This window comes from Vitis riparia, chromosome 16, assembly GCF_004353265.1.
Source record: "Vitis riparia cultivar Riparia Gloire de Montpellier isolate 1030 chromosome 16, EGFV_Vit.rip_1.0, whole genome shotgun sequence".
Lineage (NCBI taxonomy): Eukaryota > Viridiplantae > Streptophyta > Magnoliopsida > Vitales > Vitaceae > Vitis > Vitis riparia.
Window position 1 is genome coordinate 12,677,424 of NC_048446.1, and position 72,089 is coordinate 12,749,512.

Genomic DNA, 72,089 nt, shown 5'->3' on the forward strand with positions numbered 1-72,089 from the left:
GATACTTTACAGTAGTTCCTTGGTGGCCCATAGCTACTCATACTACTTATCTTTTTTCGAGCCACCTCGGAGACTTTGGTTGAGGGATTTATCTAACCCCGTTGTGACTCTTGGTAGCCCTAATTTAGACTTAGGCCTACTTAGGCACCCTAGACCCATTTAGATACACTTGGCCCATTAGGCATCACCTTAGACCCATTTAGATGCACTTGGCACCTTCTAGCTTGCACACATTCACCCTAGGTTACTTAGACAATCTTTCAGAATATGTCACTTGGACACTTCTTTTGGCATAGCCCACTTAGTCGTGTTCTTGATTTTGGTTACTTCCTTTTCTGAGATAGGATGAGTATTGGCTTGACTATTTATTGCATGAAATGAATTTTTATTTTTTATTTTTGAGAGTTTGAGTTTGACATTTAAATTATTATAATTCGTTGCATTACTTTAGTTTCTTGATTTTTTCTAATTGCATATGTCTGATATTTATTTTTATACCCTTATCAATTTATTTGTTTATTTACTCACTTATTCATTTATTATTTAATTCCATGAATTGACATTTTGGATTTTTGTGGCTATGAGATTTGATTTTCTATTTTATTTCATTCTATTTCTAATTACATGATTTCTTATTTCAACTTTATTTTTAATTTTGCATGAGACTTGGAGCCATCAAGTAGAGGAGATCATGACCAAATAGGGAAACTTGGAAGGAATCCGAGCTGCATATAGAAAGTGGGTACATCACAGCTTTAAGAACGAATCTGAGCTGCACATGATTTGCTTTAAGAAGGAATCTGGGCTGCATATAGAAAGTGGGCAGATCACGACTTTAAGAAGGAATCCAGGCTGCATATGATTTGCTTGAAGAAAGAATTAGGGCTGCATATAGAAAGTGGGCAGATCACGACTTTAAGAAGGAATTCGGGCTGCATATGATTTGCTTGAAGAAAGAATCCGGGCTGCATATAGAAAGTGGGTAGATCACGGCTAAGGCACATCCAGGAGCATATGGAAAGAAGATTAAAGGGGATTTGATCACTTACCAAACAAGATACGACTGCATCCTTGGGGAAATCTCCAAGTGAGCCACACATAATGGACTTCCCATATCCACGCGCACATAGGAAAAAATGGAAATAAGATATTCCATAAGGAGTGGGTTGCCTTATAAATAAAGGAGAAAATCAAGCATAAAAAGACTTCTTTTTTTTTTTTGAGGGGGAGGAGGCAGAAAGAATTTTCACATGGAGACTTTTCTTTTGGAGGGTAGAGAGGACATGAGAGCAATTCTTTTGAGAGGACGCGCAAAGAACTTTGAGGAGCCGACACATAACCATAAAAAAAAAGAGGAGCAACCCACAAAATCTCCACAAATAACGGTTTATAGGTAAGTGTACGCTTTCAAACTTATCTTTGATTTTGTTTTGATTCATCCTTTTAGTTTTGAGTGTTTTAATGATTTTAGTTCTTTGATTTAATTAATCCTATATAATAAATTTCTTGTTTTAATTTATTTTTCTTTTTCAGTTTGGATGTGTTTGTGGTTTTAATTCTTTAGTTTAATTTATCCCATTAGATAAAGTTCCTTTTTTTATTTTTTATTTTTTTTTTATTCCAATTTGATTTAGTTTTAATTTATCTTTTATGTTTAGATGTGTTTGTAGTTTTCTTTAATATAATTGTTTCTATTATAAAAGTCCTTATTTTTAATTTTGATTTAGTTCACTGTTAATCTACCTTTTATGTTTAGTGTTTGTCGTTTTAATTCATTAGTTTAATTGTTCATATTAGAAAAGTTCTTATTTTTAATTTCAATTTAGTTCAATTTTAATCTATTCCATATGTTTGTGATTTTAATTCGTTAGTTTAATTGTTCATATTAGAAAAGTTCTTATTTTTAATTTCAATTTAGTTCAATTTTAATCTATCCCATATGTTTGTGATTTTAATTCGTTAGTTTGATTATTCATATTAGAAAAGTTCTTATTTTTAATTTCAATTTAATTCAATTTTAATCTATCCTATATGTTTAGATGTGTTTGAGATGTTAATTCATTAGTTTAATTATTCTTGATAGATAAAGTTCATATTTTTAAAATCCCAAATTAGTTTAAATATGTTTGTGATTTTAATTCCTTAGTTTAAACAATTTAAGAGATAAAGTTTATTTTTTTCGGATTAATTTAGTTTTAGTTTATAATTTAATTTGAATGTGTTAATGATTTCAATTCCTTAGTTTAAATAAGTTGTGAGATAAAGTTTATTTTTTTAATTTCGGATTAACTAAGTTTTAGTTTATGATTTAATTTGAATGTGTTAGTGATCCTAATTAGTTTGATTTTAACTCGTTTTTTTAGTTTAAATAATCACGCTAAATAAAGTTTGTGTTTTTAATTCCAATTACTTTAATTTTAATTCGTTTTTAACTCAAAGGCATTCGTGGATCTTAATTCTTTAGTTTAAATGATTGTATCAAATAAAGTTTGAGTTTTTTAATATTCTAATAATTTTATTAAGTAGAATTTAATTTCAATTTAGTTTGATTTTAATTTATTTTATAATCTAAATGCGTTCATGATTTTAATTCAATTGTTTGATTAACCCTCTTAGACAAATTCCATATTTTTAATTTCGATCTTAGTTTAATTTTATTTTGTTAATTTATTTATTTGGTTTAGTTTAAATATATTTGTGCTTTCAATTTGATAGTTTAGCCAATCTTATTAGATGATGATGATGTTTTTAATTTAATCTAGTATTAATTATTTTTAGTATTGAATGTGTTTGTGAGTTTTTGATTTCATTAACTTTGAATTTAATCCGTTTATATCCAATTTTGCAGTTGATTATAATTTTGTTTAATTAATTAAGTCAATCGCGTGTAATTATTTTCCTATTTTAAGTATAGTAATTTTGGCTTTGATCTATTGACATTTAGTATGAGCTTTAGGAATTTTAGATAATCAATCCATTTAATTGCATGTCATTGTTTTCATACCTTCAAGATTGTTGAACTTTGGTCTTTGATTCATCATATTTTGTTAAAATGCTAATTTACCTTAATTGATTCCTATTATTATCTCCATATGCTAAGTTTGTTGGCTTTAATCTTTGATTGGTTATTTTTATTTTAATTCATGTGTCTCTTGAAATCTAAATGTTAGTCTTGGGTAATATTTTGTTAGTTTGTTTGATTAGGAAGTCATAAACTTGATGCCTTGGTGATTGTTAGTTAAATTCTTATTTTTTGAAGGCCACTAGAAACTCATAAAGGTTGGTCTTACCCTCACCACTTTAATTGACATGATTTTCTAAATCTTTATTTTGTGATTTTCGCTTTCTTTTATTTTAATTGGTATTTTGTTTTCTATGTTTTATTATTTTAAAAATTAATTCATTTTATTTTAAAATCAAAACCTTTTTCTCTGAATACCCCTTTAAGAAAAAAAAAATTCATTTAGAGTCCTTATAATAAAAAACCCCATTTTCTTAAAATAATATGCAACCATTTTTTGATCGGTTTGCATCTTTCTCGGTTTTTTAATGAAAATTTTGGTTTAAAATCATACACGAATCCAAGCTTGTGGTCCCATATAAATGGGATAATTCCAGGTTAGATTTGTGTATATCAATTGGGGAATTGGTGAACCCCTACATAAAAAATTAAAAATAAAAATCTTTTCAAAACTTATTTTTGTTATCACCTTTGTTGGTTGTTACAATCATATCTATTTTTTTGGAATTGTACATATGATGTGTGTGATAATTGATGATTTCGTATTCTTTGATCATTTTTGCTATGCCAATTAGATAAGTATGTTAGGGTTTCTTATTTTACTATTTATTATCTAACCTCTCCCTGTCCTGCGGAAGCACGCTATGAGTTATATATGCTATCCAGGTACATTTCCTAATACCCTCTTTTTAAACCCCGTGAACATGATTGTCATTGCGTACTATGCCCATGCTTGCTATCCTATTTGATTACCTTGATATATATTTGATTCTTATTTGATTATCTTTGACAAAAACACATGTTGTGATATTTCTATACTAACTTTATGTTTCATGATAGCGCTTGAGAAGCCGTTCAGGTACGCACTTTTATTCTCTCTTATGATCAAACATTCTTATTTGGCATGATATTTTTTTAAATCACCTAGTCTACCTAGGTATCCATGATCAACCATTTAATTGTCACGTTTCCCTCAACTTAGTCAGTAGGGACCTCTTTAGGGCTTAGAGGAGTGCTACCTCCTAGAGGTACTTTCCTAGTAAGTAACCTGATCCCCGGACTTAGACTTGGGTTTTTCAAAGACATGCTTTTTCCAAAAATGATGGAGTCACATTTTAGGGTTTTTCTTTCTTGTTTTATTTTCCTTTTAAAATAAAAATAAAATAAGTGGCGACTCCGACTTTTTCTAAAATTAATTTTTTACAAATAAAAAAGCGAGTCTCGCCGATCGAGTGGGGACGCACGTGAAAAATGCGGGTCTACAACAAGGTTTCCAATGTCTAGCATGGTTGCATAAGTGACTCCAGTAGTGTTCAAATCAGCCTTTGAACATGAGAGAGGGAGAGCATTATAAATTCCGTTTCAAATTTCCATTTCCAATGGCACTTGTTTCAGTTTTTGGAGAATAGCTTCATCATCTGGCCTGGCCATTTGCAATGTTTTCGAGAAATTCTCACAGCCTGCATCATCTTGATCACTAGATTTGCTATGAAAACTGTTTGTTTATATGAGAGGAGCATATATTGATTTTGCATTCGGTGTATAGGTGAATGCCAGAAACTCCACTCTTTCATCATAAACCGAGTCTTCGTCATAGGATGAGTGTTATTGAAGCATTAGAAATCCTCTAATTTAAATTATTTGAGCGTTCTAGAACTATGGGAAACAAAGGCGAAATGCTTGGCTGGATTTAGGGCAATGTAATCCTCCAGTAGTGCAACGATTTTGATGTGTTCCTGGCTGATTTCAAAAGCATTCGATTGTTCTTTGAGGTTCATAGTCCAACTAATAAAAATTTCAGCACTTGTATCAACTAGAAAGTTCATCAGCTGATGGCCAAGAGAATCCCAAGATCTACCTCGCAATGGGTTCAGTTCTGGTGCAAATGCTGCCCTATTTATCCTCAGGTAATCTATTGATAAAGCTTACCATCTTTTCACATTCAACCCAATCTTTTTCCCTCAGAGCAAAACTGGTAGGAGGAGACCTCCCAGGAGGGAGTTGCCCATATGTTTGAACTTGAATTATTTCAGGGACAGCAGCTAAAATTTCCAACATTGAAGAAATGAGTGTATAAGGATGACGCTTGAAAAGGAGGTTTAAGGCCCCAAATTTTCCACTTTCAGCAAGTGCAGCAGCAGCTTCATTGATAAGCATAATGCGCAATTTGTTGTGTTCCTTCACAGAGAACCTACCCATATTTATCCCAAGAAATGTCTCAAGCCTGTCTCTAAACTGCAATAATTGTAATCTTACTTTACGAAAATCCCAAATTTGGTCATTCCCATGATTATCTGATTCAGAAAATCTATATCAACTAGTTAGATGGAGCCCATAGGCAAATAGAGCCTTCACAGCATCTTCCATTGGTCCAACTTTATTAACACATTCAGATAATACAAGATCCTGAAGGAGTGAAGATTTAGCACCTCTGGAAGCTTTAGCACCATTTTTCTCAGTAAATCAACCCATTCCTTCTGAACAAAAGTTTCCTTGCCCATTGCATCTGCCATATGCTTCAAAAGGAATTTGTTTATCATTCGCTGAATGCATGCTTTAGTCCAACAACCATCAACTATGAATGTTACCATTGCTTCAGGCATTTCATGGTCACTCTTCACTTCAAGTATAGGAATTTGGACGGAGAATTCAACAGAAGAGACCAATAACCTAAGGGTTAGTTTCAGCAAGAACACCAAGAAGACCACAAATAACCAAACGTATATCCAGTCCAGCAGAAATTAGCAGAGGAGAAACAATATTCAAGATTTTTGGAGAAGTTTCACTCCCTGAAACTGGTATAACATCTCGAATAACTTGCAAAGCTTCTACACATGCATCAGAATTCTGAGCTTTCTTTCTTAAAAAGGGGAGCAAGTTATCAATGAATTTCCTTGCTTGCAATGGATCCTTTATATATTTTGACAACAATTTGAAAATTCTAAGCTCTGTTTCTCTAGGATATTTGACTAATTTCCTTTTTGTTATATTACAACTTTGGAAAATACAATGCAAGCTGCAGATGAGAGTCTCAATGTTTGGAAGTAGAAACTTTTTGATAGTGATGTCTTCGTCATCCAATTCGTTATCAAGGTTCAACAGGTTCTCAATAAACTTAAGAACACAAGATATAATAGTTTCAGATGCTGTTGTAACAGTTAAAATTGAAAATGTATCAGCAACAAGATTCTATTCCCTATACAATAATGATTCAAGATTGTGGCTTCTACCCAACATCACCAATCTCTGTTTCTTGTTCTTTGGTTAGCTGAACCCCAGGCAATCCCTTCATAGAAATCTCTCATTCGCTGTTTTCTTTGGTGGAGAGAAATCCATGAGACTTCTTTAGTAGATTCCGATTCAATTTTTGAGGTTCTACTTGTACATCATTTGGAAATTCCAGTACTGTTACTGCATTCTTATATGCATTTACAAGCTGCTCAAATGTTGTCTCGGATGTCAAAAGCTCCTCATAGCTTCCTGATTGAGTTATCTGTCTAGCTTCCACAACCAGAATTTTATTGACTTCAGAGAGAAATTCCACTTGATGAGTCATTAGAATGACGATTTTATGAGCAAGGGCAGCCATGACGCATTCATAGAAAAGAATTGCAGTTGTATGTGCATCTACTGCACTAAAGGGATCATCTAGAAAATACACATCTGAATCATTATATATTGCCCTCGCTAGTTGGATCCTCTGCTTTTGGAGTTGATGAACACTATCACTGGACACTCGAGTACATAAGAAACAGCTTCAACCTTTGATTCTGGAACAAGAATATAATCAGGGATGTGGTAATTCTTCAAGTCGAACTCCAAATTAAAATATGCTATTACTGGAAAACAATTTCTGAGGAGAATACAATGTAGAAGGTAGATCAGATGCAAATTGTGTGGAGCAATAAGTATCATTTCAGAAAACTGAGCAAAATTAGGCCAAGGCAGAAGCTTCAGTAGGGCTTCAGCTTCAGACTCCTCCATAAATAATCAACAAATTCAGGGATTTTCTATATTCTGTGAACTAGAACTGACATATGAAAGATACAAAAATATAATCAACCATTCATCACTAATTTCTATGCCATCATGCACATTTGGTGTCTCATTCTTGTTGGCAAACTGATCAATTATATCTGTTTTCTTAATGTACGACTAAGAGAGGGGCGACTGCTATTCCATGTAGTAGAAGCATTCTCAATGTTGCTGAATTGCATGTAACTGTAGCCATACGGATTAATATAAAACTTTCATATCACCAAACATCTCAACCTTCATAGCAGTTGGTTGTCTGCAGTAGTCATTTTTTATTAAAAGGGTTTGAATCAACTAAACTCAAGACTAGGTTTCAAACCTGACCCATGTATCAGTAAATACTCAATCGTGAAAACTGACTGCATAACTAAATCTGGCGAACATCTATTGAGATATCTTAAGCAATCGGAAGCAAATTGGGGGCCTTCATCATATAGAAACTCCAAATGCTTTCTCAAAATTGGCAATAGAGTAATATGGACAGAATCAGACAAGGAATTAGAAGGATTGCAATTCAAAGCTTTCACAAAATTTTCCAGTTTTCAAGGACTTTCAACTGGAGAATTGTTGACTAGGAACAGAAGGTTGGGATGCAGAATCATTTTCTTCTTGATCATCCAAAGAAGATGGAACCATGATTGAACTAAAGGATGGAATCTGGATATTGCCCAGAATAAGAAGTTAACCCTCAGTCAATAGGATTCAGCAACTTTTCATGTCAGTTTCCACCTCCGAAGTCAAGCTACGAGGCTTCGTCTGGTCTATGAAATTTGCCCCACATAAACAGGTAATACCACAAATTTAGCAGTGTCATTGATCCTACTAACAGTTTCTATCACGGGGATACAAGTTCTAAGCAATCACCTATTTTACAAGCGATCGGAGCATAAGCAGGAAAATTGGCTTGCATAGTTTTCCTTCAGCAAACTCCTTTCTTCAAACAAGCCATGCATTCCAGAATAAACATCTCTTCTATTTCTGAAGTATAGAACATGCCTAAGATCTACGTCTGGGGGCGAAATATTTTCATAATCTGCATAGGACTATGCTCCATTGCTTACAGAAACATTATTGAATCTCACCTTCCCAGAAGAGCACATAAGCAGTAGCCGATTTGATGTTCTCTTCATTTAGTTGTTATGTGACCATCATCAAACTTGTGCCACTTATCTCCATCTAGAAGTTTTCTATGTGTAGTGCAGTACTTCGTCTTTCGTGACCAAATCAATTCGATAATAAGTCTTGAATTTAGGCTGGTCATTTCACACAAAGGACTGGCTTAAAGATCGTAGTAAAGACTGTTAGCATTCTGTTCATTGGGCAAGGGGTCATACTGTGTGCCAAAGTGATTCAGAAGATTGTTATTGGAAAATAACCTTCATAAATTCCAGATTCAATTGAGGCTTCTTAACGAATTATTCTCTTGCAGGTTTGTAGTGCTCAGGCATATGATAGAATTGGTTAGACAGAGCATGAAACTGAATTCCATCTTCTTTATTCCTGTAACAATTTGCAAAGTTTTTGGATCAATGTTGTCCCACCAGGTTTCGAAAACTCGATATTTCTTTGAACTTTGTTCAATATAACCTGAGGATTTGTTGACGAGAAATACATCATAGAGCCATGATACCAGAACTCTCGAGACACCATTCTATTCAAAACAAAGTATTGAATTTGGCAGCCATGGGAAATTCTTTAATTTCCATCCTGAAGTCTCGTACTGATCTGAAATGTTTTTGGGAATTAGGAACGATGTCTCGAGAAAGCCACTCACGACTACTTCGGTTTCAGAATCGATTTCCGATCATTACAAGGACGTTTCTGAATTACTTTCTATTGGATGAAACACAGGGTCTTCCTCAAGGATGCCCATTGTCCTTGTTAAATTGTCATGCGTCTCCAAATGGACAATGAGGTATCTCAGCCTTAAGAGCAGGTTGTTTGCAGTGATCATTATTAGATATCTTCAAACAAATAAAATCGAAACCAGATTTTATACCTGTACCATAAACTAGTAGGTACTCTACCACACAACCGAACCCAGCAAAACCCTAGTTAAGACATCAACGATGCATCTCGACATTCCAATTTTTTTACTACCCAAGACAGTCTCAAGTCTCCCATTCCAAGAATCCCATAAATTACCGCCTAACGAAGAAAGGGTAGCTGAAAAAAGAAACAAGAAAAATAAAAAGAAAAAAGAAGAAACAAACACAAAGAAAAAAGGAACTCTGGAAAATAGAGTAGAGATAAAAAACAAAAAATGATTAATCAAGCCAAGCCACATTCCATTGTTTTGTCAATGGGCTTGAAAAACAGGTGGGGATATCAAAGAAAAAGAGAACGATTTTTGGATATCAATATCGGTGACAATCCCATACATCAGCCATTAATAGTAGAGATTAAAATGACCAAAAATAGAAGCCAAAACAGAGCATGCTCATGTTTAAATACATTTAGCAAGAGAAACGATCAGTCCTAAATGTCCACAACAATCAACAAGATAACATTGGGACTTGCAGAATAAAATGTAGAATCATATAGAGATGAAAAGATGCGAATTTCATGTGACCGTACCTGGAAGAACCTACCTTTGAGAAGTATTGCTCAACTTCAAGCGGGATAGGTTTTATTTCTCCAAAAAGCCCCAAAGGCTGATGGACACGAGTTTTTTTTCTTCTCACCGAAAGCAATGAAAAATCCTTTCTTTCTCCTCCCATTCCCCATGCGTGCTGAAAGTCCCCCCTTTTAAAAATTCCCCCTAATATTTTCTTTTATTCTATCTCCCTTTTTCCAAAAGGAAACTTTCCTTTCTCCTACCAAAAAAATCTGCCACTTTCCTTTCTCTGAAATTTTGGTGATCTTCCTTCCAAATAGATGGTAGCCCATTTGCTTATGCCTAAAAACCCAAAAATATCAATTAGGAAACTTATAATAAAATAAAATAAAATAAAAGAAGATAAAATAAAATAAAATAAAAGAAGATAAAATAAAATAAAAATAATAAAGAAAGACATAGAAATCACACAAGTCATGCAACCATGCAAATCATACAAGTCATGCTAAAAATGCCTAATGGGCTAAGTGTGCCTAAGTGGACCTAAGTGACTTAGATGAGTTTAAGGTGTCTAAGTGGGCCTAAGTCTAAATTAGGGCTGCCAAGAGTCACAACGGGGTTAGATAAATCTCTCAAACAAAGTCCTTAAGGTGGCTTCGAAAAAATAGACTATATGAGTAGTAATGGGCCACTAGGGAATTGTCATAAAGTACCGAACAAATACTTAATAGAACATGTGCTAAGAGGACAAAATTGAGGGTCCACATCTACTCATTTATTAAGTAACTCAAACATCTTTTCTCCCGTCTTAATCATCGAAGAAGCATCAATAGATTTCATGAACATGGTTCCCTTTGAACAATTAACCAAAAAGTTCACCAAAGTTCTCTCTTTCCTATCGGTCCATGCATTCGACATAATTGAACATCCATTTTTTTTTTTCCATTCCACCATATGATATTTCATCAAATCTTTTGTGAGAGCCAATTCTTTCTTAAGGTTAGTAACTCTTACCTCATGAAGAGTTGGTCCCTTCACACCCACACCATATTGGCCAATAGCCTCAATCATTGGTTGGAAACTCGGATATGTGACTACATTAAATAGAATAACAGTCTCATACATCCACCTTGTGATAAACATATAAGTTCTTTCTCTTGCTTCCTTTTTGTAGGTATCATTGATGGTAGTTTGATTCATTTTCCCACTCCTTTGATTTTGAACAACCATCTCTGCATTAGGAGTGAAAAAAATGATCCATAAGACCTTTTTGTCTTTGTTTTTTTGAAGAAAACGTCCTACCACCACTTCCTCCTTGGTTACTACCTCCACTAGAAATGTTGGTGACATTCATTCTACTATTAATTTCCTCACCAAAATCTTCATCTTCCAAACCAAACAAATCTTCATTAACATCTTCGCTCCCCATATTCATTTGCTATTTTTTTACTTTTCTTGGAACTTATATACTCTTTCATTTCTTCTCTAACATGTTTAAGACATTTTCTACACTTTTTAGCATTTCTATATCCACCAAGAAGATGTTGTTTGTGTCTGTATGTGCCTCATTTGGTTACTTTATCACAAAAAAATGCATACGATGATAGTCAAATTTTTTTCATTAACCAAACGAGCATACTTTCATCCGGGATCTCTTCTTCCACTTATACTAGAGTCCATTTGAGTTTCACTCTCATTATCCATCGTGTAAACAAATTATCTATACTACAATAAAATAATTATAATTAAATTAAGAAAAAAATAGAAAAAAAATATGCATATCACATTAACAAAAAATATGCACATGAGTATTTTTTGTTTGTTTATTTTTATTTAATAAAATTTTTGTGTCAAAATACAATATTTATATTTTTTTTATATAAAAAAAAAAAAGCCAATGAGAGTTATGAGACAATAATGTAGAAAAGTGAAGAAAAGAGAAAAATATCGAGGTCCCGGAAAGGTACGTGACTATTTTTCCTCTATTTTTATCCTATTTTTCCTCATTTTCTTCATCTTCTTCACTTCTCCATTGTATAGTTGAGGCTATGGGAGGGTTTTCAGGTTGAAAACAACTAGAAAAAGGGGTTGGAAAGGAAAACAAGGCCAAAACAACATCGTTTTGACCTATTTTTTTTTTATTTTTTAAAAGGAACATTCTCCAAAATGACGTCGTTTTAACCTGTTCTTTTTTAAAATAAAAATGTCCAAACAACGTTTTTTTGGTCCTAAAAAATCAAAAAAAAAAAAATTAAGGCTTCTTTCTACCCTCTGCAACCCGGCGCCAGAGAAAAAGAATAATAATAATAATAATAATAATAATAAAAAGGTAGGGGATTGAGGCGCACTTGTGGACCGCATTGCGCCTTACCAGAGGCAAGTGCCTTGCATGCCTAAGCGGCGCTTTTGTGAAGGGGCATCGCCTACCTTCAGGCAAGGTACCGAAAGGTGGCGTCGTGCCGCCCGAAGCCTAGGCTAGCTTTTCACAACTATAGTAGCCCCTCAGGTTCAACCCATTGACTATCTCTTATGAGCAACTCCTTCTGTTGATTTAAGAGCTGCCCAAGTTTAGATGGCAAGAACTAATTAAGATTGATCCACCCAGGTGAGACCGAAAACAACGATGCTTTTATCATAAAGAACATGGACATACTATGGAGCAATGCAAAAACCTGCACTACCTGGTAGAAGAGCTCATTAAAGTCGGACACCTAAAGCAATATGTCCATGCCCCCAATGGACGAGACGAAAAAGGAGCAATTGAACGGGCCCCTCCGTCTCCTACAACACCTAGAGCAATCATCAATTATATACATGGAGGGCTCGTAGATGACAAGTACTACTCCCAAAAACGGAGGCGAAGGCTAGTTCATGCAGTTTCTATCAAAAAGAGAGTACATACCATTCAGTGCACGTTCACTGATGACAGTGTTCGACCGATAGACAGGCCCATTACCTTCTCTCCTATTAACTCCAACTGGGTAATCCTTTCGCACGAGGGTGCCTTGGTCCTAACACTTGTAGTTAATGACTTTGATGTGCATAGAATTCTAGTTGATCCAGGAAGCTCTGCCGACCTCCTGCAAATGTCAGTCTATAGGCAAATAAGGTATTTCCCATCTGCTTTAGAAAATCCTGGTCGCATTTTTACCGATTTCAATGGAGCGTCAATAGTCTCCTTGGACAATATCATCATTCCCGTCTAGGTCGGCTTGGTCACCTTAAATGTTTGATTCTTAGTAGTGGAAGACTTATCACCATACAACACTATTATAGGATGGGTATGATTACATAAAATGAAAGTCATCTGATCCACATATCATCAAATGGTGAGTTACCTCATTGAAGTTGGGCAAGTGGACTTGCTTAGCAGCCAATTGGTTGCTCGACAATGCTATAAGGTGATTGTAGAAGTCAGGCAAATAGACCTAGCTGGAAATGAACTTGAATCATCAAGTGCAAAAAGTCAATAGCAATTACAGCAGCAGACAGATAAAGATCCACCGGCTGCTGATCCGTTGCGACCCTTAACCTTATCAAATGAGGAAGGTCATACGACCAATGCTAGCTCTTTGCTAACGACGGAGGAACGTAGCAACATAAAAGCCTTACTCCACCGAAATGTGGATATCTTTGTATGGAGCTATTCGGATATGTCAGGAATCGACCCATCTGTGGCCACTCATAAATTGAATATTCTCCCCAACATGCGTTCGATGAGACAGAAAATCCGAAGCTTCCACATGGATCTTCAGAAAGTAATACAAACGTAAATTGATAAACTACTAGCCACTGGCTTTATCTGGGAAGTTGCATATCTAGATTGGTTGGCCAACGTCGTAGTGGTACAAAAGAAGGGAGGAACGTGGCGAGTATGCGAGGATTATACGAACTTAAACGACGCTTGCTCAAATGATAGTTTCCATTTGCCCCAAATTGATCATATTGTTGATTCTACATCTAGGAATGGAATGCTCTCCTTCCTAGACGCTTTCTCCGGTTACCTCTAAATCCTAATGTTTTGTCTTGATCAAGAAAAAACGGCCTTTATCACACCTCCATGGAGTGTATTACTAAAATGTCATGTCTTTTGAGCTCAAAAATGCAAGTGCAACATATTAAAGGTTGATGACAAAAATCTTCAAACCTTTGATGGGACAAATAGTGGAGGTATACATTGACAACATAGTCATCAAAAGTAAAACCCACAGGAAACACATGCAACACTTGGAAGAAGCATTCGCTCTAATGCGGAAGTATAATATGAAACTTAACCCACTTAAGTGTGTGTTTGGCGTCAGTGCGGAAGAGGTTTCTTGGCTTTTTGGTGACTCAACAAGGAATCGAAATAAACCCAAACCAAGTGAAGGTCATGCTTGAGACACTTGTTCCATCCACTAAGAAGGAAATGCAATGACTAACGGGTCGTCTTACTGCCTTGGGTCGATTTATAGTCCGATTTACTAATAAGCTACATCTGTTTTTCACTACTTTGCACAAAACCCAAAAGTTTAGCTAAATAGAGGACTGCAAAAGTGTCTTTGACACTATTAAGCATTGTCTCACAAAACCTTCCATCTTAAGTACTCCAAAGGAAAGAGATGAACTATACATGTATCTTGTTGTCTCAGACTATGCAGTCATTGTTATCCTATTCTGACAAGCCCAAGAGGACGGGCAAAAACCTATTTACTACATGAGTAAGGCACTGGTGGACACTAAGACCCATTACTCTCAAGTAGAGCAGATGACACTAGCATTGCGTGTTGCTGCTAAAAAGCTCTATCCATACTTCCAGGCACATCAAGTGGCAATCTTGATAAATCACCCATTGAGGATTACCTTTCACAAGTCGGATCCATCTCGACAAATGATGAAGTGGACTATTGAGTTGAGCGAGTATGGCATACAATACAAGCCTCGCTTGTCACTAAAAGGCTAGGTCCTTGTAGACTTTATAGTTGAGCTACCCCAAAAATAGGTGCAGATTGACACCACCAACCATTGGTGGATTTTACATGTAGATGGAGCATCACGAACATTAGGGACTGGAGTAGGGGTCGTACTACTCTCCCCTACTGGGGAGTAGATTGAGTAGTTCGTTCACCTCGATTTTCTCAAATCTAATAATGAGGTTGAATATGAGGATATTGTAGTTGGCCTCGAACTCGCCTTGGCATTTGCAACATCAAATGTAGAAATATGAAGTGACTTCTAATTAGTGGTCGGGCAAATCTAGCAAGAGTACAAGGCCAAGGACAAACGTATGGCTCGCTACCTCAGTGGTGTGGAATCCCGTTTAGCTAGAATGTTTGATTGTCAAGTCAAACATATTCCCCTTGAAAAGAACGGAAAAGAAAATGCATTGGCCAAAGTTGTTGTCATCTTACCCATCATTGAATGATCATGCTGTTAGTTTACATCCAACCCATGCCTTCTATTGCTTTAGAACGAGTCCATGATGTGTCCCATGCAAGTTTAGGATGGATGCATCCCATTTCCAACTACCTCAACACTAATGAAGTTTCAAAGAACGGGAAACAATTATATAATCTCCATATTTAGATTGTCCGGTTTACTTTTATCAACGATCATTTGTACAAACAGTTGTTTAGATGGCTTTATTTGAAATGTCCGATTGATTCAGAAGCTCAATATGTTTTGGCAAAATTGCATGAAAGTGTATGTGACAACCACCTAGGAGGATAGACCTTAGTGCATCGGGCCTATTCACAAGGCTATTATAGGCCTACAATGAAACGGGATGTTGAGAATTACGTCCACATATGTGATCAATGTCAAAAGCATGCACCTATCCCCCGATTGTCGTCTGACTGCCTTAACCCGTAGTCAATCCTTGGTTGTTTGCTCAATAAGGGATGGATATAGTCGACCCATTACTAACTGGCGTAGCTAAAAAAATACTCTTGCTCATAACCATAAACTACTTCAGCAAGTGGGTAGAAGCTAAGGCCTATGCTAGCATCATAGACAAAGACATAATAAAGTTCATCTGGAAAAACATTATATGTCGATTTGGAATTCCTCATATAATTGTTATAGAAAATAGGTCGTAGTTTGATAATAGTACCTTCCAAGAGTTTTTTTTTTCAGAATTGAATATAAAAAACATTTATTTGACGCCTTGGTATCCATAAAGCAGTGGGCAAGCAAAAATTATGAATAAAATGTTGTTGAATTCTTTGAAGAAACGACTAGAAAGGGCAAAAGGTAAATGGGTAGATGAATCGCCTGACATACTATAGGCTTACAAAACCACCAGTAGACGGCCTACTAGGGTCACCCCATTTGCCTTTACTTTCGGAATGGAAGTTGTCATTCCAATCGAAATAGGGCTACTCATGGTCAAGACAACAATGCAAGAATCAAAAGCTAACGAAGGAAATCTTGAAGTGCACTTAGATTGGGTGGATGAGTGTGAGGTCGCAATTGTCCGATTAACCTCTTATAAGCAAAGAACAATGACTCATTACAATAAGAGAGTGCACCCACGGTTGTTTCGACAAGGCAACATGGTCCTGAGAAGATTCTTTGAGAGCACAGCCGAAATGGGAACTGACAAGCTCCAGCCTAATTGAGAAGAGCCTTATGTTGTACACAAAACAAGAAGAGTATAGGGGCGTACCATTTGTAGACACTAGACAAAACACCACTGCTCCGTCCTTGGAATGTAGCAAATTTGAAGAAATACTATTAATAAAGAGTTGTGCATAAACTATGTTTGGACTTCATTTTTGAACGGCTAAATAAGTCAGGTTGTAAATGTCATGGCCAATATGACCCAAACCATAAATCTAAAGAACATCAATGTATGGCCTAAGTGACACTAGCCTTAAAGCTCCCACATGAGAAATGTCAAAAGGCCTAAGATAGTTAATGTCACTCAAAGCCAAGGGAATAACTTGAGCTAAGCAGTGAATATGATGGTGCAAAATCAAATACACAGGAAAATTTCACAAAACATGAAAACTCATTGAAAATTATGTTCATTTGTAGCATCCAAAAAAAAAAAAATGAGGAGGAGGGGGGTGATTAGGCTAAAAGGCCCAAGAGACCAAAAAAAAGGAGAGTAAAAGCAGTTGCATCTTAATCTTCACGACTGGTTGTTGTAGATTTGTTTCCTGTTCTTGAGTTTTCTCCTTGCCCGACACCATCATCTAGCTCAGCTTCATCCTTCTCGTCTGATGGAATGTTGGGTATATCATCAGTAATGTCATATTTCTTCATACAATATCGGTAGCCGTAAAAGAATGTGTCATCCACTTTTTGTTAATATGTCACCTCCAACTCCCTCTTCTCCTTGGCAAAATCGGACATGGTCCGCTTGAGCTCCCACTTCAACCAAGTACCTTCTTCCTCAGCTTTGGCCTTAGACAATTTAGTGGTAGCCATATCGATTTCAACTAGTGGATCTCGGCCTGGAGCGTATCATTCTTCATATATGCCTCCCTAAGTAGACTCACGCCCTCAATTGTCACCTTCTGTGCGATGGCTTCAACTGCTTTAGTCATCTCTAGCTTGGTTAGTAGCTCTTTTTGGTAGTCCATGCCATGAGCCATGTATGCTTTGATTTTTTTGGTTGCTTTTAGCCATTCAAAAAAATGAGAGCATTGTCTCATCAAGTTTCAGACTCCAGCTACAATCTATCATAAAGAACCATGGAGAGAAAGTAAGGAAAAATGATATGGAGATCACATGCATTATGTGTAAAAAGTATCATACCACTTCCGTTGTCTGCATGGCCAAATAATCCTTTAAGCGCATGATTGCTTCGATGGTCTTGTTTGAGGTCCCATATGGGACACGAGCCATGAATTTTTGCTGAGGATCCGTAATCACATCCACTGGAACCCGTTCCATTATAAGGAAGAGCTCATTTATATGGGAAGTTGGAGGCTCCATGTTGGTATATGTGGGAAAGCACTCCAGAAAGACGTTTAGCTCTTCCCAACGGGGCACATTGACGGGAGCAACCAATGGAGTATGTGCACTGGGTGTAGAGTCATCACCAAATATGGTGATCGTCTCCCCTAGCCCATGGAAAAGAATGTTTTCCATGTCTTGTGCCTTAAGAGCATATGAAGACGAAGGAATCAAGATCGATGAAGCATTCGCAACCAGCCTAGAGGACGAGCCTTTTTCGCTCGTCCTTTGTTTATTTGACGAAGACTCAACTTCAATGGCCCCATTCAACCGTTTATGTTGCTGCTTGCGGAATTTGACAGGCAAATTGGCAGCCATTTTTTTTTTTTTTAGCTTTTTCAATTAAAGGTGGCATAACCGACTCAGCGTTCTCACACCACTCAGTCTGTTCTACTCTGAACGTTTCATCTAGCTCGATCATGGTCTCTTAAATTTGACGTCGAACGACAATCTTCTTCTTTCAACAAGAAGTGTTCACCCAACACAAGGGTTGGTGGTGCTAACTACAGAAGAAAAGGGATTACAAACGGCTTTGCTTAAGTAAGTACAACCATCAGGTTCTTCTCGATGAGCAACACACTATGACTCTGTTCGGACTGGTCAATCTCAAACAGTTTGTTAAGGCAAACGAATGATGATTTTTTACCACTCAACCAAGTGGCCTCGTTTATCTTTTCCTAGGCGAACAAAGCACATAGTAATGGAAGTCACAAGAAATTGAAAGTAAGCAATAGACAAGTCATACACAAGTCATGAAAACATTTAATATTTGGTATTTAGAATGTGTGGGCTTAAATAGCCTATCTGAACCCTCAGCTGATCCACTCTACGAACTGGACACCAGCATATGTCCTATGGTCTAACCCTTATTGGAGTCCGGCAATCCGATTACAAACTACAAAGAGGGAATGTGAGCTGACAGACTAAAGCGTTCCTTGGGCCTCATCTTTATTGTGTAAATGAAAAGCACCTCCAGCAAGGACAAGTCCAACTGGTATAGGGTGTCTAGCACACTACATCCCATCAAAATCAGGATGATGTTGGGATGAATTAAGATATGAGGGATTTAAGAGAAATGCAAGAATTGCTTCACCAAAGAGCGAATGGGCAAGCGAAGTCTTGCTGCAAATTGTACTTTGGTGAAATAGATCATGTTGTTAGGAAGCCTGTTTGTAGACGAAGCCTCTTTATTTGATAGCTGGATAAAGATAGACTCTGAGATGTAGTAGCGAGCACGAAACTCCTACTCGAACAATTATCCAATCGGACGCCCAGTTAGGAAATGTCTAGATCGGGATGACTTAGCCCCACCGCTCTGAGTTCTACCACTTGTAGATGCAACCCCACTTCTGTCCATATTTGCAAATGGAAAAATGGCCAAATAAACACTTGGGCAGCAGAAATGCTAACTAGTCAGCACAGGGATGCCCTACAAAGATACTTAATTGAAAACTATGCTCATCACACGAATCCTACCTTAAATGGCTTGACACGAAACTTGTTGGGCAAGTCATGTCCAAACAGCATCAATGGTCTCAGACCATGGCCTCGCCTGAGCCTAGAAATGCTGCATAACTCTCAGAATGCCAGTAAAAAGCAAACATATACTCCAAATCCACAACCAGATTGATACAAGAATAGATTTCGACAAAAACATATAGAACACACAAGCAAAAACCATGAAGAAAGTGCATTCATCAGTGATGGAAAAGCCATAAAAATAGAGATTGAAGAGGAACTCAATACCTGGTAAACTACGTTGTGGTGGAACCGAAGTCGCCTCATCGATAATGAACCGTTGACGATGGAGATTTTGAAGGTCTGAAGCGTCCCCAATGGAAAGAAGAAAAATGACCAAAAAGTAATAGTAGAGGGGAAATGAACCATCTGCCGAAAAGCAACCAACCTATGAAGGGTATGGTTGTAAAAAAACACAGTGTCCAAAGGGGTGAGCCGCCTAACACCACGCCTCGATTGATGTGAGCTCTCGATGAGTGAGCATGTAACACGTGGATTTTGGCGCCATGATTTCAAAATCTCCAAAAGTTACAACTCTTGCATTTGGTTGTTTGACGTTTACCTAGGCCCAACTGCAAGACTTGGGGGGCATTGTGGGACCTTTTATGCAAGATCGTCCTAAAGTCCACCACTCTCTCAAGACCATTTGGCTAGAGGAGGCGTCTGGGAAACCAACCTCAGTCGGATGGCCCTACGACCCTTAGATCGAGTGATTGATCCGTCTTAAAGTAGGTTAAATGGATAAATCCTACACGGATACAACATAGCTAAGGCTTGACTATCTATCATGCATTTACACACCCATTAATGCGCAGATTGTGCGCCTAGCACGCTCCATATTAACTATGGTCGTTATGAAAAACATTTCATTCTTAGTGACTCATCATGACAAGACAACCATTATGCATCAACAATTAATGTCATTAGATCGCACAATCAAGTGTAATTAAGGTGCTATTAAGACACTTGGAAAGACACTACACCGTAAAAGGTATAAATAATCATGCAGACTCTACAAATGGTAAGAGAGCTTTCTTTTTGCAAAAGACTTTGACTTGCTTAAGCCACTTATTGACTTTAGCATTGGAGGAGTGTGCCTGAACAAACCATCCGGACAACCTTTGTATAGGGATTATAGTCATTTACATCTTGAGGAACTTGGACGGAATTGTTGGTCGACTCTTTCATCCAGCTCGTAGTAGCTAAACGAGACTACTGACTCGAATTATGCAACAACAGTGATGGTGTGTGTCTTATGGATCTTCTTATTCAGATCTTTTGACGAAGATGACACAACAACAGAAGCAATAGTTCAGATCTTTTTTATGATTGTATTTCAACACGTATTTTTTTAAAATATTTATATTTATTAAATGATTATATTAATAGGTAAAATAATATCTATTTTCTTGAAGAGAAGATAAGATTAAATTTTATTCATTATTTAAAAATAATAATATTTTAAATTATAATTTAATTATGTATACCATATATATCAAAATTGGAAATAAATTATATAATTTAATGATGTACAAACTATATTAAAATTAGAAATAAGTTTTATAATAGATTAATAAATTGTTTATTTTTATTAATATTTAATTTTATTCAAAATTGAAATTAAGTCATATAATAATTTAATAAATTTATTGTTTATTTGTTCTTATTAATTTTTTTTTTCTAGCTTGTAAATTTAAATATGAACTCAAATATAAAATGATTGATTAAAAATATTGAAATTAGAAGGATTATGACATGTGTATGCATATGTTCTAATATTAATATTTTGAATAAAAAATTTAGATATTAAATAAAAAGTAATCATCATGTTTTTATTAAATTAATTAATCATAATGAATATAACTATACTTAATGTAACTTATTCTTTATTATTTAATAAAACAAGCACATTTTATTATTTGTTGAATTTTGAAAACTAAAATAATAATTCTATTCAAATAAGATTTTTAACTCTTATAAAACTAAAACAAAAGGAAAGCATACTTTAATCATAATTTTCTTCCATAACCCATGAAACGTGAGAATGAAAGTGGGAACATTTATATATATTGAAAAAAAAGCAAGTATTAATTTTATGACACATATCATAATTCAAAAATAAATATGTTTTAAATTTAAAAAAAAAATTCTTAAATTTTAAATTCAAATAATTATTTGAATTTTGAAATCAATGTATAATATCTATAATTTTATATAAATCGAGAAATTATTTTAAAGAAAAAAATAGAAAAATAGAAAAGAGTTGGATAAAATTTATATATATATATATATATATATATATATATATATATAGTTAAGAATATCAATCTAGTTAAGAAAAGTTTATATCTTAATTTTATATATTTGGTAAATATTAATTTTATGATTATTAATATTTGTTGTGATGAATATTTTTTTTTTATCAAAAATAAAAATGATAAAAAATATATGATTGAGATTTTTTTAATATTATTTCTATCCAAATAAGTACAAATATTTTTGTACCATATAATTTTTTTATTTTCCACTCTTCAAAAGGGAAAATTCCAATTTTGAGAAAAAAAAAATTGAATTTTTTTATGTGAATTTTATAATCATTCACAATGATAAAACAATTAATTAAAAATTTGATTATCTAGGCATGCTTTTATCTATAAATTATCTAAGGAAGAAGAAAAAGGAGGAAAGGTAATTGTGACACAAAATAAAAAAATTATATATATATATATATATATATATATATATATATATATATATATATATATATATATATATAATTTTAAAAAATATCTTAGAAGACAAAATAAAATATGATATTATATTATATTATATTATATTATATCATATATTTGGGTCACGGGTCTTCTAGTCACTTCAAAGTAGTAAAGGGCTCTAAATACAAGTGGGTTGGACCTCCGACAGCCTTTAATTTTTTAAAAGGGATCACTCGTTAGGAATAAAAAAAAAAAAGAGTTTTGTGCCAAAATAACCTCATCCTTCAAACTTATGATAACGCCAAAGAAAAAGGAAAAGATAATTTAACCCACTGAAGCGGTGAAGGGCGAACCAAAATCGTCTCGACGGACCGAGAACATGCTCCACATTCGAGAACCTTCTCCCACCACACTCTGGAACCTTCTACACTCCTCTTCCCCTTTCCTATAAACCCACCTTCGCGGCTCACACCTCTCACAGTAAGCATAATATCTTTCTGTGTGTTTCGTGCTCTTCAAGCTTCATTTCAATGGCTTCATCCCTTGCTCTCAGGTCACTTCTCTCCAAGTCTCTTCGCCCCAATTTCCGTGCTCTAGCCACAGCTCCCTCGGTCTCTCGATCCTTCAACACCAACGCCATCCGCGATTACGATGATGATGAGCGTCGTCTCGATGTTGATCGCCTCTCTGATCGCTCCTTCTCTCGAAGAGGCGATTTTGCTCCGAGCTCCTTCTCAGGTACTGGTTATGTGGCTTCTTTTTGTTTTTGCTTTTGTTTTTCCTTATTCTTTCACGCTGTTTGGTGTATGAGAAATTGGAGTAAAATATCTGGAGATGAAAGCATTCGACCGAGTGCTAACACGAGTTGATAGATTTTAGGTTTGGCAGTTTTCGCTGTACTGGATTTTCGTATGCTCTGTTTTATTGATGTGAAAACAGAGGAAAGGAAAAGCAAAATTCCTTTAGAGAAAACATATATCTGGCTTTTCCTTTGCTTCCTCCAGCTCAGAAATTTAGTCTCAGTTCATTTCTTGGGAAAAATTTTTGAGAGAGAGAAACTGATCCAGAATTGTTTTTCTGTTTGAAGTCGTTTACTAAATTCGGTATTACGTTCCTTTGCTCTCAGCACATCAGTTCAGGCTCTCTCAGCTGAAAATTCTAATTTCTCAAGAAACTAAAACAGGATGCTTAAATAAAAACCTAATGCGTTGCAAAATTTTCCAGCATAGAACCTGTTGGCCAATTCTAGATCTAACTTTGCATTTGGTGGTTCTGTGTTCGATACAGATGTGTTCGATCCTTTTTCACCGACTCGGAGTCTGAGCCAGGTCCTGAACCTGATGGACCATTTCATGGACAATCCATTCCTCTCGACATCTCGAGGTATGGGAACTGGAATTCGGCGATCATGGGACGTGAAAGAAACCGACGACGCTTTGCATCTGAGAGTGGACATGCCTGGACTGAGTAAAGAGGACGTGAAGGTAAGCGTGGAGCAGAACACTCTGACCATCCAAGGCGAGGAAAAGAACGAAACGGAGGACGAAGAGAGCCGGAGGAGATACAGCAGCAGAATTGATTTGCCGGAGAAGCTGTACAAGACTGGTGAGATCAAGGCTGAGATGAACAAAGGTGTGCTGAAGATTGTGGTGCCAAAGCTGAAGGAAGAGGAGAGGACTGACGTCATCAATGTCAAGGTTGAGTAGTGTCAAGTGCTTGTGCGCTTTCAGTATCTTGGTGTCTGGGCTTGGTTTTAGCTTAGGGTCTTCGAGTCTTGCCGAGTCCTACTGAGTTTTGGGAACCGAGTAAAAGTTTCATCGGGTTGTAGTGTTAATAATGAAAATGTGAAAATTCAAATTCTCAAGAAAATCTGACAACCAAATTCTTGATATTGCTTGATGTTTATAGTTGTTTTTCTTTCGATTTTGGACCGCTTGAATCATTTCCATAGAACTGAAGCCGACAAGAAGTTTTTATCCCGTGCGGTGTCGGAGCATGTAGCGAAGGTGGAAAGCGCTGGACTTGTCAATGGCTCTATCCCATTACATGCCTGTTTGGATGCTTATCATTTTGTGAGAATATACTCCTAAACAGATTATAATAACTTGTTTATATTACTATAATTTTTCCATTCAAGTGAACAAGAAATAGACTTAAACTATAATTTCTCAACAGCTCGACCACTATTTTTGTTTTATTTTGTGAATAGTTGAAATCATATATTACATAAATACGATATAACAGAAAATTCTAAAATTATTTTTGTTCCTTATTTGGATTTTTTTAACACAATTCTAGCAAAATCAAGGACTTCATCGACTGATTGTAAATTTTTTTTTATATGATGTTTCAGACCAAGACTTCAAATCAATGGTAGAATTTGTGCCTTCTAGAGAAGGAAGTTTGTGGTTGACAACTGAATGGAAATCAGACTAGAGCATTAATGAAAAGATTGAATGGAGAGTTTGGGTTCGTCAATAGACAAGGTCTTTGAAGAGGCAAACTCTGATATCATAATGAATTTGGAGATTTAAAAAAATGAATAAAAAAATTATTGATGCTTGTGGTTGTACTAAAAGTTTCTATAATATTACACCCAAGATTCAACAGATAGAAAGAGAAAACAAGAAAAGAAATGGTATGATTCAAAAGGCTAATTGGTTGCAACGGTATTTTGCTTGATTTTTTCCTTAATGTTTTGGTTTTCAGTTATTTCATTATTTTATTGTCAATATCCCTTTCCCTAACTATATATATTTTAGTTATTATTTATGTTTTATTTTTTTATATATATATATATAAAAAAACAAATGATATTTCTCAAGCATATAATGTATACGTTTTTTGTTGAGTATAATCATATTAGTCACTAATTTAAAAAAACAAAGTTTTAATAATATAAATTTAAATTTAAATTTTTATTTCTTTGTAACTAGTAATTTGAATTTATCATAATTAATGGACATTATCACTAAATCATCCTCAGAAACCACTCAAAAATAAATCTAATCATAATAAAAATACCTTTTTGCAAAAATAATATAAATCCAATTCACAAACAACAAAATTAAAAAAAAAAAATCAATAATATCTATCCAATAAAACTAATAAAAAAAAGTTTATTAGAAAAACTTGAATATGCATATTTTGCTCTAAAAATAATATAAATCTAGCAAATTTAAATTTATAAATAAAGGCAATACAAAAATTAAAAATGCTTATTGCTATGTCATCCTCTGTATATGGATTTTTTTCTCAAAAATAAAAAGAGGTTTGCAGGGTTTGCCTTTCTCTTATTTTTATTTATTTATTTATTTATTTATTTTTATCAATAATAGAAGAAAGCCACTTACATTGTGTTTATTTTTTGACTGAATAAAAAAAAGTCAAAATATTTAGAAGAAAGACACTTTGTAGACCCCCTCTTTTGTTTTTTTTTTTTATATATACATATATATATATATATATTTTGGGGATTTGCCGCCACCTTTGAGGAGTGGCTGAAGGGGGGACCCCTTCCTGACACGTGAGACAAGCTGCATGAACGGCATGGAGATGGCAGGGGCCATGCTGGTGGAAGTCAAAGACGTCATGCTGGCTGATGGAGGGAATAGTGGAGCTGGTAGTGGCTTCAAGAGAAAGACACTAAAAGAGAGAGGAGGAGGATACCTTTTTTCCGGCGGTAGAGAGCTTGGGGAAGAGGCTACTGGAAGGGGATTGGAGTTGCTTGTGAGAGAAGGGGAAGCTACCAGAGAGATTTTGGAGAGAGTCCTCAGACTGGAGAGGGAAGACGCCTGCTACAAGGAGACGAGGGATTTCGTGGGGGCATTTCCATTTTTTCTTTGCTTGTAAGGAAGCTTCTCAGGTACAGACCCTGTTCCTTATTTTTCTCTATCATGTTACAAATATCTTTGCTTATTTTATGTATGAATCTCGGGCCATAGGATTAGCTTTTACCGATCTTTGGGATGATTATGGTTTTGCTGTCATTGTTATATCATGATTTTCTTCTTGGCTTTATTGAAAAGATCTTGGCTCTGTTTTAGCTCCATTGTGAGATGTCTCAAAGTTTGCTACTCTGTTTTTGTGTGAACCCCTGGTCTCTCCACCCTCTTGCAAGCCCATGGATGAAATAATGAAATGGGTCTTAAATCATTGTTTTTCTCGTCTTTGAACTCTGTTTTATAAATGTTCCTTTCACATTTTCCTCTGTTTTGATGGAATGAGTTACGAGAATGGTGCAGTTTGGTTCGGGTTGGTAAGTCTAAGATGACGGCAAGGCTTTGGGTCCATCAATGCCTGTAAGAATGATCAGAATGAAGGACTATGGCCATGTTGTGGAGGCTCAGTGTGACCATGAAGCCTGACGAGAGGTATTTGATGGGAAATACATTGATGTGGTGCATGGTGCAGACATGGCTCCCAGCAAGCACTGCCCTCTTGGAAGTGATGATTTTCCACATTTCCTCGTCTGTCACAGCTCAAAGATATCATGTGGAGAATTGGTTTCAACGGGTTTGAAGGTTGACAAGGAGGGCAAAACTGACTGGGGTCATGCACTCTTCATAGCATCCTGCAAAGGTTTTGAAATTGATGCCTATGAGTGCCCAATAGCAGTGGCAGTGGATGTTAATGCCGAGATGTGTAGCAGCAGTGGAGAGAGGAGGTACTGGTGGGATGAACCCGTGTTGACTGATTTGAACCTACACCCGAGCTACCAGCTCTTGAGGGTTCGAGCTAACCATATGGTTTATGACTACGACATCGATTCAGCTAAGTTCCCCGCGACTCCGGTCGCATGACGCACCACGGCATACCCATCACCTTCCACGCCCATATCCATCACCTTCCACGCTCATATCCATCACCTATCATTTATTCCCTACCCACTCAATTCCATCTTTTCCTTCACGTTCATTAAACCCACTCTCTCTCTACACTCTTTCACCCACATGCATGGAAACCATGCACACGTCTCATTCACACCCTCGTCATATCTGTTCCCCAACTTTCCCATGCTCATCTCTACACAAACACATACCCGTCCATATCTTTCTCTCTCTTCACCACCATGCTCATTATCCCACCACCTTTTCTCTCCCCTCATGTCTCTAATCCATCATCTACATCATTTTCCTTCATACAAACCCATTTCCTTCCCTTCATTATATCACCATGTTCATCCTATTCCATCTTTAATCCCGTGTATGCATGGTTTCTCCATATCACCAATTCGTGCCATATGCATCCATGGCTGCCAAACCATTGCTTCATACCCACATCAAACCCATCTCAAGCTCCCCACTACGCCTGTCACCATATATCAGTCACCACGCTTCATGCTGCCCATACCCATTTTCATGCTTCTCATGCTAGTTTCTCCACCATGCCTTCACATGCATCTATGTCCGTAAAATTTTTGTTGCCTTTGAGGTATCATTTTCCTCTCTTGCCACCAAAGCTAGAGAGATCAAAGAGGATGATTATGCATGACTACGAATCCGGTATAGAGCGAGAATGGGAAATGGATCATTCGGGATTTCGATGGGACTACTGTGGTTCCTTTTCTGCAAGTGGTTATGGGAGATTCAGGCTCGGAATATTCTGGTGCAAAAGCTTGGATAAGAATTTCAGGGCTCCCTGTACTGGCGAAAAGGGCATTGGTCCCAACATTGGTGTCTTTCTTTGCTACAAGGGAGTTTGTTTTCATCGTGTTATTAGAGAATTTATGATACAAGGTGGAGATATTTCTGCTGGAAATGGTACTGGTGGTGAATCCATCTATGGTCTGAAATTATGAGACGAGAATATTGAATTAAAACATGAAAGGAAAGGAATGCTATCAATGGCCAATAGTGGTGCTAACGCAAATGGGTCTCAATTCTTCATCATAACAACTTGCACTTCTCATCTAGATGGTAAACATATTGTATTTGGGAAGGTAGTTGAAGGAATGGGAGTTGCTCGTTCAATTGAGCATGTCACTACTGGTGATAACGATTGTCCCACAGCCCATGTCCTCATTGCGGATTGTGGAGAAATTCTTGAAGGAGTTGATGATGGGATAGCGTTTTGACAGTGACCATGGAGAAGGCGGTGATTCTGGTGGCTGCCACTGGGATTTTGATGATGCTCGTTTTGTGAAAAATTGATCCATTGGCTTCTGGGGTTCCTAATATTGCCTCACTTCAGCCAGGAAGTTCTTCAAGCATGCTTGTCCAGCCATGTTTATCCATACCCATATTTCATAACCTCTCATGCACGCAATTACCTTCAGTGATCCTTACGCCATGTTGTTGTTCTGGTATTGCATGGCCTAGAATATGGTGGCCAATGGCTTGGTCAATGCCATGGGGGCATCGGTGGGTACAAGAGCATCGACGCTCCAACAAGGCCCCGCGGTGTAGGCGCCGATACTATGGGACTTCTTGTCCGTAGGCCTAACTGCGTGCAGGGCCTGAGCTTTCAATGATGGCCAGTGGAGAGTTTTCCGAAAGTCTTCCTCTGTGCATGACGGAGAGGTGTTCAAGACCCTGAACTGTCTATATGACATGCATCTTGTGGTTGGATGGAATCGGCATGTGGAGACTATCTTCGCATCGTTTTTCCAGTCGGTTCTTGACGTCAGATTGCGGTAGGAGCGTCTGAGGGCGGAGGACGCCAGCGCCGTCGCTCTCGTTTGGGTTTCCGGTGACGGCCATCTTCTTGGAGCTGACTCCCCGTTTCTCATTAATGGCGTCCTCACTTACCATACCCACTGACCTGTAGAAGCACATAGTGTCTTCTAGCGTACACGCCATGCCGCCTCACGCTCCTGTGCAAAATGCACCCGTGGCAGATCAATCTTCCACCCAGCTGCCGCCTCAAGCCATGGAACTTTGACTCATCCAGCATAACTGCCGCGTGTCCCTTATCATCATGATCATCCCTCCAGGCGGCGTCCTAAGTCCAGGTTCCGCAATATCCTTTGAGCCCTTAAGAAGCCCTTAAAGTAAACTCATTGGGAAGTTTCTACTAGGCCCATTGCCTGCTGGCTCATCCGATTCATGTGGTGGAATGATGATAAGGTCACCTCCTTATGGTCGTGTAGATCCGCAACGGTTTATTAATCGAATGAAACTCGGAATATTTTCAAATCCGAGGTCTGACCACTTTGAATACAACATCAGCTTTGACGGAATCAAACATGAGAACTTATGATGGAATACGTGTTGGGATTACAGAGGATTGGCTTTTTTTTTACTAGCACAATCAAAGAGGTGAAAATTGATTGCAGGAAGGAATTTTGGGCAACATGAGTCAATATTTGATTTTGATAACTGTGCTATTCATGGTGAAGGAGACATGATTTAACCGTGGGCCCCATCCTCTTTCTCTCATGAGATGCATGGCCATCTCGGGTGAGCCACTCTTAAAACAAGTGGATGTTTCCTTTCTTAAATTCCCTAACTCCGTTACCTAAAAATGGCTTTTCTTTTTTTAAGAAATTTTGATTTTCAAGTAGTTTTCTTTTACTCCCTAACCTTCTCTTTAGTTTATCTAATTTTCTATTCTATTATTTCATTTATCATTTTACTTCTACTTTATTTTATTTCGTTTTACTTATTTTATTTTTATTTCTATTTTTCTTAGTAGTCTCCAAGTTAATAAAATCTCTCTTTAATAAAATTTGCTTCCCCTTTCTATTCGGAAAGCAATTTTCACATCCTTCATGATCCTTTTAAAAATGTTTTAAAAATAAGCGTGAATGAATTTTTCATAATTCCGGAGCAATGGAATCTGTGATATTAATTCATGCATTATAAATCGGGCTTTGGTGGGGGCCCAATATATGAGTTTTCCTTATGATTGATTGATTGTTCGTTTGATTTAATTGCCATGCATGATCGATTTTATTTTACTCTATGACATGCTCGAAATTATTCCTTAATTGTGCGCTAACCTCACTTCTTGATAGCGCTTTATGGATCACTGCCCAGGTACGCATCCACATTCGCTCGGGTCATTTTCTGTATGCATGTTTAGATTCTCACATGTGCATGATCACTCTGAGTATTCATTGATTCTCTCATCAATTGCCATGATTGCTTCATTTTATTAGTAGAGACCCGACTTTAGGGACTTAGAGGGGTGCTATGGTCTTCACCGTACCTTCCCGATAAGCAACCTGACCCCCAAGCCCGACCCGGTTTTTCGTAGATCACCTTTTCCAAATAAGGAGTCACACTTAGGGTTTTTCTTTTCTTATTTTGTTTACCCTTTAAAAATAAAACAAAAATAAGTGGCGACTCCAAGTCATTTTTCTTAATCAATAAAGATTTTTTTTTCAAATTAAAATCGAGCTCGCCATCGAGTGGGAAACGCATGAGCCGAAATGCGGGGTCCACACACTTACATAGTGTTTATTTTTTACTGAATAGAAAAAGTCAAAATATTTAATTTTTTCTATTCCGATAAAAATAATCTGTTGATATCAATCAATATAATTAAAATGAATTTGTTACTAATGGGTTGAGTTTAGTTGTGTTGGTTGTTATGAATAGGTTACTTTTAACTAAATCATAAAAGCCAAATATTTTAACCATTTCGTAAAAAAAACCAAACTCCACGTTAGATTATATTTCCTTTCTTTTAGTTTTATTATGTAGGCATGACTTATTTGGGAATTGAGTTAAAAGCGCTTAATGAATTAAGTACTTGATTTTTTTTTTCAAAAAATTAATACTTGTTTGATAAATTGTTGAAAATTAATTTAAAATTTTTAATAATCAAAAACTAATTTTTATTAAAATTATAAAATCCTATTACAATTTGTAAATTTATATCCAAATATTATCATTTAAAAAAATTATTTCTAATGAAAATATTATTAATAAAAATGTTTTAAGTACAATGAGTCTTAACCCAAATTAGATTCCTTTCATTTGGATCTCACAACTAAGAAATTTAAATATTTTTTAAACATAATAATTAATCTTCTATGATATCAAATCCTTATTCACGCCCTAATTTTTTTTAAATTCACAAGATAGTCGCATGATAATATTTTCCATTTTAACTATCTTAGAAGTTGAAAACTTGTTTGGGAAAAATATTTCATTCTTCTTTTCTTCTTAAAATATATATATATATATAGGGATCCCTACTTTTTTATTCCTCCACTCTCCTCTCATCCCAACACTAAAGCTATGTTTGGTTCCCAGAAAATCTAAGGGAAAATGCAAAGGAAAGAATATACAAAGGAAAAGTAGAAGGAAAGAAAAAGTGAAGAAAAATAAAAAATAGATTAAAAGTCGATAAATTATTTTTATTTGTTACTTCAAACTCATTTTATTTATTTTAACTCATCGATATAAAGATTAAATAATTTAAACATATATAAAAATTTAATTATAATTTATTTTCTTTTATATTTTTCATAGAACAACCAAATATATATAAAAAAAAAATCATTTTCCTTTGTATTTTTTTTTTCTTTCCTTAGTATTTTCTAGGAACCAAACACAACCTAAGTAAATATTTTGAATAGAAAAACAAGAGACTTGTACTTTCCTCTCATCCAAACACTAGTAAAGAAGCATGTACTCAAAATAATTTATGGCAATGTTAGAATTGACTCAAATATAAAAGTATTTGTACCGATTCAATTATTATATTAAAAATACAATAGTGTTGGCAGATCGGAGGGTTGGTTGCGTTCATCAACTCCCCTTGTGTTTATCGTGGGCGCTTAGGTGAATGCACTATAAGGTTAGGGTATGCATCTTTCCTAACAACAATTGCTTTTAGGAGAATTGGTATCGTCTGAGGTCCTACAATTGGTATCAGAGCTAGGCATCTTGTTTAAGACTTAATAGTCTAAGAGGAAATGACTATTCCATCTCATTTCAAACTAAAAGTTTTGCAAAAAATAGAGCTCCATTTTTTACGAGAACTAACTATTCCTATTAGAAAACTAAAATGACTTGGTATTTACAATCAACCGATTTAGACATATGGGACGTCATTGAAGATGACCCAACTTTTCCTATAAAACTAGTTGATGGAGTCATGGTTCCAAAACCCAAGCAAGAATGGAATGAGCTTGATAGAAGAAATTTTCAATTAAATGTTAAGGTCGTCTTTACTTTGCAATGTGCTATGGATAGAAATGAATATAATAGAATATGTCAATGCAAATTGACTAAAGAAATTTGGAGATTACTTGAAATAACTCATGAAGGAACAAATAAAGTGAAAGAGTAAAAAATAAATTTACTTGTTCATAGCTATGAATTGTTTTTTATGAAAGAAAATGAGACTATTGTTGAGATGATCACTAGGTTCACTGACATTGTCAATGGTCTTGAAGCTTTGGGAAAGACCTATAAGGAATTTGAAAAAGTGATGGAGATATTGAGGTCACTCCCATCAAAGTAGCATACAAAGGTCACCGCAATTTAAGAAGCAAAAGACTTGACCAAGCTACCTATGGAGGAGCTCATAGGGTCATTAATGACATATGAGTTCAATTTGGCAAAGAAACTACAAGAAGGTGAAGACAAAAAGAAGAAAAGTGTAGCTCTCAAAGCTACAACTAAGGAAGAAGAAGATGTTGAAGAAGAAAAACCAAGTGAAGAAGATGATGATTTAGCCCTCATCATAAGAAAGCTCAACAAATACATGAGGGGTGAAAGATTTAGAGGAAGAAGGTTCACCTCTAGAAGAGACCTTTCTAAAAAGGAATCTTCATCTCATGGTGACAAGGAGAAATGAGAAGAGAAAAGAGATTTAGTGTGTTTCAAATGCAAGAGACCGGGACACATTAAATATGATTGTCATCTCTACAAAAGTGAAGCCAAGAGGAGAATGAAGAAGACAATGATGGCCACTTGGAGTGAATGTAAAGAATCCTCTGAAGAAGAAAAGAAGAAAGAAGTGGCAAACATGTGCTTCATGGCAATAGATGAACTTGATGAAGTAAACTCTAACTTTAGTGATGAATATATGCATGATGTTTTTGAAGAATTGTATGAGGATTTTGAAAAACTTAGTTTGAAAAATAGTTCTCTTAAAAAGAAAATTCAAGAACTTGAAGAAGTAAAAGAAAAATTTTCAATTGTTGAAATTTCTAAAACTCATCTTGAAAAAGAAAATAAGATTTTGAAAAAGAAAAATGAATGGTTGACCTCATCTCTTTCAATATTTTCTTGTGGACAAAAATCTTTTGAAATGATTCTAGCTAGCCAAAAATGTGTTTTTGACAAATAAGGACTAGGATTCAAATCTTCAAAAAATCAAAAGTATTTTAAAAACTATTTTATAAAAGAATCCACAAGTGCAAGTCCTTCCACTACTTGCAACTTTTGTGGAAGAGGACACATTAGTAGTACATGTCCTTTAAGAAATGGTTCTCAAAAGAATTCAAATGCAAAAACTATAAAGGTTTGGATTGAAAAATCCAAAGTCACTAACCTTTAAGGACCCAAAAAGATATGGGTACCTAAATCAACTTGAGTTATATTTTGTAGGGTTCAAAGAAGGATAAGTGGTTCTTGGATAGTGGATGCTCAAGACACATGACCGGAGATGAGTCTAAGTTTTCTTTCCTTACAAAGAGAAATGGAGGATATGTTACCTTTGGTGACAATGCAAAATGAAGAATCATTGGTCAAGGCAACATTGGTAATGACACATCCTCTTTTATTGAAAGTGTTTTATTAATGGATGGTTTAAAACATAACCTTTTAAGCATTAGTCAACTTTGTGACAAAGATTTTAAAGTGATTTTTGAAGCATTTCATTACATCATCAAGGATATTCAAAATGATAAAACCATCTTCATGGGCCATAGATGTGATAATGTTTACGCTATAAATATTTCAAAATATGATGGCCATGATAGATGCTTTTCAAGCATGCATGATCAAAGTTGGTTGTGGCATAGGAGGTTGGGACATGCTAACATGGACCTCATTTCCCAACTCAACAAAAATGAACTTGTTAGAGGCCTTCCCAAAATTAATTTTCAAAAAGACAAAGTTTGTAAAGCTTGTCAAGTGGGAAAGCAAATCAAAAACTCTTTCAAAAACAAAAACTTCATTTCCACATCTAGACCACTTGAGTTGTTGCATATGGATTTATTTGGTCCATCTAGGACACTAAGTCTTGGGGGAAAGTCTTATGCATATGTTATTGTGGATGACTTCTCTAGATACACACGAGTCTTGTTTTTAAGTCAAAAGAATGAAGCCTTTTATGAGTTTTCAAAGTTTTGCAATAAGATTCAAAATGAAAAAGGTTTTACAATTACTTGTATAAGAAGTGATTATGGGAGAGAATTTGAAAATATTGATTTTGAACAATATTGCAATGAGCATGGTATTAACCACAATTTTTCGGCTCCTAGAACTCCTCAACAAAATGGGGTAGTTGAAAGGAAAAATAGAACTCTTTAAGAAATGGCTAGAACCATGCTAAATGAAAACAATTTACCAAAATATTTTTGGGCCGAAACGGTTAACACTTCTTGTTATGTCTTAAATAGAATTTTATTGAGGCCCATTCTTAAGAAAACTCCCTATGAGCTTTGAAAAAATAAGAAACCCAACATTAGCTATTTCAAAGTCTTTTAGTGCAAATGTTTTATGTTAAACACCAAAGACAATCTTGGAAAATTTGATGCAAAATTGGATGTTGGAATTTTCCTTGGTTACTCAACTTCAAGTAAAGCTTTTAGAGTTTTCGACCAATGTTTTCATAACTGGACTGGTCATTGAATCGAAAAAATTACCGGATCACGGTTCACTGATCGGACTGGTGGTGGTCGAACCGGTGATGTCATAAATATATAATTTATATTTTATTAAAATTAAAATAATTTTAAGAAATTTATATAATATTAAAATTATAGCATTTCATTTTTTTTTTTTTTGTATTTGATATGTCTATTAATGATAAACATAAATATAAATGTATTAATATATCAAATTTTATTAAATAAAATATGTATAATACTAACATATGAGAAGAAAATTATAACATTTAATTTTATCTACATATCTATGCATTTTATTATTTTAAAATTTTAAAAATTATATTAATTAATTTATATTATTTAATTTATACTTTCATATTTATTGTTAATAATTATTATAAAAATAAACATGAATACAAATATTTATATTTGTTTAAATGTTTTATATTATAAAAATTTGCAAACAACATTAATATAAAACATTGTTACCCATATGTATCAAATGAGTCATACAGCATGATGGTTGGCATCATTCTTTTGTAAACCTTTGATCCAAGGTTCAAATCCTCACAATGCAACACTTGCATTTATTATTCTTTATAACCAAATAACCAAATCTCACATCGGAAACTCACAAATATAATGAGTTCCATAAATAGCCCACACGCTGAAGGAACAAGCGAGCTCAATGCAAAAGAGAAAGCCCACATGTGTTTTCATCAACCCACATGTTGACTGGCTCATAGAGAACCGGACGATTCGTCTGGTTTAACGCCGATCCAAAGCCCCTTACAGTTCAAAAGCTGAATCGGACCGAATCAGGGTCCGATCGACAGTTCAACCGATTGAACCGGCCGGTCCGATCCAGTTCGATTTTTAAATCATTGTTTTCAACAAAAGAACCATGGTCGTAAAAGAGTCCATCCATGTTATTTTTTATGAATCTAACAATTCTCTCCAAGAAAGAGAGAGTTTTGATGATGATTTAGCTTTGGAGACCTCCATGGGAAAATTGCAAATTGAAGATAGAAGACAACAAGAGGAAATTGGAGAAGATCCCAAAAGAGAAGAATCACCATTGGCACTACCCCTTCCTCAACAAGTGCAAGGTGAATCAAGTCAAGACCTTCCTAAATATTGGAAGTTTGTGATCTACCCACAAGATCAAATTATAGGTAATCCATCTAGTGGAGTAATAACTAGATTTTCTCTTATAAATATTTGCAATAATCTTGCTTTTATCTCTCAAATTGAGCCTAAAAATATAAATGATGCTTTAGTTGATGAAAATTGGATGATTTCTATGCAAGAAGAGTTAAATCAATTTGAAAGAAGTGAAGTATGGGAATTAATGCCAAGACCTTCAAATCAAAGTGTTATTGGAACTAGATGGGTCTTTAGAAATAAAATGGATGAAAATGGCATAATTTTTATAAATAAAGCAAGATTGGTAGTTGAAGGTTTTAATCAAGAAGAAGGGATAGATTATGAAGAAACCTTTGCCCCTGTAGCTAGGTTGGAAGCCATTAGGATGCTACTTGCCTTTGCATGTTTTAAAGAATTTGTTTTATATCAAATGAATGTGAAAAGTGTTTTTTTAAATGGCTTTATAAATGAAGAAGTATATGTTGAACAACCACCCGATTTTCAAAGTTTTAACTTTCCTAACCATGTTTTTAAACTTAAAAAGGCACTTTATGGTTTGAAACAAGCACCTAGAGCATGGTATGAAAGATTGAGTAAATTTCTTTTGAAAAAGAGTTTTTAAATGGGAAAAATTGACACAACTCTTTTCATAAAGATCAAAGAAAATGATATGCTCCTAGTTCAAATATATGTTTATGATTTTATTTTTAGAGCTACTAATGTCTCTCTTTGTGAAGAATTTTCTAAGTGCATGCATAGTGAGTTTGAAATGAGCATGATGGGAGAACTCAACTTCTTCCTTGGACTTCAATTCAAGCAACTAAAGAAAGGAACCTTCATCAATCAAGCAAAGTATATAAGAGATCTTCTCAAAAGGTTCAACATGGAAGAAGCCAAAACAATGAAGACTCTAATGAGCTCATCCATCAAGCTTGATAAGGATAAGAAAGGTAAATCCATTGACTCAACTATGTATAGAGGCATGATAGGTTCCTTGCTATACTTGACCGCTAGTAAACCTGACATCATGTATATTGTATGCTTGTGTGCTAGATTTCACTCTTGTCCTAAAGAATCTCACTTAAGTGTCATAAAACGAATTCTTAGATATTTGAAAGGGACAATGGACATAGGCTTATGGTATTCTAAGAGTGATAACTTTGAATTAATTGGATTCTCGGATGTCGATTTTGCCGGTTGTTGGGTTGAAAGAAAAAACACTAGTGACACTTGTCATTTCTTAGGACACTCACTTGTTTCATGAAATAGTAAGAAACAAAATTTAGTAGCTTTGTCAACGGCGGAAGCCGAATACATAGCAGCCGATTTATGTTGTGCACAAATTCTTTGGATGAAACAAACACTTAGTGATTTTGATTTATCTTTTGAGCATGTTCCTATTAAATGTGATAATACTAGAGCCATAAATATTTCAAAAAATCCCATTCAACACTTTAGGACTAATCATATAGAGATTAGATATCATTTTCTTAGAGACCATGCACAAAAGGGTAACATAAAACTTGAACTTGTAAGCACAAAATATCAACTTGTCGATATTTTTACAAAACCTCTAAGTGAAAAATAATTTGTTTATATTAGAAGACAACTAGGGGTGATTTCTTTATGATATAATGATTGCTTAATGAATTCTTGATGAATATACCTTCTGATTGCATGAATTTCACGTCATATGCATCAGATAGAAACATACTTAGATAAATGGTTAATTTTTTGACCAAAAATCAAAATTCTCTTGGCATTGGGCATAAAAAAATTGGGGATTTCAATTGAAAATGGTAGGAGGAGGATCACAATACGAGAAACTGCACAAAAGTTGAAAAGTTGATCGCGTTGACCAGGCGATCGACCGGACCAGGACTGGTCTATCAATTCGTTGGGGTTGGCAATTTAAATACCCTTCCGCGCTTCATTTTCTCACCCATTTCCTTTGGTTCTTCAAGATTTCTATTGATTCAACTGCCAATGAGTGATTTTTTAGGGCATTGTAGCAAATTGAGGGCTTCGGATTGATTTTTAGAGGCTAGGGTTTTGGATCTAGGTCGGCCTCTCCTCCGTCTGTGCATCACAGTCAAGGTTTTCTTCTTTCCCGTGCACCTAGGGTTTTGGGTGTGTGTGTTTCTATCTCTACCAGCCTCGTCTATTTTGTTTTTGCATTTTTCATGGCTTCTAGGAGAGAGTCAACTGCATCTAGGGCATAAGGCAAACGCCCAGCTGAGCCGTCTCAGCCTGCTCAGACGGAGGCTCGCCGAAAGGCAAGGTTTGACACTACTCTATTCAGTATCGTGGAGGATTATCAGAGGTACAAGCAAAAGTCTGCTCAGATGAAAGTAGTTCTAAGGAGAAGTATCAATTTCTCCCAACTCCAACATTTTGGGTTTAAAGGACTTTTTAGTCGGATGGGGTGGCTGCCAGTAGTGACTATTTCGAAGCCGATTTTTGCAACATTGATGAGAACGTTCTATTCGAGGGCGAAATATGGACTTAATGGCCCGATTATTTCCACCGTTAGAGGAATTGAGATTTAGTTGGACCTGGAGAGCATATGTCGCATTTTAGATATTGCTCCAATTGGACTCAAGGTGTATGAGTCCAAGGTTTGGCCCACAGTGCCAAGTTTTGAGCCTAGAAAGGTCATTTAGAGGATGTACAGACTTGCAGATGCCTAGGGGATGGGCAAACCATCGACCCATAGCCTGACCATGATCAGCAGAGTACTTCACCACATGATTTGCTCCATCCTGCTACCATGAGGCGGACACCAAGATGAGGTCTCCTACCTTGAGGCTTTCTTCATGGACTCTATTCTGATGGGAAGACGGATTCATGTGGAGTATTTGATGATGATGCTCATGATCTCATGCTACGAGAGCACGACCCGCATACTCCCCTACGATTGTTTCCTCACTAGAGTGTTCAAGGATGTTGGGGTCGATTTGAGCAGAGAGAAAGATTTTGAGGCTCCCAGCATTTATGATACATATGATGAGTAGTCCTTGGGACAGATAAAATTTGAGAAGACCCCCGATGGTTCTTAGATCAAGAGAGCAGAGAGAACACTAGCACAGACCCGGTGACAGGGACAGGTGCATCCCGGAGTAGAGGAGGAGGTCAAGGTACAAGATATGGAGGGTGGAGTAGACCCTTAGAGAGGCTTTGAGTAGAGCGAGCTCGATCTTGACAGTCATCCACTCCAGTCAGAGGGTGTTCAGTTTGAGGCCACATTTCTTGAGCCGATGATGTCTGAGCCGACTTACATAATAGGACCATCTTCTCAGCCATCATTCACTAAGTCTCCTTGATTACTACCAAAAGGTGCTATTTTGTAGACCTAATTATAATGGTTTTAAGCACCTTTGAGTAGTAATCATATTCATTTAACCCAATTAATTCATTAAGGTCCTTAGTAATTGGTTTTAACCATTTTGTGGCAAGTTTACATGTTTTTATCAGCTTATGAATCAATTCAAGCATGCCAAATGATGGAGGAGCTACTTGGACAAGTTAAAGCAAGGATTTTGGAAGTTTATAGGCTTGAATTTCAAGTGGAAACACGAGCACAAACAAAGGGATAGCCATTTCGCAAGGCAAGGCAAAGTACCTTGCCAAAATGCAATTTTCGCAAGGTGAAAATGCACCTTGCCAAATTTGGCAAGGTGAATTTACTCATGATGCGAAAATATGGCACTTCGCATCATGAGTAATTCACCTTGCGAAAATTTCGCAAGGTAACCTTTTACCTTGCCAAAATTTCGCAAGTAATCTTTTACCTTGCCAAATTTCCTCTGTTTCTCCACGCACGCACCACCGACTTCCCAGATATTTTTAGCTTGATATTTTCTCGTGTAAATTCCTTTTGTAACCTTGTATTCAGCTGACATAAGGCTTTATCTTGTAATTTTGCTATATATAGAGGTGCACAACGCCTCCAAAAATTTATTGGGAGATCGATCCTCTGTACATTAACTTAGAAATATATAAAGCTCTGTTTTTCTCTCTTCTCCGGTTCTTCCCCATTTCTATTTTCTTAGTAGCCAAACAGCCTCTGAGGACTTTTCCTCAGAGGATGATTGGCTAAAACTTTTAAGTTTCTCAAAGTATGGATGTTATGTGATGGCTTGGATGCAATCCTATGGAAATTTCTCGCACTTGGAAGGTAAGGTAGTCGTTTTTCATTAATGGTTCATTAATACAAAGTTTGGTTTTTATTTCCTTTGGACAACTTCCAACGGCCAATACTTGATAAGCTTTTGGATTTCTATCCATTAGTTATCTCCTACGAGCTATTGGAAGGTGAGGTTTTCAATTCCAAGTTTTGCATTAATCCGTTAGAACCAATTTCAATAGCCATTGAAAGGTGAGTTTATCACCTGGAATGACTTTGAGTTGCCAATATTTGGTAAGCTTTTAGCTTTAGACCATTAGTTATCTCTTACGAGCCATTCAAAGGAAGTCTAAGGTGAATAACCATTGATGAAATTCACTACCATCTGTTTTGCCATTTTAAAGGATTAAAACTTGATTTGCTAAATCCATACCGGTTCGGGAAGCAAGCATCACCATAGTTGCAACCCCAATGCGAGGAGCCTATCTTGAGATTTCCAATTTGCATAAGAGCCAAAGCATAGCTATCCTATCTTTGAGAAACTTGTTTTTACACCCTTTCATTTTAGTATTTAATGTTAGCTTAAATTAGTTTAAATCTCTCTAAAACATTTACATCTTCTTTTAAAGCTAACATCCATAAGAAAATCACCTATTTTCCTAATTTGAATATCACTAGTGTTTGCGAAAACCCTTCCCAGTGAACGATCCTAGAACCACTATGCTATAGTAGCTTGACTACTTTAGTAATAGTATTTAAGGTATAAATTTTGTTGATACGCCTTTAAAGCTAAGCTACCATCAGTCGCATCACTCCTCACATAGAGACATCACCTCATCAGGCACCTCACACTCCTGATCATGCACCTTGGATGAATTTATTAGCTCAGATTAACTCTCTTAGCACTAGTATAGAGGAGCTTGCAGTAGTTAGTGATACTCAATTCTACTCCATGGAGGATCGCATGGATCAATATCAGACTGGTTTCATATCCCAGTTTGAGTATCTGCAGCAGAGATTTGAGCGTATGGAGGATCGTATGGATAAGCAGCAGGCTGCGTTTGAGCATCTCCAGTAGAGGATTGAGTGCATTGAGAGTCGCCAGGAGAGTCAGAATGAGGATACGATGGCTTACCTACTCTCTGTGTTTCCACCTCCACCTTCTCAACCTTGATTTCATAGAGACCCCCTTCGTTTCTTTTTTATGTTGCTAAAAATGGGAGAGATATTTAGGATCTAGGAGACTTACATGCATATCATTGTCATATCTTTTGTTTGGATCATATATATGATAGGCTTATATGTTTTCGTGTACTTTTGACTTATATATATGATATGCTATATGTTTCATGATTTACACCATTTCGTATTGAAAATTCGCATGTCTTGATTATCTTTGTTTTAACTTCATAAATTTTGACTGAATGATCCATGATTGGTTTGAGGGGGAGATTTTTCTTCTCTTAGATAACCAAGGTTTGTCATCATAAAAAACGGAGAGATTGTTAGCCCAAGGGTTCTCCTAATCAGGTTTTGATGATAACAAATCATGGTTAAGTGACTAATTGGCTTGAATTGTAAAAAATCTCAGGTACAAATTTGGAAATTCATCAAAGGACCAAATAGATACAAGATCGAGACATCTGGAAGACTTTTAATCATAGGAGACAAATGTAAGATGAATGAATGGGTGGCCTTAGGTTTTACATATCTTTTTATGCATCTTTGGAAAAGTTAGTTTATTCTTTAAAGTTACAATTTCATTAAAACTCGAGTTTTATCAAATGTACCTTAGGCAAAACATTTCAAAGTTGACATATTAATTTACCTAAAGACCTTGCTTAAGTGTTAGAAAAGAAAAGAACTGAAAAAGATAGGTTTTCGAGGCTAAAAGGCTGAACTGGTCGAGGCACTGGCCATCCGACTCAACCGACTAGGGAACCGGTCGACCGATTGCCCTTGTCTAGTCGAGGTCTGGTCGAGGAGTGTTAAAAACACTCTTTTCTTCTAATAGCTTTCCTTTCCCAATTGAGGCATCCTCCTTCCCTGTCAACTTTCGGTCGAGGTCTGGTTGAAGCAACGGTAACCTGCCAAAACATTAAATGCTCCAATGGCTAGTGAACCAGTCGACCCCCAGCTCAACCGGTTGAGGCTGCTTTTTATTTTTTCTTAGCTCCTGAGCTTAGAAACCTATAAATTAAGAGCTCCACTTCATTTATGATATAGAGAACACTTGCATTCAATTGTCTACCCACTTGTTCTTACCTTAAAAGCTCTCATTTCTTTCTTGGTGCATTAAATCTACACTTGCATATCCTTTAGTGCACCTTTGTGTTTCATCCTAGTTTTGATTTGTATTTAAGTTAACATTGAGCTAGGTTGAGGGATTCATTCTTATAAAAATTGAGTGTTAAGGCCTTCAAGTGAGTTTAATCTTGAAGGGATTGTGTAAGAGCCCATTGGAGGTTGGAATCCAAGTGTAAAAAAGATTGGAAGCTTGGTTGAAGCTTCAAGTTAGTAATACCCTCACTCGGTTAGGAGACTGAGAAGAGTGGACGTAGGCAAGGAAGTGTCAAACCACTATAAAATCTGAGTTTGCTTTCTCTAACTCTATCTCTTTATTTTTTGCTTCTATTGTACTTGAATTTGTTGTGTTGAAAAAGATTTTGAAAAACCCAATTCACCCTCCTCTTAGGTGTTTTTCTCATTTAAGTTTAGCCTTTATTTTCTCAATTGGTATCAGAGTCGAGGTCACGGGTTCGAACCCTAGGAGTGTCGATGGTGGAGAGATTGTTAGCAGATCGGAGGGTTGGTCGTGTCCATCAACTCCCCTTGTGTTCATCGTAGGTGCTTGGGTGAATGCACTATAAGGTTAGGGTATGCGCATTTCCTAACAACAATTGCTTTTAGGAGAGTTGGTAGCGCTTGAGGTCCTACAAATAGTATTCGTGCTAAAGGATTTATAAATTAATAGTTAATTTCATGTCAAATGATATAGGACTCAAACTCATCTTCATTACTCTAACTAAGAGTATGTAAATCGGGATGGTAGTTCCATAGTAAGAAAATAGCCAAAATAATTGCCTATAACTCTAATATTTAGGTTGAGAAGATTGATATGGTGATCCATAATAAAATAAAAAATATGAATTCAAGGATGAATCAAACTCAACATCATTGTGATGGTATCTAAACCATCGATACGTAATGTAGCTACTACTAGAAGATTAATCATATACATGATAGTTGGTAGTTTGCATTTCAGTATCTATATTTTCCTTGAGATACATTGTCACACCCCATTTTTTTTTTTTCAACTAAACAATTGTTACTCAAATATAGTATAAGTGTTCTAAAAAATTTAAATGTTGAGTTCCTACTTAAATTTGTTCAAAAAGAGGATATGCAAAACCTGTTATAATGAGTACATCCTCTATTAAACATTGTGACTATTAAGTTAACAAAAGAAACTTGTACTACATTAATTTACATATACCAAACCCCATTGTTCACTACAGGTAGCCCATACTACAAGTGTATCTGACAAATACATACATTACATCATTCCAACAAAAGGTTTAGTCTTGATACAAAAGGTAAGGCCTCAAAAGACTTTCAATGTGAGCAAACAACATCCAATCACAATAAAGCATTGCTCAAACATTATTTCCTGCATAGGTCTTCTGACCTGCATCTAGAGGTGGAAGGGATAAGGTGAGTTCACAACTCAGTAGGAAAGTTTATAACCATCCTAAGTATATCCTTAAAAAACCATGAATTAAACGTTTAATAGCATGAATGATAAACATTTCATGACCATTAACAAATGTGTAATCATGTCAAACATGTATGCATGTGTTTGTTGGTTTCATCATTGCTTTTCCCCATCCATCCTTTCACAACTGATAAATTGCTGACTCCCAACAATCTACACAGCAGATACAATGCTCCACAAGAAACTCGATCAATATAATAATGACTATTCTGGGACATCACCCAAGGGCAAGTCATACCCCGTGTCTTTTGGGACTCATACCCAAGGGTAGGACCAACCCCGTGTCTTTAGGGACTAAAACCCAGGGGCAGGACCAACCCCATACACCCACATCGGAGTGTCTTCCTCGAGGGCTTTAGGGACTTTCACCCAAGGACCCACGGTCCCACATAAACAATATATCAATTGATAATGCCTGTAGCATCACATAAATACTTCCCACCAATCAATTCTCTGAATATCATCTGTGATAACTCCATATCCTTCTTGCAATGCAACCCCACCATGAACCATTTCGACAACACAAACCATGAATCTTCATACCAATATACGTTCCAATATCATGGTAACATTTCAATGCAATAAAACAAGATGCAATGACACTTTAAAACATTTTATGAAATCATAGAAATAACATGAAATTCCAACAAATAATTCAAGGAAAGAAATCAAATACACCATAGAATAGCATAAAATTCCCTACCTTACACCGACTTCCTTTTTGTGTTTCTTCTAAGTAGGCGATCTTTGCCTATTACGAGGAACTGAAATGAAACAACATAATTTAGGTTTCCTAACCATGAAAATTTATATAGTTTATTGTTGCAAATTTTTAATTCTCACATTCTCTAATCTATATCCTACATGTTTTCAGATCAAATTTGAATTGAATTAAACAATATTTACAATGCATATTAATTTCCCTGATTAATTACGAAACACTAATTCTTTTGATTTTCTTAAAGCTTAACCTATTAACAAATCTCAAGTATCCAAATAACCCAATTCATCACATGTTTACTAATCTATTTTTCAATCAAACCAAATTAAACAAAGATTTATGCTGATCTTACCATTAATAAAATACTTAACTTAAAATACTTTAATCTTTAATTAATTGTGATTTTTAACTAAAACGGGTTTATAGCTAATTATACTCAACTTTTACACAATTTTTACCGTTAATTCTTTTCAACATACCATTAGGAACCAAAATAAACGAAAATTACAAAATTAAACAACTTGCTTACCTCAAATCTACACTTTCTCTCTCTAGATTCTCTCTCTAACCCAAGTTGTTGCAGGTGAAATGGTGCAAAACGAGCTGTAGCCCCCTTATAAAGGGGTCTCCATGCACCCAAGCACGAGGTGGCAGCCCACATGGCTGCCACCAATCCATCCAAGTAGGAGGTGGCATTCCACTAACTCCAATTTCCCAATTTTGCACTTTAGTCCTTCAAGTTATCAAAAAATAAAACCCATAATTTCCTATTAGTCCTTTAGGTTTTCATAACCCTAATTAGTCCCTAAGAACCTAATAAGCATGCTTAGATCATTAACTAATCCCACTTAACCTTAATCAAAGTTTAATTCATAATTAAACATGATTAGCACTAAACTAGTTTTAACATCTAATTAAGCAAGCTTAAAGTTAAGTACTAAAATAATCATTATTGCCTAATTAATTCATTAGTACTAGGTGTTACATACATCCTTAGAAATTGATCAAAATAGCTTCTATTAAAAGTATTGATATAACTAAATTTTTTTAAAAAAAATTAATTATTAAAATTTTTAAAACAAAAGTATTGATAAAAAATAATGAGACCAATGTCTCCCATGTCTCTAATAATAGTATACACACATGTATACATATGCTTGTGGGCAAACTTGCCCGCATTGGCTACCAATGATTCACTTAGATTTCCACTCTACAAACCAATTAAAGCTTTAAACAAGTAAGAGGAGTGATTACTACTCAAAACATGTTATTTTGTAGCTTGTAATTAGCTCTTTTAAACACCTTTGAGTAGTAATTATTACCTTTTGACTCAATTGGCATGTTAGGGACCCTTGCAATCGTTTCTAATAAAATTGTGTTAAGTTTTGGTGTTTTTGATAGCTTTTAGCTCACCAAAGCAAATTAAGAATGAGGGAGAGCTGTATATAGTTCATGACAAAGCTTTTGGAAGCTCAAATTCATGCGAAAGTGGATTCTAAGTTGCGAAATCAACTTGAGAAATTTTCGAAAATCACCATGCAACGTGCAAAACTGGGATATTTGTGCCGACTCTTTTTCTTATGATATTTTTGTGTCTAAATTTCCATTTTCTCCTTGTATTCAGCCACTCATGTAATTCCTTAGCTAGGAAGTATCCAAGGAAGGGTAAATTACCTTCCTATATAAACTCTCTTGTAAACACTAAAAAGTGTCTCTCGGGGAGCTTTTTCTAGGAGACCAACTTATGTATATTTTACACTTAGTGAAATACAGAGATCTCTTTTGCTTTCTTTTTCTCTCTACTATTTTCTTTTTCTTGGAAGCGAAACAACCTCTGAGGATGTTTTCCCAGATGATGAGAGGCTAAACTTTTGGTTTCTTGGAGTAAAGGAAGCTAGGTGAAAAGTCCAGATGCAAAGGTGGAAAACTCTCGTGTATTAAATACAGGTAGTTGGAGTTCATAAATGGCTTTTAAATCTAAAGTTTTGCTTTAAATCCCTTAGAATCACTTTGAATGGCCAATACATGGTAAGCTTTAGGTCTCTATGGATACTTATTGCTAGATCCACATCAGACCATTAGTTATCATGTACGAGCCATTGGAAAGTGGCTCAAGGTGAAGACCCATAGTGTCTAAAGCCATTAATGGAACTTGACTACCATTTCTATTGACTTTTTATGGATTAAATCTTCATTGTTAAACTTATACCGGTTCGGGAAACAACCATCCTTTATGTTGTTGTCCCCAATGCGAGGAGAAAAATCTGGAATTTCCCACTTTGCATTCTGAACTTGATCCTAGCAACCTCTAGCTCCGGGAGACTTTCTTTCTTTCATTTCTACCTAGTTCTATATTAGTTTAGTTCCACACACCACTTTCAAAACAAATTTTATTTTCTTTTAAACTTTAAGTTTATGACAAAGGAAATCATCAGACTCAATTTCTAATCTAGAGTCTATCACTAGTAGAGTGAAAACTCATCCCTAAGTTCGACCCTAGAGCTGCTATACTATAGTAGCTTTGCTACGCCAGTATTAGGTCATAGGATTTATAAATATTTTTGATTAAAATACTCAACTGGGCATGAATCAAGGAGTTGGAAGAAAACCAATAAATATCGAAATATTGACGAAAAATGCTAAAAGAAAATAAGCAAAAATCGGTCTATTAGTATTTGTGGCCTAAATAAATAATTTGATTTTTTTTCATCCTTGTGTAAAACAAATAATTTGGGAGAGATTATTTCAAAAAATTTTGAGATATCAAATTTGAAAGACTGTATTTTCTCTTTAACTACTACAACACAACAAATTTTAAATACATTTTTGTTAAGATGCTCATTTAAATACATTTTTTTTTTCAAAACTAATAGTAATGTTAAATATAGAAAGTCTGTGTGGACACCGCATTTCGGCTCATGCGTTTTCCACTCGACGGCGAGCTCAATTTTTAATTGAAAATGATTTTATTTATTACAAAATGACTTGGAGTCGCCACTTATTTTTGTTTTATTTTTAAGAGGGTAAACAAAATAAGAAAGAAAACCCTAAGTGTGACTCCTTATTTTGGAAAAGGTGGTCTATGAAAAACCGGATCAGGCTCGGGGGTCAGGTTACTTATCAAGAAGGTACGATAAAGACCATAGCATCCCTCTAAGTCCCTAAAGTCGGGTCTCTACTAATAAAATGAAGCCGGTGTGGTAATCAATAAGAAAATCGATGGATACGCAAATCGATCATGCACATATGGGAATCAAAAACACGCATAGAGAGTAATAAAAAAAAGAGTGGATGCGTACCTGGACCATGAACAAGCAATGTGCTATCATAAAAATGGGGTTAGTGTACAATAAAGAGCACAAAACCTATCACATACATCACCAAATAGAAATTAAAACTGCTCGAGGGAGAATTGGATTTTTGAAGTTTATTTGAAAGTTTGGAGTCTTAAAAATTATTCGAAAATTCGGTCTTTGGAAATTAAATATAAGAATGAGAATTTTAGATAACTAAATTTGGAAATCGAAAATTTGAAGAATTATTTAAAGACAGAATTTTAAGTAAATGGATAAGTGAATGGAATAATAATAATGATGAAGTAATAATGATTGGATAAATAATTGCGGAAGTTTAGAATTTCGGAAATTGGAAGTTGAAGTTAGGGATTGGAAATTTAAAGAATTATTTAGGGATGAAATTTTAAATAAATGAACAAGTGAATAAATAAATGAATAGAATAACGAAAATAATAATGATAGGATAAATAATTACGAAGATGAGAATTTTGGAAATTGGAAATTGAATTTAGAGATTAGAAATTTAAAGAATTATTTAGAGAGTGGATTTTAAATAAATGGATAAGTAAATAAGTAAATGAACGGGACAATAATAATAACGAAAATAATCATTTAAACAACTAAATGTCAATAGTGAGATTTTTGAGATTGAAAATTAAATTTGGAAAACGGAATTCTGAAAAATTTGAACTTTAATTATTGGAATTTGTAAAATAAATGAATGGAATAATAATAATAATAATAATAATGAAAATAATATTTAAACAAATGAACGTGAACAGTGGAATTTTTTAGATTGAAAATTAAATTCGGAAGTAAGATTTTTGAAGAATTGAACTTTAATGATATGAATTTTTAAAATAAAATAATAAATAAACATGGAATAATAATAATGATAACCAAAATAATGTTTAAACGAATGAACGTGAATAATGGAATTTTCGAGACTGAAAATTAAATTCGGAAGTCAGATTTTTGAAGAATTGAACTTTGATGATTGGAACTTTTTAAAATAAATAAATACATGAAATAATAATAATGAAAATAATATTTAAACGAATGAACGTGAATAGTGGAATTTTTGAGATCGAAAATTAAATTCGGAAGTCAGATTTTTGAAGAATTGAACCTTTATGATTTGACTTTTTAAAAGAAAGAAATAAATAAATATGGAATAATAATAATAACAACAAAAATAATATCTAAACGAATGAACGTGAATAGTGGAATTTTTTAGATTGAAAATTAAATTTAGAAGTCAGATTATTGAAGAATTGAACTTTAATGATTGAAATTTTTAAAAGAAATAAATAAATATGGAATAATAATAATAATAACAAAATGATGTTTAAACGAATGAATGTGAATAGTAGAATTTTTTAGATTGAAAATTAAATTCAGGAGTCAGATTTTTACAGAATTGAACTTTAATGATTGAAATTTTTAAAAGAAATAAATAAATGAATATAGAATAATAATAATAACAACAAAAATAATGTTTAAACGAATGAACGTGAATAGTAGAATTTTTTAGATTGAAAATTAAATTCAGGAGTCAGATTTTTGCAGAATTGAACTTTAATGATTGGATTTTTTAAAAGAAATAAATAAATGAATATGGAATAATAATAATAACAACAAAAATGATGTTTAAAGGAATGAACGTGAATAGTGAAATTTTTTAGATTGAAAATTAAATTTGGAAGTCAGATTTTTGAATAATTAAACTTTGATGATTGGAACTTTTTAAAAATAAATAAATAAATGAAATAATAATAATAAAAATAATATTTAAACGAACGTGAGTAGTGAAAAAATTTTTAGATCGAAAATTAAATTCGGAAGTTAGATTTTTGAAGAATTGAACCTTAATAATTTGAATTTTTAAAATAAAAAAAATATGGAATAATAATAATAACAACAAAAATAATATTTAAACGGATGAACGTGAATAGTGGATTTTTTTTGAGGTTTGAAAATTAAATTCGGAAGTCGGGATATTAAAAAATTGTTAAAGAATGTAAAAAAAAAAAATTTAGCGATCATTTGAAATAAAAGTTTTGGAAATTAAATTTTAAAAATTAAAGACTTGGAAAATTATTTAAAGATGGTATATTTAGGAATCAAATTTAAAAATTGGAATAGAAATGAGATTGTTTGAGCGACTGAGGTTTTAGGAATCATTTAAAAGGAGTTTATTGAAACGAAATTTCAGCACGTGAGAGAAAAAAAGAAAAAGAAAAAAACAACAAGAAGCCACAACATGCTACTGCTACTTTATTTACTCATAAAACCTAAAGTGCCCCTGCCACCAATTCAAAACCACATGCCATTGACTTGTCAATCATCACTTGTTTTCTTTTCTTTTTTTAAATCTTTTCACCTGTGCTTTCTCTCCATTCAACTCATCCATTCCAAAAAAAAATCCTGAACAGTAGTTCTCACGTCTCCAGCTCCATGGCTGCCATGAACACCAAAAAAAAAAAAACCAGGTGGAGGAAGTGGTGAGGAAAAATGGTGTGGTGGTGGAACGAGTGTGCATGGTAAGGGTGTTGGTCGCTTGCAGTGGGTAAGTTTGAGGAAGAAAATGGGTACAATAAGTAGGAAATGGGTATGGATGCAGTGGGTTTCATGGTGGATAATGGGTATTTCAAAATTAGAAATGTAAACATGGAGGTGAAATGTGATGGATATGTGGGTAGTGGATATGATGATTGGTTTATTAGGTGATGGGAATGAGGTGGCTGCTGATAGTAGATATGAAAAATGAGGGAACAATAGCCTTATTCCTCAAGCCATCCTCTCATCATCGCATGTTAAAAATAAAACTGCCCTTGAGAGATGCAGAACTGAAACTCTGAATCAGAAACCCTCCATAACTTGAAGGTTTCCCATGAAGAAGCAACACCCCTGTCTACTGTAACACCTATGTCTCCTCCATTCCCTGCAGACACATATTTCTGCAACATCAGTGGCTTGAATTATTGGTACACTTCGAACAGGATAAGGTACATCAGAGGGAAGGAAAGAGGGCACTACCTCAACACCCTCATGGATGGTTGAAACTGGACTAAAAAACCAATGCACGAGAAGTGGAAGTTTTTTGGTGAGCCCACTCTACCAACAAAGAAGGGCAGTCATGATCCTGAATGGTCTATTTGATATGTCCTTGTCCTCGGGAATGGTATCCAGAAAAGCACTGCCCTTAGTTGACGCGTTTTGGCCAAAAGAACTTTTGTCTTCCACTGCTTTAGACTTCCCTTTTACACACATCCATCTCTTTCCGAAGTGAGAAGCTAACTTCTTACTGAAAACCATGAAGTCCTTTTCTTGATATACCCAACCAAATTGTTTAATTTCCTTATTAAGGTGAAGAAAACGGCAAATACAGAGATGAAGGTACTTTACAGGGACTTGGAACAACATATCCAATGAAAATGTACTGAGTGACTCCTCGGTATCAATGGAAAGCATCCCACAAAGCCGTGTCAAGGCCTCTACCTACCTTCTCTCTTCACTGTTTACCTCCAGAGTATATTTAGATTCAACAATCGATCCAGACCAGGCAAACTACCCAGGCTCAACAGTGCTCATGACCTCCTTCCTTGTGGCTCATGTATTTGAATAAAAACCAGAAATAGAGGAAAACCATAGCAAAGAAACGTCTCCAGAAAGAGAGCATCACAAAACAAAAAGCACAGGACATCAGTCGAAGCTCTACTGCATGGATTATCAGTGAGCAGGCTGATCGAGTGTGGGAGACTAGATCAAATAGGAACAAAACATGATTTTCGAGCACTTAGCAGTAAAGACAAAACAGAGTGAAATCATCTTTTTAGCAAAATCAAAAGGAATTGCAGATATGAAACAACAACAAGCAGCTTACAATCATCTCAAAGATCAACAAGTAAATCAAAAGTATAGCCTTAAGCCCACACTCAGTCCAAACAATGCAAAGAAACTAATGAGGAGCAAGGTAAGGTAATGAAGAAAACAGAGACGTAGAGCTTGCACTTACCTTTTGATCCTCCTTTCAAACAAGTGTCTGTTTGGTTTCGAGCTAGGTGTGTCTACTCCCAGAAGCGAGTAAGGAAAGCTCCGGAACTCCACCCGCTCTGGTTTTTTTTTACCCTTTCTCCCACGAACCTTCCTTTTTTCCCATCATCTCTAAAAAAATATCCCTCAAAACCCTCTATTCCCGTCTTCCTTTGCAAGCCATCACCAGCTCCACTGTTCTTCCATCAGCCAGCATGGCTTCTTTCACCTACCAGCATGGCCATCCATCCTCCCTCACCACACGTCTAAGGTAGCCGGGTCTTGGCATAAGGAGGTCCCCCCTTCCCCCCTCTCTACTTCCGGGTGATTCTGAAATGCCCATTTGTTTCAACCTGTAAAAATAAAATAGAATAAAGGAAATAATAAAAAAAACTTATCATTAAACCAATACACTTGGTTTAAAACAGGGGGTCTACAAATATGCCCCTCTTCGATAGAGCTCACGAGTGTAAGGAATGTGAACACTGGAGTGAAAAGCAAGTGTGAGTAAAGGCTCTAATCCTAAAAGAAAAGGATGTCTCAAAATGACTCTGAAGTCACACTAAAGATCCAGACCCTCTCTAAGACGTCTCTATAAGCGACTCGAAAAATCCATATCAAAGATGAGTAACGGTCGAACCACTCTGGAGTACCATGAAGAATGTGTCCCGAGAAGACTGCCCTAAGAGAACTACACGAAAGTGCCAAGCAAATGGTGCCCAACAACATGACCGAAGTATGTGTCGTAAACTCAAAGGACTATGCCAGGAGCAATGAAAAGAGAATTCTGGAAGAGCAATGACGAATAAGCGATAAGCACAGGGTAACGCGGTGAGGAAAACGAGGATAGATGCAAACCCCTGAAGGCAAGATGTGTGATGCTAGTGAACATGAATGTCAAAACTGTGACTCTGAACAATACAGTCGAGGGGAAATGAATCTGAACGTCGAAACACGGAAAGATGGTGACTCAGGGTTTTTGAATGAATGTGTACAATGGCTCTAAACGCCAAACTAGAGAATGACAGTGGCGCTGAACGTCAAACAGAGCAATGGTTCTGAATGCCAAAACTAAAAAATATGATGACTTAAAATGCATGAATGGGTATGAAAAATGGCTCTGAACGCCAAACTAAAAGAAAAATGTGGTAGTGACGGCAAACGTCAAATATAACAGTGGCTCCGAACGTCAAAATTAAAGAAAAGAAATGGCTCTAAAGGCCCAAAGGAGTGTGCCCAATGGCTCTGAACGCCAGAAATGAGGAAAATGGTGATGAATCGAACGAAAGATAGACATGAGGACTCTGAGTGTCGAACTAAAACCTCGACTCAAAACACTAAATAATAATAATAATAATAATAATAAAAATAATAAACAGATAATGGTCTTGAACACAGAATGAAGATGTGGCTCTAAACGTCGAAATGAACGATATGCAGTGGCTCTGAACACCGAATGAAGAAGTGGATCCGAATGCCGAACAAAGATATAGCTCTGAATGTCGAATAAAGCAAAACATGGCTCTGAACGCCGATACTGAGAAGTGATGGCTCTGAACGCCGAACGAAATGATGACTCTGAACGCCAATCTAGGAATGCGACTTTGAACGTCAAATTAGGAAGTGATGATGATGGCTCTAAACGCCGAAATCGAGAAGCGATAATGATGGCTCTGAACGCCGACACTGAGAAGTGATAACGATGACTCGGAACGTTGAAACTGAAAATGCGATGAGGCTGGCTCTGAACACCGACACTGAGAAGTGATAATGATGGCTCTGAACGCCGAACGTAGATGTGATGATGGATCTGAACGCCGAAACCGAGAAGCGATAATGATGGCTCTGAACATTGACACTGAGAAGTGATAACGATGGCTCGGAACGCCGAACTAAGAAGTGGTGATGGCTCAGAACGTCGAAACTGAAAATGCGACAAGGATAGCTCTGAACACCGACACTGAAAAGTGATAATGGCTCGGAACGTCGAAACTGAAAATGTGATAAGGATGGCTCTGAACACCGACACTAAGAAATAATAACGATGGCTCTGAACGCCGAACGAAGATGTGGTGATGGCTCTGAACACCGAAACCAAGAAGCGATAATGATGGCTTTGAACGCCGACACTGAGAAGTGATAATGATGGCTTGGAACGCTGAACTAAGAAGTGGTGATGTCTCGGAACGTCGAAACTGAAAATGCGACGAGGATGGCTCTGAACACCGACATTGAGAAGTGATACCGATGGCTTTGAACGCTGAACGAAGACGTGATGATGGCTCTCAACACCGAAACCGAGGATACAACTCTGAACGTTAAACCGATGACCAATGATGGCTCTGAACGCCGAAACTAAGGTAGTGATTTTGAACTCTAACTAAGAAGTGATGATGATGACTCTGAACATCAAACTAAAAACACGATGATGGCTCTGAATGCTGAAACAAAAAAATGATGGTGGCTCTGAACGCCGATACTGAGAAGTGACTCTGAATGCCTAAACTGAGAAACGATGGTGGCCTTGAACGCCGAGCTGAAAGTGTGACATGATGACTTCGAATGTCGTAAACCACGAATGAACGGTGGCTTTGAACGCCAAACTGCAAGGAAATGATGAGGGGGAAATATGCCCCAGTGTGGCATGACGTTGCAAATCTCGATCTACTTGAAGGGTCTGAAAGGGACTCCATAGGTCCCGAACAATGCTCTACTAGCGAGTCAGGATAATTAAATCAACTGTGAACATGGTCTCTCAACCCTCCCAACGAAATCACGAGGTCTATCGGAGTGTCGCACTAAGCCGAACTCCTCTAACTCATAATGCTCTGCCAGAAGAATCTATCGTCATCCCGAACGGATAACCCGATAGTCTCAGGGAGTAGTCTGATAAGAGACACCGCGATCTCGACATAACAATCCACTGAATAGTCCTGGCTAGTGGGGCGATCCAAACCAGAACATTGTGCTCCACTGAAAGCTTATCTCGATGAAAATCACAGGAATAGCAATCAATAAGGCAAATACAATATATCCTGGCTGAGGGATGGAAATTGTAAAGGATCTGTGAGAGAACGATTGCCTCCCCGGCTAAATGAGGAAAATATGCCCCAGTATGGCATCGTATGTACCCAATCTATCCTGATAACTCAAGAGTAACTCCATGGGGACGTATAAAGGATCTAACATGTAATCCGCTGAAAGGATGAAGCAGGAATCCACGCATCTGAGATAGCTTCGTCCAAGAATCACGACTATATCAGAAAACGTGAATCGGGTTGAAAGGCTCAAAAGAGGCTCCACGAAGTATCAGGACACAATGAAATCGAATCATCAATCCAGTGTGTATCTCAAAACCGATGGCGATCATGCAAATCGATGGGAGATCTACAAATCTCGATCAAAATAGGGAACACGCTCCGGTGTGGCATCTAAATGTGACAGGTCGGAAAATCAGATGAACTCAAATCATCGGTCATCGAGTGTGCGATCCACGTCATCTATGTCTGTAACTGAATCAGACCTATAGATCGAAGGGGCGTTTCCTAGAAGGAAAGTATGATGACATCTAAGTGTCGAGAGGTGCAGGCCTAACAGGGCAACCCGTAAGAGGCCCTATGGAGGAATCATCGTAAAAACAGCGAATAGATCCACGTTTCGGCACACGTCTCGCAATTGGGGATAAGTACACAACTCCACCAAGATTTGTAAATCTCATCTAGAATAGTAATATATGCATAAATCTCATCTGAAATGGAAAATATGCCCCAGTATGGGCATCGGATGCAAGACAGGCTAGAAATCGGGCGACATGAAATCATCTATTATCGAACATGCGACATAAGTGAAGATCCATAAATCTCATCTAAAATGGAAAATATGCCCCAGTATAGGCATCGGATGCGCGACAGGTCGGAAACCGGGCGGCATGGAATCATCTATCATCGAACATACGACATAAGTGAAGATCCATGAATCTCATCTGAAATGGAAAATATGCCCCAGTATGGGCATCAGATGCACGATAGGTTAGAAATCAGACGTCATGAAATCATCTATCATCGAACGTGCAACATAAGTGAAGAACCATAAATCACATCTGAAACGAAAAATATGCCCCAATATGGGCATCGGATGCACGACAGGTCAGAAATCGGACGTCATGAAATCGTCTATCATCAATCATGCGACATAAGTGAAGATCCATAAATCACATCTGAAATGGAAAATATGCCCCAGTATGGGCATCGGATGCACGACAGGTCAGAAATCGGGCGATATGAAATCATCTATCGTCGAACATGTAACACTGGTCATCCGAATCCATAACTGAATCATGCACATATATCCAAGATGTACCTCCCAGATGGAGAAGCATGATGGCATCCAAGTGTCGAGAAGTGCAGACCTAGCTGGATGGATCTCGGGGGCTCCGTAAGGTAACGATTATGTCCATGTCTCAATGAGCATCCAGTAAGTGATGATGATCGTGCAAGTCCGTGAGGATCCATAAACCTCCAAATGAAATGGGATATGCCCCAGTGTGGCACCAGAGGTACGATAGGTCAAAAACTAGGTGACACCAAATCAATCATCGTCAAACTCACGATCCTGGTAATCTGAACACAACTGAATCAGACCTACACATCAAAGAGGTGACTCCCAGAAGAAGAAGCATGACGATATCTAAATATCAACCAGATCACAAACACCTGTCCAAGTAGAGGCTATCGAAGACGATATCTGATCCCATAGCCTCAGGGTGGTCTTAAAACACGGGACGTAACGTAGGCCAAGGTGATAGGGTGATAGAAACGAAATAAAACTAGGCTCAAATACCCAATGATCAAAACCCATGCCCTCATATATGAAATGCAACATGTATAGTGAATCCCATGAGCCATGGACCTGAGGATGCCTATCGTGAATATGATGTCGATAAGGAGACAAATGAAGCAAAATGAACTGACAGTGATATGTGTAATGATGATACGAAGTGAGTATCGAACCCGAGATGGGTCGCTGTAGGGAGAGAATAAGACGTGAAGTGAATGAGATGAATCACAAGCAATGACAACAATGACAACGAAACAATAAATATATGAAGAAAGGTGGTGATCGACTCAGATCAAACATGAAGTGAAGTCACATCAATAATGAATGTAATGATGGAAAGGACAATGACTCGGAGTCCTTAGGAGAAGGTCACTCATCTCTCTCACAAATAGATATATCAAAGCAATACAAATAACATGGGATCTTAGAGAGCTCACATACGAACTCCCAATAACGAACATACTCGATAAAAATGACCCCCAAACATCAATATACATACTCAATGATCGAGAACACTATGCACATACACACATGTGCTTATTATTTTTCTTTTCTTTCCATTTTCATTTTTATTTTTTTTTATTTTTTATTTTTACATATATACAAACACATATACCCTGAACATGAACAAATGAATCCCAAGGATGATGTCGATAACGAATGGACACCATCTCAAGTGCTAAGGCAACCTAAAACTCTCTCTAACGAGATGACCTTCTCAAACTAAGGATCTCTAAACCAATATCCGCGAGATAGATGGTGAAATGATGTGACTATCTTCCATGTGATGAACTGAGGAGGATCACCACTCAGGTGAAGAGAATATGAAACAAACAAGTAGTAGATAGGATAAGGAAGAAAAGACGAGGAACACAACCAACGAGATGAGATGAAAGTGTAGAGGTATAGTGATAGGAACAGATGATGAGAAAAACGTGCCCCTATCCCAGTGTGAAAATGTGAGCAAGGCGATAAGAAAGAAAGGCTATAATACGTATGTGAGGCTCAATGGGCTAGCAACGGACTATGTATCAAAATAGAATAACAAAGTAATGGCTAACCGAAATGATGGCCACCCATCCTGCGACCATGGTCTCAAACATAGTACCTCTTTAGTTGATCCACATTGGTTGGCTCTGAGAATCGGTTTCCATTTAAATCCATCAACCATGCGGCACCCTCTGGGGTCAACTCCCTGATGAAATAAGGTCCGCTCCAGTTGGGTCTGAACTTTCCTCTAGGATCTCTGATCAATCCCCTAATGACTTTCAGAACCAAGTCACCTATCCGTAATGGTCTAGGCTTGACCCGCTTTTTGAAAGCGCAGGCCATCTCCCTCTGATATGCACGAACATGGTCTGCTGCTCTCAATGTCCTCTCATATAGGAGATTGAGCTGATCAAATCGAGCCCGAACCCAATCTGCGTTGGGAATCTACTGCTCTAGTGCTACTCTCAACGAACCCATCTCAATCTCAATGCGTAGCACCGCCTCCATGCCGTATACCAATGAGTAGGGTGTAGCTCCTGTAGAGGTGCGAAAAGAAGTCCGATAAGCCCACAATTCAAATGGGAGCTTCTCTGACCAATCCCGAGAAGTCTTGACCATCCTCCGTAATATCCTCTTAACATTCTTATTCGGGGCCTCTACTGCCCCATTCGTCTGCGGCCTATACGCAGACGACCTATGATATCGGATGTCATATCTCTGTACTAAGGTGTCAACCTCTGCCCTGAAATGTACCCCTCTATCTGAAATCAGCTCATGTGGGACTCCATAGCAGCAGATAATGTGTGATATGATGAAACTAGCAACTCCAGATGATGTCAATCTCGCATATGAAACGGCCTCCACCTACTTGGTGAAGTAATCGATGGCGACCAGGATGAACTCATGACCATTGGAAGATTTCGGCGAAATCTTCCCGATGATGTTGATACCCCATACAGAAAATGGTCATGGTGAAGTCAATGCATGCAACTTCGAGGGTGGCACGTGAATGAAATCTCTGTGTATCTGACACTCGGGACATCTCTGAACAAACTGGCAGCAATCCGTCTCCATGGTCAACCAGAAGTAACCAGTCCTCATGATCTTACGGGCCAACATATTCCCTCCCATATGTGGTCCGCAAACTCCCGCATGAACCTCTCTCATGACTCGATCAGTAGAGGCACGGTCCAAACATAATAACAACATCCCGTCAGCTGATCGTCTATATAGTGTCTCGCCACAAATCATGAATCGGGCGGCCAACTGTCTCAATGCTCTCCTATCCTTGGTCGTGGCGGCCTCAGGATATATGCCAAGTCTCAAAAAGTGATATATGTCATGGTACCAGGGCAGATCATCGTCTATCTTCATATCGTCAATCAAACAACAGTACGCAGGAGCAGATCTTGACTCAATCAACAATGGACGAATAGTGGTGTCAACAGGAATGTCAATCATGGAAGCCAGAGTAGCTAAGGCATCAGCAAACTGGTTCTGCGCTCTAGGCATATGTGTATATCTCAAATCATCAAATCTCCCAACTAGTAGCTCCAAATATGCATGATAAGGCCTAAGCTTCACATATCTAGTCTTCCACTCGCCCTGAATCTGTCTCAATACCAGATTGGAGTCACCAAACACCTCCATCTGTCTAATCCTGAGCTCGTGGGCTATCTCTAATCCCAAGATACAAGCCTCATACTCAACAATATTGTTTGTGGCAGGATGTCGATCCGAGAATGCCAAACAAACAGATCTGGGAATGTGATCACCATGAGGGGATATCAATAGGACACCTATCACGTACCTAGAATGGTTGGCTGCACCATCAAAGTACATGCGCCATCTTGATAAACTGGTCATAGTTGCGACATCCTCGTCCGGGAAGTCATCATCAATGGCTCTGCCATCGAAAATTGGTAAAAAAGCTAGGTGATCCGGGACAATGCTCCCTCTGATGGACTTCTGAGTGACATAATGAATGTCAAACTCAGTCAAAAGTACCAATCATCTCATGAGGCGACCGACCAGGGTGGGTCTGTCAAACAAATATCTCAGAGGGTCTAGACGTGATATCAAATGCACTGAATACTCGGTCATGTAATGTCTCAATCGTCGAGTGGCCCAAACCAAAGCCAAGCAATAGCGCTCAATCATAACATATCTCGTCTCGTAATCTAGCATCCTCTTACTCAGATAATAAATGGCTCAATCCTTGCCCGAATCATCGAGCTGAGCCAACATGCATCCTAAAGCCATGTCTGAGACGGATAGGTATAGGAGTAAAGGACGACCTAGTGTAGGAGGCGCCAAGACTGGGGGTGACAACAAGTACTCTCAGATCCTCTCGAATGCGCGCTGACACTGATCATCCCAAACAGTAGGTTGACTCTTCTTCAAGAGTCAGAAAATGGGCTCATAGATATCTGTCAATCTGGCGATGAATCTGCTGATGTACTGAAGTCTACCCAAGAAGCCTCTGACCTCTCTCTCTGTCCTTGGTGCAGGCATGTCAAGAATGACTCTGATCTTATCTGGGTCTACCTCTATGCCTCTCCCATTGACCATATACCCCAAGAGTTTCCCAAAAGTCACTCCGAAAGTGCACTTCTTGGGATTCAATCTCAATCTGAACTGTCGGATCCTCTCAAAGAACCTCTCTAGAGCTGCTAGGTGATCTAGTCTGTCTCGAGATTTCACTATCATGTCGTCTACATAAACCTTGACATCCCAATGCATCATGTCATGGAAAATGGTGGTCACCGCTCTTTGATAGGTGGCTCATGCGTTCTTTAATCCGAATGGCATGACTCTGTAGCAATAAGTACCCCACTCGGTAATGAATGACGTCTTCTCCATGTCCTCTGGAGCCATCAAGACCTGATTGTACCCAAAAAATCCATCCATAAAGGACAACATCGAATGACCTGTCGTACTGTCAACTAGCATGTCAATGTGTGGAAGAGAAAAATCATCCTTAGGACTAGCCTTGTTGAGATCTCAAAAATCAACACAGACTCTCACATTGCCGTCCTTTTTGGGAACAGGGATGACATTGGCCAGCCACTCTGGGTACTCGACCACTGATAAGAATCCTACACTGAGCTGCTTCTGAATCTCCTCTTTAACCTACAAGCTTCAACGAGGATGGAATTGTCTCAACTTCTGCTTAACCGGTCCAGCATGAGGCAGAAGTGGCAAACGATGTTGGACGATAGATAGATCAAGGCCTGGCATGTCCTCATAGGACCATGCGAAAACATCCAAGTATGCTCTGAGCAACTAGATGAGGCTATCCCTCTCATCAACAGATAAATCTGATCTGATCCTCAACTCCCTAGGTTGATCTGCTATGCCGAAATCAACAATTTCCGTGTCCCCTACAGCAGGTGTGTAGATCCTCAATTTTTTCCTCCTAGCACATGTCTTATTAGATACTTGTTCGATACTTTACAGTAGTTCCTCGGTGGCCCATAGTTACTCACGTTACTTACCTTTCTTGAGTCACCTCGGAGACTCTGGTTAAGGGATCGCCTAACCCCTTTATTGTGACCCTTGGTAGTTTTGATTTAGACTTAAGCTTTCCATTCCTTTTTAGGATAGTTCTTAGGCATGTTTAGGTCACTGAGGCAATATCCCAATCACTTTAAGACACCTAGTTCATTAGACACCCACGTAAGCACACTTGGTCCACTTCGTTCGCCCTAGCGCACTAGGATACACCCTAGGTCACCTTTAGATGTTCCTGCATGGTTTGCACGGTTGCATGACTCGTATTTTTGGTGGTTACATGGCTCGTATGGCTTGCATGTGGTTGATTTTTATTTTTTTTGTTTTAATTATTTTTTATTTTTTATTTTTAAGTGCGTGATTTAAATTTCTTTTGATTTTCAATTTCATGATATTTATTTATTTTAATCTTTATTTTATTTTTACTTTATTTTCCTTTCTATTTTTATCTTTATTTTATTTCTTGCATGAGGAAACGGTTGCCATCTATTTGGAGGGAAGATCACCGAAATTTTAGGAAAAGGAAGAGATTGCTGCCCATAGAAGAATATATGGAAACTTCCATACAGAAAAGGATTTTTAGAGAGATGCAATCTCCATGGACAGACAGATACATGGAAAGAAAGACGAGATTTTATGATTTTCTAACGGGAGGCATGAATAGCAAGGAGATTCGATATCGAGATCTGGCACTAAAAGGAAGGCATGCATTGCATAAAAAGGAAAGAGAGGCCAGTAGATTGGGGGTCTTCTTCGATTGTCAAGGGTGGAGAGAGAGAGGTTGTCAAGGGAAGAGGAAAGAAGCACGAAAAAGACCAGTGGGAAAAATCTGAAAATACAAAAACCAGTGGAGATTTTCTCACCGAAAGGAAGTGTTTCCAGGTATGTTTATTGTAGACCCCTTCTTGATTTGGATTATCCTTTTGATGTATGAATTTTCGTTGGATTTTGAGTCTCGTTTGGATGCTAGGGGGTAGAATGACGGAGGTCATATGTTTGTCTACATTGGTACTTGATTGCTTCTATAGATGTTGTTGATTTGTCTCTTTGGAGTTTCCTAATTTTGATTTAGGGGTGAAAGGTTCTATTTTTTTAATTTCCTGTGCAATGCATGAGAACTATGGCTATACTTGTTTGCTGGAATCTACTCGTACCTCTCTCACCATTCCAAGCCCATTGACAAAGCAATGGAATGTGGCTTGGCTTGGTTATTCTTTTTTTGTTTTTGTTTTTATTTTTTCTTATCTCTACTCTGTTTGCTGGAGCTTTTTCTCTTTGTATTCATTTCTTCTTTTTTCTTTTCTTTCTCTAGTTTCTTTTTTTTTGGGTACCCTGTCTCCGTTAGGTAGCAATTTCTGGAACTCTTGGAATAGGAAGAATTCTGTCCGACCAACGTTCCACCTTCTCCGGATATATCACATCCAGAATTCTGTCCGGACCAACGTTCTACCTTCTTTGGATATATCACATCCGGAATTCTGTCCGACCCAACGTTCCACCTTCTCCGGATATCTCACATCCAGAATTTTGTCTGGCCCAACGTTCCACTTTCTCCGGATATTTGACATTCGGAATTCCGCCCCGCCGCCATTCCATCTCCCTCCGGGTATCTCACATCCGGAATTCCGCCCCGCCGCCATTCCACCTTCTCCGAATATCTCACATCCGGAATTTCGCCCCGCCGTCATTCCACCTTCTCCGGATATCTCACATCCGGAATTCCACCCCGCCACCATTCCACCTGCTCCGGATATCTCACATCTGGAACTCTTTCCCATCGCCATTCCACCTCCTCCGGATATCTCACATCCAGAATTCTGTCGGGCCAAACATTCCATCTCCTCCGGATGTCTCACATCCGGAATTCTGTCCGGCCAACGTTCCACCCTTTTCGGATATCTCACATCCGGGATTCAGTCCGGCCGACGTTCCACCTCCTCCTTTATTTGCTTCTTTGATTGGGAATTTATTGTTTTTAAATTGAATTTTTGAATCAATTTTTCAACTAAATATTCTCAGCATTAAAAAACCCATATTTAGTAATCCCTTGCTGCCATTTTTCCTCTCGGCATGCACTTTCACTATTTTCTTTGACTTTCAACCATTTTCTTGATCTTCTTGATTTTTCACAAGCATGAATAACTTTCGTGATTCCAAACAATGGAATTCATAGAATCAACTCATACGAAATTGATTAGGGCTTTGGAGAGGGGCCCGACATTCATGATATTTCCTCAAATGTTTCTTGTTGATATTCGATTGATTGTGCTTCATTTTGTGGTATATATGAGATTATTTTGGATATGTTATTTGGCTAATTTTGTTTCCCATAGAGGCGTTTTAGCTTACTATCCAGGTATACTCCTTCACACCCATTTTTTAGAATTCTATAGACACATATGTTACTGATGACTATATCCATACATGATGCGATTCTTGGGTGTTTTGATATATGCTTGACTTGCTTGGATAAAACACTTTGTGTGATATATCATCTAAACTAAGCATTCATGCTTTATAATAGCGCTTAAGAAGTGGTTCAGGTACGCACCTTAACTCTCCTTTATTATGATTTGATCTTGTTTGGCATGCTATTTTTTGGAACCACCTAGCCTACTTAGGTATCCATAATTAACCGATTAATTGCCACATTCCCTTTAACTTAGTTAGTAGAGACCTTTATAGGGCTTAGAGGGGTGCTACCTTTTAAAGGTACCTTCCCAATAGGTAACCTGATCCTCGAACTTAGACTCGGGTTTTTCAAAGACATGCTTTTTTCCAAAAATTATGGAGTCACATTTTAGGGTTTTTCTTTCTTGTTTTATTTTCCCTTTAAAATAAAAATAAAATAAGTGGCGGCTCCAACCTTTTTCCAAAAATTAATTTTTCACAAATATAAAAAGCGAGTCTCGCCGATCGAGTGGGGACGCACGTGAAAAATGCCGGTCCACAAATTGACGACTCCACTGGGGATTTTGAGGATCAAGCTTGAACACTAGTTGAAGAAAATGTGGCGTTTAATTGGTCAATTAGTGGGTACCTCTTCTTTTTTTTTATAAGCAAGGTGATTCGATTTGCTTGTTTGGTCTGCTATCTTAACATGTTTGATTGCCTTGGATGATCACTTGATTGCTTACTCACTTCAGCATGATTCACTCTCACATATGCTAGATAGGACTTTGATTGTATGATACTTATCTGCTTGGTATGATTGCTTGTTGTATGACAACCTTTTCTCTTGCATGATTGTATGATTGCTTGTCTTTGTTCACTATCTCACTTTAGATCTTAGGTTTTTCGGATGCACCCACATCCTTTATTGTGCACTTTAGATTATCCCTGAGTGTTGAGAGGTGGGAAAGCCTTCACCTTTAAGAAACCCCCTGGGAACGCGAGGAAGTGCATGTGTGGAGGTAATGACCACCTTGCATGGAAGCACCCCGTCTCCTTGGAGGAGTGCAGAGGGTTGCGTACCGCCGGAGGGTACGATCGCTTCTGCTAGGGATCCTTTGACCCACCCATTTTATCCTATAGAGCCACCTTAACCTTGTAGGTTAGCCTAGACCCAATTAAGATTTCATTCCTACACGTGGGTGCATCTGTGGACTTTCAGAGCTACCTTGGTCACGATTGGATTTGGTTATCCCTTCCTTAGTCTCCTTTTAGTGTAATCAGAGGAGAGTATCAGATTGAGTACATTTGGGTTGTTTTCTTGCACACTATCAGCTGATTCATACAGAGTCGCTTTTGTACCGCACTTTATTCAGTATTTCCATATTTGTAGGAGAGTTTACCTTGACCAGTCTGGATTTGCCTTCGTGGATTAGAGTTGGAGGTAGATTGACCAGAGCATCAGACCAGTCAGACTAGAGATCAGATCAGGGGGATATGGATTCTCAAATAGTTACTGTTGACCAGTTTGCTGCGGCCATGGCTTCGATCCAGGAAGCTTTAGCTAGCCTTGGCCAGAGGATAGATGGACAGCAAGCCCAACAAGTCCCAGTTCAGGAGGATACCCAGTTTGATACCACAGTACCACCACCACCTCCGCACAGTCAGCCAGCACCATAGACTGTACCTTTTACTCTTCATAGTCAGACTGAGGTTACACCGCCTCCTTCCATAGTGCCTACTCCGATCTCAGAGGACTCACATGCTCTTATGGATAGACTTGAGCAGAAGTTGAGACAGATGAGGACTTCAGAGGGAGCTATTACTTGGGAGGATTTTGATGGAGCACCAGTGGCCAGTCTACCGACCAAGTTCAGGATGCCTGAGATTGAGAGATACACTAGCATAGGTTGTCCTCACATTCATTTGAGGCTTTATAGTATAGTTATGAGGGCCCACGGACTTGATGAGGCCCAGATGGTTATGTTTTTCTCTATGTCCCTGAGTGATGCGGCATAGCGTTGGTTCGATTCATTGGATGCATCACGCCGTAGGATTTGGGACGACCTAGCCCAGGAGTTTTTGAGACAGTTTGCATTTAACACTGTCATTGATGTTTCGATGAGAGAGTTGGAGGCTTTGAGACAGAGGCCTGAGGAGTTAGTTACTTCATTTATCTCCCGTTGGAGGGAGAAGATTTCACAGATTATAGACCGTCCTTTAGAGAGAGATCAGATTAGCATGATCATGAGGAGCTTGCAGCCTAGATTTGCTAGACACTTGATGGGATTTCCCCATACAGATTTTACATCTTTGGTACAAGCTTTGTATGGTATAGAGGAGGGCATTGCTAGAGGATTATGGCCCGAGTCTTCCCCTACTGATTCTAAGGGGAAAAAGCCTTTAGGAGGACAGAGATCAGGAGATGTTGGTTTTATTAGTTCAACAAGGATGAGACCTCCTAGACACTATCGGACAGTTGGGTTGATGATTTGTAGACCCTCAATTTTGTCCTCCTATCACATGTCCTATTAGATACTTGTTCGATACTTTACAGTAGTTCCTCGGTGGCCTATAGTTACTCACGTTACTTACCTTTCTTGAGCCACCTCGGAGACTCTGGTTAAGGGATCGCCTAACCCCTTTATTGTGACCCTTGGCAGTTTTGATTTAGACTTAAGCTTTCCATTCCTTTTTAGGATAGTTCTTAGGCATGTTTAGGTCACTGAGGCAATATCCCAATCACTTTAAGACACCTAGTTCATTAGACACCCACGTAAGCACACTTGGTTCACTTCGTTCGCCCTAGCGCACTAGGACACACCCTAGGTCACCTTTAGATGTTCCTGCATGGTTTGCACGGTTGCATGACTCGTATTTTTGGTGGTTACATGGCTCGTATGGCTTGCATGTGGTTGATTTTTATTTTTTTGTTTTAATTATTTTTTATTTTTTATTTTTAGGTGCGTGATTTAAATTTCTTTTGATTTTCAATTTCATGATATTTATTGATTTTAATCTTTATTTTATTTTTACTTTATTTTTCTTTCTATATTTATCTTTATTTTATTTCTTGCATGAGGAAACGGTTGCCATCTATTTGGAGGGAAGATCACCGAAATTTTAGGAAAAGAAAGAGATTGCTACCCATAGAAGAATATATGGAAACTTCTATACAAAAAAGGATTTTTAGAGAGATGCAATCTCCATGGACAGACAGATACATGGAAAGAAAGGCGAGATTTTATGATTTTCTAATGGGAAGCATGAATAGCAAGGTGATTCGATACCGAGATCTAGCACTAAAAGGAGGGCATGCATTGCATAAAAAGGAAAGAGAGGCCAGTAGATTGGGGGTCTTCTTTGATTGTCAAGGGCGGAGAGAGAGAGGTTGTCAAGGGAAGAGGAAGGAAGCATGGAAAAGACCAGTGGGAAAAATCTGAAAATACAAAAACCAATGGAGATTTTCTCACCGAAAGGAAGTGTTTCCAGGTATGTTTACTATAGACCCCTTCTTGATTTGGATTATCCTTTTGATGTATGAATTTTCGTTGGATTTTGAGTCTCGTTTGGATGCTAGGAGGTAGAATGACGGAGGTCATATGTTTGTCTACATTGGTACTTGATTGCTTCTATAGATGTTGTTGATTTGTCTCTTTGGAGTTCCCTAATTTTAATTTAGGGGTGAAAGGTTCTATTTTTTTAATTTCCTGTGCAATGCATGAGAACTATGGCTATACTTGTTTGCTGGAATCTGCTCGTACCTCTCTCACCATTCCAAGCCCATTGACAAAGCAATGGAATGTGGCTTGGCTTGGTTATTCTTTTTTTTTTTTTTTTTCTTATCTCTACTCTGTTTGCTGGAGCTTTTTGTCACAGGATGCTTCAAATGACCCTCCCCATGGGCTTATATAGGAGAAGGGAAGCTTCTGGAGACTCCTAGAGCCATCTACACTAAGCCATTGGTAGGAAGAGTGTGAAAGGTTCTAGAAATGCCTAGAGATGTCCACACATCTCTACACTATGGTGGAAGGCATGAGAGGAGTCTAAGGCTTTCTAGAAGATTCTAGGAATCTCTTGTATATTCTTGTACATAGGGTTGTACATAGAATAGGGTAGGATGTTCTAGAATATTCTTGATTTGTAAGGAACCCTCCAAGGTTCCAGAGAGTTCCCTTGGTACCTATAAATAGGTGAGGGCCTCATTTGGCCAAGGCACCACCCAAATCACTTCCTAACCAAGCAAGTGAGCTTCCAAGCACTTGTAAAGGCCTCTTTGAGTAATAAAGAGCTTCCATTCTTTAAGGAGTTGCCTACTAAGCTTCTTAAGCTTTCGAGTCGCAAGTATCTTAGCCGAGCAAGCTAAGCATTGGGGATCAAGGCTGACTTAGCAAGATCAAACGTCTTGACTTGCCTAAGTGCCACACGAGCTTAGTGAACGACTAAGTCCGTGACATTTTTCTCTTTGTATTCGTTTCTTCTTTTTTCTTTTCTTTCTCTAGTTTTTTTTTTTTTGGGTACCCTGTCTCCGTTAAGCAGCAATTTCTGGAACTCTTGGAATATGAAGAATTCTGTCCGACCAACATTCCACCTTCTCCGGATATATCACATCTGGAATTCTGTCCGGCCCAACATTCCACCTTCTCCGGATATATCACATCCGGAATTCTGTCCGGCCCAATATTCCACCTTCTCCGGATATCTCACATCCGGAATTCCGCCCCGCCGCCATTCCATCTCCCTCCGGGTATCTCACATTCGGAATTCCACCCCGCCGCCATTCCACCTTATCCGGATATCTCACATCCGGAATTCCGCCCCGCCGCATTCCACCTTCTCCGGATATCTCACATCCAGAATTCTGTCCCGCCGCCATTCCACCTCCTCCGGATATCTCACATCCGGAACTCTTTCCCGCTGCCATTCCACCTCCTCCGGATATCTCACATCCGAAATTCTATCCGGCCAAACATTCCATCTCCTCCAGATGTCTCACATCCGGAATTCTGTCCGGCCAACGTTCCACCATCTCCGGATATCTCACATCCGGGATTCTGTCCGGCCGACGTTCCACCTCCTCCTCTATTTGCTTCTTTGATTGGGAATTTATTGTTTTTAAATTGAATTTTTGAATCATTTTTTCAACTAAATATTCTTAGCATTAAAAAAAATCCATCTTTAGTAATCCCTTGCTGCCATTTTTCTTCTCAGCATGCACTTTCACTATTTTCTTTGACTTTCAACCATTTTCTTGATCTTCTTGATTTTTCACAAGCATGAATAACTTTCGTGATTCCAAACAATGGAATTCATAGAATCAACTCATACGAAATTGATTAGGGCTTTGGAGAGGGGCCCGATATTCATGATATTTCCTCAAATGTTTCTTGTTTGATATTCGATTGATTGTGCTTCATTTTGTGGTATATATGAGATTATTTTGGATATGTTATTTGGCTAATTTTGTTTCCCATAGAGGCGTTTTAGCTTGCTATCCAAGTACGCTCCTTCACACCTATTTTTGAGAATTCTATAGACACATATGTTACTGATGACTATATCCATACATGATGCGATTCTTGGGTGTTTTGATATATGCTTGACTTGCTTGGATAAAACACTTTATGTGATATATCATCTAAACTAAGCATTGATGCTTTATAATAGCGCTTAAGAAGTGGTTCAGGTACGCACCTTAACTCTCCTTTATTATGATTTGATCTTGTTTGGCATGCTATTTTTTGGAACCACCTAGCCTACTTAGGTATCCATAATTAACCGATTAATTGCCACATTCCCCTTAACTTAGTTAGTATAGACCTTTATAGGGCTTAGAGGGGTGCTACCTTTTAAAGGTACCTTCCCAATAGGTAACCTGATCCCCGGACTTAGACTCGAGTTTTTCAAAGACATGTTTTTTTCCAAAAATTATGGAGTCACATTTTAGGGTTTTTCTTTCTTGTTTTAGTTTCTCTTTAAAATAAAAATAAAATAAGTGGCGGCTCCAACCTTTTTCCAAAAATTAATTTTTCACAAATATAAAAAGCGAGTCTCGCCGATCGAGTGGGGACGCACGTGAAAAATGCGGGTCCACAAGGTGAAACTCTCTCATCAACGAGATCTAAATCAGAAACAGAAGATGAGTCATCGTTTGAATCATGCTGCGCAATCTCATCATCAATGTCAAAAATTTGTGATGTGGGTGAAGATGGTGTAGATAAAGCGATAACATGACAGACAGGCAATTACTCAAAGATGCTCAAATCCATAGATGAAAAGTCAGAAACATAGTCATGACGGGAGACAAATCCTGATAAAACATCAAAGAAAAGATGTGGGTCCACAAGGTCGGACGCTCCCTCAACTAGGCCAACAGGGCCATCAATCAAACAAACCATCAGCAACTATAACATCCTCGACGATCTCCGGAGCAGGAGCGAACTAAATCTCCTCGACGATCTCGAGGACAGACACCCCGAAAAGATCAAATGGTGAAGCGAGCTCAAGCGGGGCTATCTTCTCGATCTGGCTCAAGCTCATCGCAAGCATCTCATCAACGTACTCGTCACGTGGCACGACTCTGTCTACTATGTCTCCGATCTCGGCAAAAGTCTCGTGCTCATCGATCTCATCCGGAAAGCAAAGCGTCATAAGGCTCATGCGATCTGGGGAGGAAGGAGCGATCAACACAGAAGTCGAAGGGTCAGGGGCTCCGTCACTCAACTGTAACTGTTGGACGAGGCGTTGAAGCTCGGCCTCCTGGGTGGTGTTGAGTCCTCCGATGATCCCATCAGATAGTGCATGTGGCTCTAATGCCCTCACAAAGTAATCGGCTAGGCTCATGGTGTATGGGCGAACAGGATAATAAAAGTGCGTATGAGTCAAGCGAGCCTTCACCCTCTCTCTGCGCAATCGCGCCATATAACGATAATCAGCCTCGGTGGGAATGAATCCGAGCCCGAATAGTACGCCATGATCGGGGAAAGCCATGAACTCACTAGGCCCGTGCTGATGCCGCCCTAACCCCATACCGGGAAGATAAGACATGCTCCGCATAATATCGAGCACCACTGTGCTGTTGTGCTGGTTGAAGGACATGGCTACAAAGTCTCGACAGAAATCCTCCATCTCTAGGGTTTGCACCTCATCAAAGGTGAATCCGATCAGAAAAATATCATCATCAGCATGACTAATCTCGAGTACGGGCTCGACCAAAATGAACATATCCCCTACAGACTGCACGACGACGACTCGACCATCATGAATAAACATCACCTTCTGATGAAGGGAAGAAAGAATGGCCCCAGCTCTATGGATCCATGGTCGGCCCAGAAACAGGTTAAAGGATGTAAGAATCCTCAAAACTTGAAACACGACGACGAAAGTGGCTGGATCAATCAGTAGCTTAATCTCTAGTGTACCCATGACCTCCCTCCAAGTGCTGTCATACGCGCGAACGGCCTGAGTGGAGGGACCGAAGTCAGAAGGAGCGTATTCGAGGGCAATGGCAGTGGCCAAGGGACAAACGTTCAAGGCCGAGCCATTGTCCAGAAGAATAGATGGGACTCGGCGGCCTGAACAACCGACAGATATGTAGAGTGGACGCATGTGATCCGAGCCCTCCGATGGTAAGTCGTCATCGAAGAATACAATGCATGCCGCTCGATCGACCGTCATCATATGAATCAATCCCTCGGGGGAGGTGGTAGTTTATACCCTGATCTGACTCAAAGTTCAAATCAGAGCATCACGGCGAGTGCTAGAGGACGCTAACAGGCTCCAGATAGAAATACGAGCCTGAGTACTCTATAGCTATCTCAAGATCTCATCATCCTCTACTCTGACCTCCTCGGGAGTGGATGTACCCTCAACTAGCCTAGCTGCCGCGGGAGGTGGCTGTCGCATCACTCTACCTCCTCGGAGAATATATTGAACATCCAGAGTCCGAGAATCATCAACATATGGAGCCCGAACCTTCTTAACATCCGAGATCAAGATGAAAGGCGTCTGGACGCTGTAATGCGGCAAAATCAATGGTTCAACAATGGCAGCCTGCACCGACACCACCTCGGGAACTAAACGGAATGGAGCAGGCATCCGAGGCCCTAGAGTCATCCCACTCATCTCATAAATCACATCTAGCATGATGGGCTCTGGGTCTGAATCGTCCTCACTCAACATGTGGACGTGGTCGTCGATCTCATCAAAGTCCAAGAAATGAATACCATTGGTTGGTGGAGGGACTGCATGTGTGGTGTGGGCAGGTAACGGGTTCGTGGTCACACTTGACTGACCCAAGTGTACCAAACCCTGGTCGATCAAATCCTGGACAGCATGCCTCAAAGCGGTACATCGATCGGTCTCGTGTCCAGGCCCCTGATGGTATGCACAGTGCAGATCCATCCTAAACTGAGGTGGAATCGACTGAGGTGGCGGCCTAGGAGCAAGAGCAGTCAACAACCCTACCTCCGTAAGCTTTCGAAGAACCTGGCTCAACGGCATGCCTAACTGCGAG

At 37.6% G+C, this 72,089-nt stretch overlaps 3 protein-coding genes and 2 long non-coding RNA genes across 5 annotated transcripts; 3 read left to right on the forward strand and 2 right to left on the reverse strand.

Moving 5' to 3' along the window:
- Positions 1–6,351: 6,351 nt before the first annotated feature.
- LOC117934165 lies at positions 6,352–9,922 on the reverse strand. Its single transcript, XR_004654443.1, has 2 exons — positions 9,854–9,922; positions 6,352–7,011 (listed from the first exon to the last, which is right to left on the reverse strand). It is a non-coding gene; the product is annotated as an uncharacterized LOC117934165 (long non-coding RNA).
- Positions 9,923–12,487: 2,565 nt separating this feature from the next.
- LOC117933267 lies at positions 12,488–13,039 on the forward strand. The gene has a single exon (XM_034854648.1). The coding sequence runs from the start codon at positions 12,488–12,490 to the stop codon at positions 13,037–13,039; it is 552 nt and encodes a 183-aa protein (XP_034710539.1).
- A 9,425-nt stretch (positions 13,040–22,464) lies between these two features.
- Positions 22,465–23,900, forward strand: LOC117932903 (23.6 kDa heat shock protein, mitochondrial-like). The gene is made up of 2 exons (XM_034854212.1): positions 22,465–22,747; positions 23,297–23,900. The coding sequence occupies exons 1-2, from the start codon at positions 22,540–22,542 to the stop codon at positions 23,713–23,715; spliced, it is 627 nt and encodes a 208-aa protein (XP_034710103.1). The 5' UTR covers positions 22,465–22,539; the 3' UTR covers positions 23,716–23,900.
- A 3,633-nt stretch (positions 23,901–27,533) lies between these two features.
- On the forward strand, positions 27,534–28,085 carry LOC117933268 (peptidyl-prolyl cis-trans isomerase CYP40-like). Its single transcript, XM_034854649.1, has 2 exons — positions 27,534–27,795; positions 27,925–28,085. The coding sequence occupies exons 1-2, from the start codon at positions 27,534–27,536 to the stop codon at positions 28,083–28,085; spliced, it is 423 nt and encodes a 140-aa protein (XP_034710540.1).
- A 15,576-nt stretch (positions 28,086–43,661) lies between these two features.
- Positions 43,662–45,087, reverse strand: LOC117932878. The gene is made up of 3 exons (XR_004654252.1): positions 45,043–45,087; positions 44,496–44,556; positions 43,662–43,711 (listed from the first exon to the last, which is right to left on the reverse strand). It is a non-coding gene; the product is annotated as an uncharacterized LOC117932878 (long non-coding RNA).
- Between the last annotated feature and the right edge of the window lie 27,002 nt (positions 45,088–72,089).

Bases quoted from the DNA above. Each gene is read 5' to 3' on its own strand.
- LOC117933267 (XM_034854648.1), top strand. From the start codon at position 12,488: ATGGAGCAATGCAAAAACCTGCACTACCTGGTAGAAGAGCTCATTAAA.
- LOC117932903 (XM_034854212.1), top strand. From the start codon at position 22,540: ATGGCTTCATCCCTTGCTCTCAGGTCACTTCTCTCCAAGTCTCTTCGC. The intron at 22,748-23,296 runs GTACTGGTTATG...TGTTCGATACAG, and splicing joins TGCTCCGAGCTCCTTCTCAG to ATGTGTTCGATCCTTTTTCA.
- LOC117933268 (XM_034854649.1), top strand. From the start codon at position 27,534: ATGGATCATTCGGGATTTCGATGGGACTACTGTGGTTCCTTTTCTGCA. The intron at 27,796-27,924 runs GTCTGAAATTAT...CTTCTCATCTAG, and splicing joins TGGTGGTGAATCCATCTATG to ATGGTAAACATATTGTATTT.